General features: G+C 42.5%; 2 protein-coding genes across 9 annotated transcripts in view; one reads left to right on the forward strand and one right to left on the reverse strand.

Moving 5' to 3' along the window:
* LOC311136841 (EF-hand calcium-binding domain-containing protein 4B-like) overlaps window positions 1–15,325 on the forward strand; it is a gene marked incomplete at its 5' end in the record, with an annotated part of 21,602 nt that extends 6,277 nt beyond the window's left edge. Inside the window, 16 exons of the mRNA XM_084171131.1 lie at window positions 1–69; window positions 299–500; window positions 1,672–1,818; window positions 5,108–5,198; window positions 5,368–5,463; window positions 6,756–6,943; window positions 7,045–7,116; window positions 7,386–7,434; window positions 7,616–7,704; window positions 8,106–8,466; window positions 10,399–10,528; window positions 11,728–11,809; window positions 12,085–12,199; window positions 12,608–12,709; window positions 13,186–13,262; window positions 13,728–15,325. The exon at window positions 1–69 is cut by the window's left edge and continues 43 nt beyond it. Coding sequence (XP_084027257.1) covers window positions 1–69; window positions 299–500; window positions 1,672–1,818; window positions 5,108–5,198; window positions 5,368–5,463; window positions 6,756–6,943; window positions 7,045–7,116; window positions 7,386–7,434; window positions 7,616–7,704; window positions 8,106–8,466; window positions 10,399–10,528; window positions 11,728–11,809; window positions 12,085–12,199; window positions 12,608–12,709; window positions 13,186–13,262; window positions 13,728–13,815 — 1,958 coding nt within the window. The 3' untranslated portion in view covers window positions 13,816–15,325. The remainder of the gene's footprint in view (window positions 70–298; window positions 501–1,671; window positions 1,819–5,107; window positions 5,199–5,367; window positions 5,464–6,755; window positions 6,944–7,044; window positions 7,117–7,385; window positions 7,435–7,615; window positions 7,705–8,105; window positions 8,467–10,398; window positions 10,529–11,727; window positions 11,810–12,084; window positions 12,200–12,607; window positions 12,710–13,185; window positions 13,263–13,727) is intronic.
* Window positions 15,326–18,961: 3,636 nt separating this feature from the next.
* LOC311136731 (protein arginine N-methyltransferase 8-B) lies at window positions 18,962–51,618 on the reverse strand (the record flags this gene model as incomplete). 8 transcript variants are annotated; one of them, XM_084170998.1, is made up of 10 exons in its annotated part: window positions 18,962–19,045; window positions 21,064–21,185; window positions 25,250–25,400; window positions 29,311–29,426; window positions 30,907–30,994; window positions 32,389–32,531; window positions 42,165–42,228; window positions 48,468–48,623; window positions 49,497–49,712; window positions 51,550–51,618. In XM_084170998.1, the coding sequence occupies 10 exons, from the start codon at window positions 51,616–51,618 to the stop codon at window positions 18,962–18,964; spliced, it is 1,209 nt and encodes a 402-aa protein (XP_084027124.1). The 8 variants fall into 8 exon arrangements, with proteins under 8 accessions (XP_084027124.1, XP_084027123.1, XP_084027122.1 ...); XM_084170997.1 differs by having other exon boundaries at window positions 49,497–49,718; XM_084170996.1 differs by having other exon boundaries at window positions 49,497–49,721.
* Window positions 51,619–72,089: the final 20,471 nt, after the last annotated feature.

Raw genomic sequence — 72,089 nt, forward strand, 5'->3', positions numbered from 1 at the left:
ATGTCTTCGACACCCTGGACTCTGACGGCAACGGATACCTCACCTTGCAGGAGTTCTCCTCGGGGTTCAGTGCGTTGACTATGTTCTCTTCTCACTTTCTACTGTCCAATGTATGTTGATGTGCTGTGATTGTTTTGAAAAAGTGATGTAGTTTGATTTGATGTATCTTCCATTTCCACATAACATTAACCATGCTAGTGCACTGTGCAAGCAGAGTATGCAGCGCTGAGTAGGTGCAGGTACATAGAGAGGGAGTAAAGGATATTATAAATCATCTCCTGGACTCTTATTTCTCCAGGTGAGTTCCTGTTTGGCCGGAGGATCCCTTTAACAGAGGGGATGGGGGAGGCCAACCCCATTGCCAAGGAAGCCACCCAGGGCCCCCCAGACTCCCTGTACCAGACCCAGTGGGAGGAGAGGCTGACGGGCAGCGAGGATGAGGAGGAGAGGCACTTCTGCATGCTCATGGAGAGCTTGGGTGCCAGCAACGTCTTTGAGGAGTCAGTGTTTGTTTTTGTCTATGACGTCCATACTGGGAAATCCTTTGTCCATCCCTCAACAATAACCAGTCTATTCCTTTAGAATGGTTAGATTGATTGAAGTCAGCTGTGCAAAACAACAGTAGTGCTAACCATTCTGTTTCAATCGGCTTGCTTTGATATTTCTCCGAAAATTCTATAAGCTTAACAAACAAGCATAAAGTCTACAGACATGTATAAGTAGAAAACAGATTAAATACCTGAAGTCACTGTCATCTACCCCAAAAACCTCAGACAAAGGAAAAGTTAATCTAAATTGAGTTGGGTTATTTAACCTTGCACAAATCATTATAGTCACTGACATTCATGTTTTTGGCCTTCTGAACTCTAGGCGTTCAGAGGAGAGAAACGAGAAAGCCGGGCCTCGCATAATGCATGACTAAACTCACCTTTAGCAAACAAGTGTGGCTCAATAAAAGTAAACGGTAGTAGGTGAGGATGTCAAATTGATAAGTACATCCTATTGACTGTCTGTAAACCTGGGTTAGAACCAGAAAGGAATGCTGACAATTTAGATCAGATCAGTTTGCTTCAACCTCTGGTGTGTTTTCCTGAAGTTGACATGGCATAGAACTCTACTGTGAGGATTGGAAAGTTTCCATATTTGTTTAGGAGTATCCAGAGGCCTGCTAGTCTGATCAATCAGTCCTAATTTCAATGAACAGAGATCCATCAAACATGCATTGTATGAGATAATTTTCTCAATTGGTCTTTCCACATATTGCCCTGCCAAAAATGTTTTATAAATACATTATTCCAGTCATTATCTGAACACTGACGTGAAGACCATGGCACAGACAAAGATTGCATTTAAACTGTTGTATCAAAATAGCTCTATTTTCTACTAACAGGAAATGGGATTTTCTAGGCTAAGATCATCTTGACCAAATGTCAATTTTGCGCAAATATGTAAGCACGGCTGCAAGCAGCCCACAGCTACCCACTGCCTGCCTACATTGCCCTAATTGTTCACATTGACCTTCAAGTGTAATTCAACTTCAAGTACACACATTTTTTCACCAAGAAGTACCTCAGTACAGTTGTTCTACACAGAAACCTGACTACAGAATACAGACCGTATTCCAGGTCTTGTCATTCAGACTAATCTTTGTTCTGACCCCCTTTCCATCAGCCCTGGTGAGGTGCGTAGTCTGTGGGCCCAGCTGAGGAGAGATGAGCCGCATCTCCTGTCCAACTTTGAGGAGTTCCTGGCCAGGGTCACCTTCCAGATCAAAGAGGTCAACCAGGAGAAGAGGGAGATGGAGAGCGCCCTTAAAAGGTAGAAATATCGCATATCATCAGGTATTGGTACCCATGTAGAATTTGTGCAATTAGTAGCTCACTGTAGCCTGGTACCAGATCTGTTTGTGATGTCTTGCCAACTCCTATGGTCACTGGCAAGACGGTACAAACAGATCTGGGACCAGGCTAGCTCAATGTTCCTTTACAGATAACCTCTGCCTGAGTAACGAAGGGCAAAGTAGCCTACTGCTTGCTACGATATGAATGTCATTTCAACCTTCTTTGCATTAGGGCATCTGTAGAATGATCGTCCCCAGTTATATATCTGTCTTTTTCTGTGTTTATTTCCCTTTTTATTATTTTTTTGTACTAAAAGTATAACTTTTTCTGACTGACAGATTTGTAGTCCTTAGTTAAGCCTGCTAAATTCCACACATTAAGCGCTAGTGCTGCCTTGGGAGGGGAGAAGTGTTAAAGTTTTACAGTGTGGGTGGAACAAACTTTTATTTCAAGAGACACATTTACTCAACTGTTGGGATGTGGCTAACCTTCCAGCTCCAAAGCAATATTAAGTGCTTGTGAATGTGCTCCCTAAACTCCCACTTTCTCCAAATTGTGTCAGACAATGTTCATGGCAATTGTACGCAAAGGAATACTACTTGACAATCTCTACCTACTTGTTTACATTTTACATTTTTAGTCATTTAGCAGACGCTCTTATCCAGAGCGACTTACAGTTAGTGAGTGCATACATTTATTTATTTATTTTCATACTGGCCCCCCGTGAGAATCGAACTCACAACCCTGGCATTGCAAGTGCCATGCTCTACCAACTGAGCTACACGGGGTTTATTATGTCATGTTTCAACTGAGCACCGCTTAGCTTTTGTACCATAGTGGTGCATTATCACACAGTTTCACATAGTTGAAGAGCAACCAGTTTTTGAGTCCGTTTCTGAGTGAAAGGAATGCAAATGTTGGATGAAGCTGCTATGGTTGGGTTTTATGACAAGTGGCTCACACTTTGCAGCTGTTTCAAAACGTGTGAATGTCTTTCTTGCTGTATTCAGAGCTGTAGAGACACAGGGGTTTGATTAAAGCTGACCGGAGTGGTTAGGCCTTGAATGGTTAAGTAATTATAGTTATCCCTTTTGATTTTTCAGATGTGAATGACACTATACAGGGGGGAAAAAAGTATTTAGTCAGCCACCAATTGTGCAAGTTCTCCCACTTAAAAAGATGAGGCCTGTAATTTTCATCATAGGTACACGTCAACTATGACAGACAAATTGAGATTTTTTTCTCTCCAGAAAATCACATTGTAGGATTTTTAATGAATTTATTTGCAAAATAAGTATTTGGTCACCTGCAAACAAGCAAGATTTCTGGCTCTCACAGACCTGTAACTTCTTCTTTAAGAGGCTCCTCTGTCCTCCACTCGTTACCTGTATTAATGGCACCTGTTTGAACTTGTTATCAGTATAAAAGACACCTGTCCACAACCTCACAGTCACACTCCAAACTCCACTATGGCCAAGACCAAAGAGCTGTCAAAGGACACCAGAAACAAAATTGTAGACCTGCACCAGGCTGGGAAGATTGAATCTGCAATAGGTAAGCAGCTTGGTTTGAAGAAATCAACTGTGGGAGCAATTATTAGGAAATGGAAGACATACAAGACCACTGATAATCTCCCTCGAACTGGGGCTCCACGCAAGATCTCACCCCGTGGGGTCTTGCGTGTCTCCTGAGTGGCGCAGTGGTCTAAGGCACTGCATCGCAGTGCTAACTGTGCCACTAGAGATCCTGGTTCGAATCCAGGCTCTGTCGCAGCCGGCCGCGAACGGGAGACTCATGGGCGGCGCACAATTGGCCCAGCGTCGTCCAGGGTAGGGGAGGGAATGGCCGGCAGGGATGTAGCTCAGTTGATAGAGCATGGCGTTTGCAACGCCAGGGTTGTGGGTTCGATTCCCACGGGGGGCCAGTATAAAAAATATATATATATATATATATGTATTCACTAACTGTAAGTCGCTCTGGATAAGAGCGTCTGCTAAATGACTTAAATGTAATGTAAATGTCAAAATGATCACAAGAACGGTGAATGACCTAGTGAATGACCTGCAGAGAGCTGGGACCAAAGTAACAAAGCCTACCATCAGTAACACACTACGCCGCCAGGGACTCAAATCCTGCAGTGCCAGACGTGTCCCCCTGCTTAAGCCAGTACATGTCCAGGCCCGTCTGAAGTTTTCTGGAGTGCATTTGGATGATCCAGAAGAGGATTGGGAGAATGTCATATGGTCAGATGAAACCAAAATATAACTTTTTGGTAAAAACACATCTCGTCGTGTTTGGAGGACAAAGAAGGGTGAGTTGCATCCAAAGAACACCATACCTACTGTGAAGCATGGGGGTGGAAACATCATGCTTTGGGGCTGTTTTTCTGCAAAGGGACCAGGACGACTGATCCGTGTAAAGGAAAGAATGAATGGGGCCATGTATCGTGAGATTTTGAGTGAAAACCTCCTTCCATCAGCAAGGGCATTGAAGATGAAACGTGGCTGGGTCTTTCAGCATGACAATGATCCCAAACACACCGGCCGGGCAACGAAGGAGTGGCTTCGTAAGAAGCATTTCAAGGTCCTGGAGTGGCCTAGCCAGTCTCCAGATCTCAACCCCATAGAAAATCTTTGGAGGGAGTTGAAAGTCTGTGTTGCCCAGCGACAGCCCCAAAACATCACTGCTCTAGAGGAGATCTGCATGGAGGAATGGGCCAAAATACCAGCAACCGTGTGTGAAAACCTTGTGAAGACTTACAGAAAACATTTGACCTGTGTCATTGCCAACAAAGGGTATATAACAAAGTAAGAAACTTTTGAGAAACTTTTGTTATTGACCAAATACTTATTTTCCACCATAATTTGCAAATAAATTCATTAAAAATCCTACAATGTGATTTTCTGCAATTTTTTTTCTCATTTTGTCTGTCATAGTTGACGTGTACCTATGATGAAAATTACAGGCCTCTCTCATCTTTTTAAGTGGGAGAACTTGCACAATTGGTGGCTGACTAAATATTTTTTCCCCCCACTGTACACTGATAATAAGTGCACATTTTTTCTGGTACTCATCTGAAAATCTATTTGTTGCTGTGCCTGTTTGGAATGCGTCATAATAGCTTACAATTACCTACTGTATGATTGAAATGCTAGACTGAAAGCTTATTTAAACATTTGATAACAACACTTGAGTGGCCCATTTTATTATGTGGAAAATGCTTTATTAGCATTAACAAAACAAAAACATTTTCTAAATCCGAACAGAAAAGCAGCAACACATGACGATGAGATCCAGCGCTTATATGAAGAAATGGAGCAGCAAATCAAAAATGAGAAGGACAGGATCCTCCTGCAGGTAAAGGAGAGATCTCCCACTGCATACACCAGACTTGTTAGTAACTTCAGTTTTCTGAAAGATGCTCTTGCTCTCTCGTTCTCCTTTCCTCGTTCTCCTTTCCTCGTTCTCCCTCACTCTCTTTCTCCCTCACTCTCTTTCTCCCTCACTCTCTTTCTCCCTCCTGCAGGACTCTGAGCGCTTCCTGTCTAGGAGTCAGGATCTAGAGCATCAGCTGTCCAGTAAGGAGAGGGAGCTAGATCAGATCTTCCAGAAACAGAGGAGGGTGAGTAGGGACAAGAATGATGAGTCATTGATTATCACAGGCATCACACTGATGGGTAGATTTGCACTGTACAGAACTTAATATTATTTTTGATTAAATCTAATTTTGGTGAAAGTGTTTTTGAACAATGTGAGATATCAACTGATTGATATCAACAGAATTGTCACCAGCTATTATGAATTAGTACTCTAAGAGCTGTTGCTGAGTGTCTGCAGCTTATTCTGTAATGGAAATTAAGAGATGATCATGTGCAACCGTCACACTCTCACAAACAGAACTCCACTGAAGCTTTTAAGACTAATTTGTCCATTGGAAATTAGTCCTATATTATTTTTTATTTTTTTTGGGGGGGTGGATCAGCTTTAATATTGCAGATTGTGGCTTCCATCATTGTAATTGTCTGCATCATTTCCAATCCCAATATACTGTTTTGTGTGTGTGTGTATATATATATATATATATATATATATATATATATATATATATTTATTTATTTATTTATTTATTTATTTATTACATATATTTCCTTTATTCTTTTCCCCTACCACCCCACCCCTAATTGGAGTAAACTAATCGATAACAATTAGTCTTACCAGCACTTCTTACTTTGCTTTACAAAGGGGAACAAGGCCTTAGTTCCTACTGTACCCAAGTCACCAAGGCCTTCTCTCAGAGCTCCCTGGCACCTCTAATTATTATGTCTGTAATTCACATTCCATGTTCCTCTCTGCCAACCATGGAAATAGAATGGCAGAACATTGACTTGAATGGGAATGTCCGTTCTAGAGATTCTATTTCTATGCTGTAAAGCAGGCATCCAGACGCTATGCTGGCTAGCCTCATTGCAGTGTCGCTAGATAAAGTATCTTGTTGTTTTGGATCCGCTGTTGTAGCACTTGGGCTTATATATTTAGAACAGTGATAGTAGCGTTTGAGGCTACAGTCAAACAACATCCTTATCTGTGTGTCCTCACACAACCCCTGGCTTTAATGGATGTGTGTGGGTCAGACCAGGCCAGTATGTGTTATGCAAGTTTAGAAGATTTCTGTTCATCAATGCTTGGTGTATCATAGCAAACACACATTGATCATCCTTAGCAATCATAGTGTCTAGACTCCAGACTATGATTGTTACTGCATAGAAGTGTCTGGGAAATTGTGTTTTTCAAGCTGCATATGATCAGATAAATGAAATGAAAGTGTATATTGTAGGGTGTCTGCTTTTGGCTGTAGTGTTGTTTTGTGTGTCTCCTCTGTGACTGTGGCCCCTCTCCCCTGTGTCCCCTCCCCAGTTGGAATGTCAGTGCCGGGAGCTGCACAGCGAGCAGCACGTGACCAAGGTGGAGAACGTGAAGCTGAAGCAGACGAATGAGGATCTGGCCCAGGAGCTGGAGCACACCAGTCAGGAGCTGACCCTGGCACAGGAGCAGCTGGGCCTTCTGCAGGAACAGTCCTCACGCCTGCACAAGGAGAGGGAGATGTAAGTCTGCCTATTTGTATCCGACTGGTTGGCTAGCTGACTGTTTGGGTCTCCTTGTGAGTCCACAGTACATGATTATGTGGATTTGTTTTCTAACACAGGGAAATGTACCAGGTCACAGAGGGATTGCAGAGAGAGCGAGCAAGCCTGCTGAAACAACTTGACCTCCTGAGGTAGGAGAGGAGAGGAGACAGACACACACTAGGAGAGAGGCAGTGGGTTATATCAGTTCAGGGCCACTGTTCTCCAAATCAAGGAGCAATTAACATACTGTACAATAGTGTACAATGTTATTTTCACTACAAACCAAGGCCACGCATCCATCGAGCAGATAGCATAGTATTGACCTCAGGCAAACTCCTCGAAGCTGTTTCACACTAGTTCTTAGAAAATGTGTTTTTATTTTTTGCAATGAACCCATTCCTTGTTATATTGTCTCCAGGGAAATGAACAAACACTTACGAGATGAACACGATATGTCCTCTTATCAAGTAAGTATTCACATGAATTTTTTTTCATTGTCCATTTATGAAATCCTGTCTGTCTGTATGATATGTTTGATAGATCCTATCCTAAAAACATGATTCCTTGAAAAGCATGGAACCTAGAAAACATGTTCTATCAAATCCAATTGCAATCAAACTGTAGATTACATTTGTTGTTGTTTTGCAGAAACCAAGGAATACTGTTGAAAATCCTACTTGGAACCCGAGGCCTGGATCACATACTCTGAATCCCTTTGACAAAAAGGCCTTTAAATGGTACACCGTTTGCTCTGAAATGAATGAATACTGTCTCATGCAGTTGTGGAGGCCTTAATTTATACAAATGTTCAATTCACCTACAATACACACTTCTTCAGTATGACTGTAGCTTGAGTAGTTATTAATGGTGAATGATTCATATTTTCTAAGTAGATGGCATTACACAAAGTAGAACAAAGCACATGACACAGAATTCAAATGTAGGACAGAAAGCTGTTCAATAGGGCTACAGTTGTAGCTCTGTGCAGAACATGTCTGTACTGTATTTACATTGTTCTGAAAATGCAAATGCTTAGTCAATTCACATTCTACAGCCATACCGTTATGTTCCAAAAAAAGCAATTGTGAGCCAATTCACATGTGTCCCTCTAATTACCAGCTCATCCCTGTCTCTCCAGTGAGGAAGAGGAGGGAGGGCTCCCCCACTCTAAGAGGAAGAGCCCAGGGGGAGTAAATGGCTACAGCCTGGATTATGTGGTAGACTCCAACCCCCCCCACAGACCCCTCCAGAGGATCATCTCCATAGAGGAGGACCACCTACCCCAGCTCCTACAGGACGACTACCATGCCCAGCTCTGCGAGTGGAGCGAGGAGGCGGAGGAAGAAGGGGAGGAGGCAGAGCACATAGAGCTGCAGATGAACTCAATATATCCTCCTAGTTCTCTTCCGACTAGGGAGCAGCAGCCAGCTGACACCAGAGAGACAGAGACGCCTACGTCCCCCAGGGGCCAGCCTGTCGGCAAGGAGACCGTGGTGAATGTAAGACTTGTATGCTCAGAGATACAAGGTTGATTGGTCCTAATGTGGACATACTTTGTTTTGTCTCTAATCAATAGAACATGAGAAGGTGTCAGTTGGCCAAGTAACCTCCCCTTTAAAATAACCTTGCCTTCCTCTTTAGTCCTTCAGGGTTGTGTATAGGTCAGTGTGTTTTTGTTGGTTCTTACCCCGTATAAAGAGGGGTGCAAGAGGGGTGGATGTACAGCACAATGTGTTCACAAAGCCCTGTTTTTCTGTCTGAGCAGACCTGCGATAGGACAACAGCAGTCACAGGGGTTGGGTTTCTCTCTTTGAGTGACTTGACCCCACAGTTACCCTGGCAACAGGTTTAGCTACTTGTGTGTGTTGAATGAGTGATTCAGGAAGTTTCCATGGTTTACTGTCATCTAGGAACTTACTCTACAGTGCATACGGAAAGTATTCAGACCCCTTGACTTTTAACACATTTTGTTACATTACAGCCTTATTCTAAAATTTATTAAATCGTTTTTTTCCCCTCATCAATCTATACACAATAGCCCATAATGACAAAGCAAAAACAGATTTTTGCAAATGTAATAAAATGGAACAAACTGAAATATTACATTTACATACGTTTTTAGATCCTTTACTCAGTACTTTGTTGAAGCACCTTTGGCAGCGATTACAGCCTCGAGTCTTCTTGGGTACCATTCTTCTCTGCAGATCCTCTCAAGCTCTGTCAGGTTGGCTGGGGAGCATCGCTGCACACCTATTTCCAGGTCTCTCCAGAGATGTTAGATCGGGTTCAAGTCCGGGCTCTGGTTAGGCCAATCAGACTTGTCCCGAAGCCACTCCTGCGTTGTCTTGGCTGTGTGCTTAGGGACGTTGTCCTGCTGGAAGGTGAACCTTCGCCCCAGTCTGAGGACCTGAGTGCTCTGGAGCAGGTTTTCATCAAGGATCTCTCTGTACTTTGCGCTGTTCATCTTTCCCTCGATCATGACAAGTCTCCCAGTCCCTGCTGCTGAAAAACATCCCCACAGCATGATGCTGCCACCACCATGCTTCACCGTAGGGATGGTGGCAGGTTTCCTCCAGGCGTGACGCTTGGCATTCAGGCCAAAGAGTTCAATCTTGGTTTCATCAGACCTGAGAATCTTGCTACTCATGGTCAGAGTCCTTTAGGTGCCTTTTGGCAAACTCCAAGCTGGCTATCGTGCCTTTTACTGAGGAGTGGCTTCTGTCTGGCCACTCTACCATAAAGGCCTGATTTGGTGGAGTGCTGCAGAGATGGTTGTTCTTCTGGAAGGTTCTCCCATCTCCACAGAGGAACTCTGGAGCTCTGTCAGAGTGACTACCGGGTTCTTGGTCACCTCCCTGACCAAGGCCCTTCTCCCCCGATTGCTCAGTTTGGCCGGGCGGCCAGCTCTAGGAAGAGTCTTGGTGGTTCCAAACTTCTTCCATTAAGAATGATGGGAGGCCACAGTGTTCTTGGGGACCTTCAATGCTGCAGACATTTTTTTGGAATCCTTCCCCAGATCTGTGCCTCGACACAATCCTGTCGCGGAGCTCTACGGACAATTCCTTCGACCTCATGGCTTGGTTTTTGCTCTGACATGCACAGTCACCTGTGGGACCTTATATAGACAGGTGTGTGCCTTTCCAAATCATGTCCAATCAATTGAATTTACCACTCCAATTAAGTTGTAGAAACATCTCAAGGATGATCAATGGAACAGGATGCGCCAGAGCTCAATTTTGAGTCTCATAGCAAACGGTCTGAAAACGTATGTTAATAAAGTATTTCTTTTTTTTATTTTGAATACATTTGCATATATCTTGATAATTACTTGAGGAAAAGTTGACTGAAGCACAAAATGGAGTTTGGAAAAATGTAATGAAACCTATAGAATGACCTCTTCCCTCTGCTTCATCTCTCTGTGTTGTTTTCAGGAGGGTGCAGCATCACCCCCGGACCGCCTGTTTAAGATCGTGCTGGTAGGGAACTCTAGCGTGGGGAAGACCTCCCTCCTCAGGAGGTTCTGTGACGACTGCTTCTACCCAGGCACCTCTGCCACCGTGGGTGAGTAGTGAGTGGCCTCTCCAGGGTTCCTTTTCTAGAGCAGATTAGGGTTTTCATTAGGCACCAACGGAACACAACGGACTGAAACTGGGTGGAACTACCTGGACTTGAATAGGAATCTAGTTTTTGTTTTATGTTGCAAACTGTTTTGATATGGTGTGTCCTAATCAACATGACCCAGGGCAGAGCTGAGCCCCCAGACCTGTGGCTGGCTGACCTCACCCTCCCTCTCACAACGGCTTTACTCATTAAGCTCTTTTAAATGCTGATTGCTTACACTGTGGAAAGCCGACTATGTTGTGTTGATCTTGCACTACATAGGCAACAGCCTAAGCAGATAAACCATATTGTGGTGCTGTTGTATTGACTGACTTGTATTCACACAGACCATGACTGGATACTGGCCTTTCTGTTGTACAGTAGGTGACTGGATACTGGCCATGACTGGATACTGGCCTTTCTGTTGTACAGTAAGTGACTGGATACTGGCCTTTCTGTTGTACAGTAGGTGACTGGATACTGACCATGACTGGATACTGGCCTTTCTGTTCTTCAGTAGGTTAATGTTACACACCCAAACCTAGTTTGTTCTTTGACTGACTGCGAGCATACTGAATTACGTCATGTCCCAACCCACACAGCATCACATGAGACGGCTTGTGAAGTCAGTGTTCCTTTCCTGTCATTCTGCAGCCTGGTACGAACAGCTCCAGATCTCTAATCTCCTCTCTATTTAGGCCCTGTTTGGAAGAACACAAAAATTATTTGATTCTGAAAATAGTAATTTTTAGGAGAAACTCAGATGGATTTTGAATTGTATGGTCCCTCTAGAACAATAGGCAATATACTCTCAACTCTTGTTGATGCAATTGTGATGCAGTCATTGACAAAAAACATGTTGTTTCTCCTTTTCTATTTGAGCACTGGGAACAACTATAGTTGATTGCAACCATCAATGGATGAGTAACATTTCAGAAACTCAGAAGGACAAATATCCTTTGAAGTTCCTTGTTCTATCCAGATTTAGCCCGGAAATCAATTGTTGTTTCCTTTCATCATTGTTTAACCTTTTCCTATCTTGCTACGAACCCAGCACTTCTAAAAAGAATACGGACAGAAAATTACAGGGAAAAAATATTATTGGAATGCAAAATATAGTAAATGACTTAAGTGATATCTTGTCCATCCTGCATCAACAGGCATAGACTACAGTGTGAAAACGATAACAGTGGACAACAGCCAGGTGGCACTGCAGATGTGGGATACAGCAGGACAGGAGAGGTGGGAAACATGACTCTACTAAGGGAATTTACACACGTTCAAATTTTTACCTCAGCAGCTTTTGTTTTGCTACATGCAGTTGTGCTCTATGGCACATAGATAATGTCAGTGAAGGGACATATTACTACAATGCTTAAATGTCAGTATTCTTGACAGTATTTTCTAATGAGACCATGTTGCACATGATACTTGAAAATAGTATCTTAATGAAACTATATACATGAGGATAAAGTACAAATGGAGGAATGATCAGTTTTCCTTCTCCACTCCTTCAGGTATCGCAGCATCACCAAGCAGTTCTTCCGCAAGGCTGACGGTGTGGTAGTCATGTATGACATCACTGCTGAGCAGAGCTTCACTGCGGTGAGACAGTGGCTGACCAGTGTACAGGTAAGACAAGCCCTAACACTTCACTGCTCACCTCTGAAATAGCAGGCCTACACATGTAGGTAATACTGAGGGTCTCCTCCTGCTCAATAGCACATTCAATGTAGGCCGACATAACATTTATATACACTATCAGATCAAATGCGCAAATTATTGTTATTCTTACTGGATATTTGTAAAGATGCACGATACATGTTACCATCCATTATCGTTATGGATTGTGTGCCACGTACTATCTGTACACAACATGTAGTGAATATAGATTTGTCTGTGATCTTGCTCAGTGTAACACTGATGTTAAACACCTGCGATGCTGAATGCTGCTCACCCACTGGGGATATGAAAGGGACCGCTGAGGTTCTAGCCCTAATGGAGTGCATCAGTGCCCATCATCTCAGTCTCTCTTCACAGGAGGGGGCCGGCGACGATATTCCCATCATGCTGCTGGGAAACAAAACGGACAAGGAGAGCGAGCGGGAGGTTCAGACGAGAGTAGGCGAGAAATTAGCCAAGGTCTGTCTATCAGCTATTCCCTGGGTGTTGTGTTAATGGCCCAGTCTTCAACCCACAGGCTTCAGTGCCCACAGCCACAAAGTGGTGGGCCATCTTCTCACTGAATAAGTAAAAGCAACAAAATGTGGGGGTTTTAACGATGTGTGAGTGGGCCTCAAAATGGTCCAGGAGTTGTTTTTCCGATTTCCGACATCCCTCTTTTTTTTCTTTGGGTTTGTAGTTTCTATGGTGATAGATAATTGCTAAGTGCCTTAGATCAGTCAAGAGCTGCTCTTCTTTTTCATTTTGCTCCTATGGCCATTAGTCCAGACAACTTTACCTTAATGTTACTAAAGAGGCCTGAGTGGGAGGCTGTGTGGGAGAGGAGAGCATGATCGACCTACTACAGCCGGTTCCAATCGCAGCACTGTACTGTACATCCCATTGACTTTCCTGTTTTTCATCTGAGAATGACAGTTATCAAATCTCCTTTGCAGGACTGCCAGTTGATTTTCTATGAGTGCAGTGCTTGTTCCGGACAAAAGGTTGTAGACTCTATGGTACATTTGGCAAGGTGAGTTAAGTAAAGTGCTGTGTGGGATTCTGCCCAGCGTTTTAACAGGACATAAGTCTTACTTCTTCCACATTACTATTGTCTTAACACGACTATTTGTCATTTCGATTTTGGCCATTAATTAACAAGGCTATACGAATGGAAAACAAGCTTAATACTGTCAGGCCAAAAATGTAATAACTGTCTGCTTGGACTTTGTCCAAGCTAGGCTTTATGCGGTCTGCAGTGAAATCTGACAACTCACTTTAAGCCAAATGTGTCAGACAACTTTATCCTAACACTTGAAATGCTCCCAACTTCAATAATAGTATCAGAATCCAATATTGTGTGAGATTTCTCTAGTCAAGTCTATTGCACTGTAACTGAGGTTGGGTTCTCACTCTCAATAATAAACAGTTAACCTACACTACAGTATGTGACTTTGGATTAATTTCTGAGTAAGATCTCTTCTCCTGTGTCTCCTAGAGTTCTGAAAGAGCAGGAGGACAGAGAGAAAGAGAAGACGATCCAACTGGTAAACAGCTCTTCACAGAAGAAGAGGTCCTGCTGCTAGCAACAAGAAGGCTACTAGCTAGCTTCTATCTTCTCAACACACAAGGTGATGGTGAACTCACCTAATTAGATGTACAGTATATTCTGACTAGGGTTCCTTAAGAACTCAAAGATCTACAGCACAATACCTCTCACTGTCACTCAGTCCACCTGCGGTGTGTACACCTGTTTCTTGAATCTGTGGTTTTTTAAAAACACCTCTTTAAAAAAATGAAAGGGCATTTTTAAAAATACAGTCTTGCACTACTATAATAAAATATAGATTTCCCTAATGACAACTTATTTTTAATGAAAATGTATTTTCAACTAGCTAAGGCAAAACCAATAACTAGACTACTTTTATATTTAATTCAGTACAGTTTACATTATCTGACAAATGTACTGAAAAAAGAAAAGTCAACCTTGTTTATAGTTGGGTTAGGCTTCGTGAAATCTGAATTTCGTTCGCACCAATTTAACATTTTCCAGTAGTAAAGGGTAAAAACATTTGTCAGATTTGGACTTTATCTCAGTTACTACTTTATCTCAGATCATTTTGATTAATAGATGAGCCTATCCCTCAACTGTAATAAGGTTTACTGTGTTGTATATGTAATGTTGGGACGATTTACCAGAAGTCAACTACAGATGTAGGATCTTAATTTGACCAGGATTGTCCCAGCAAAATATTCCTGCAGCAACAGGATTTGAACATTTACACCATTCACACTTTTCTGCCGATGTAATGTTGCTAATTCATGGTTAGGCTATTGGGCTACATGAAAAGTACAATACTGTTAATATAATATTTTAGTGTGAGTTTTCAGTGAATCTATGTAAATCCTGGAGCGCAGGAAAATTCTCAGCAACAACGGTGATCAAGTGAAGATCCTACATCTGTATGTGTCTAGAAAGTCTAACTGGCAGCTTCTCCTTTTACACATAAATGTTAGTTTTACACTTTGCAATGACAATGGAAGGTAGTAAAGCTCTGACCATACTGTACCTTTATCAAAGCGTTTGCATATAAACAGTCACCACTATTTGGCTTTTTTATGTTATTTGCGCAGTGTTATTTCTATGAAGGAGTTCTGTTGTTGTACTGTAGTTGTTTGCTCAGTTTTTCCAAGTTATTTGCCTTCTCTTAGAGGTATTTGTTTGTGGGCGCACTAAAACATTTATCCTAATAATTCCATAAAAGTTGATATAGCACCAAGTATCCTTGAACAAATGTTCTAGTTTTACAAATCCTGTTTGAAATAAAACATATTGCAATGGATACCATCACTTCACCTGTAAAGTACCTCAGATACCGATAGATACGTATGAGACACTGGAGGTATCATTAGATACCTACTGTATGTGTATTTTCTGTGATGTTGAAGGTTACTGAGAAGTCATCATTTGGAGCCCTCCGGTATAGAGAGAATTCCTTGTGTATTTGACAGTGTGCCATAGCACCATGACTACTCTAAATGAACCCACGCTACTGTGCCTGTGTTCTTGCACAATAATGTATGTGAAAATGTAAATATTAAAAATGTTGTATGGTTTCTCTGAATAATAAATATATATTGTATATTTATTTCAGTGATCTTGTGAATGAAATAATCGAACAAAAATAAAAACACAATTTCCTTGAAGTAGCACAGTGGTTGCAGTTATGAAACTCGAATTTCAGATGCCACCTAGTGGACAATGTTGGTCTTGAGCGTTACATTTTATTGAACTGTTACATGACAGGAGGTACAATTAACAATACAATACAAAGCTATTTTTCAATTCAGAATTGTCATACCAAATTAACATAAATAGCACAATTTCAGTAGCTGACATGAAATAGTGGCAACCATGTTTTAGTACTTGGTGTAAATAACCAACTGAATGCCATGAGTGGTAAACCGGAATAACACTACATTTACATTTTAGTCATTTAGCAGACTCATTATCCAGAGCGACTGCATACATTTTCATACTGGCCCCCCGTGGGAAACGAACCCACAACCCTGGCGTTGCAAGTGCCATGCTCTACCAACTGAGCTACAGGGGACTAAGTAAAGTGCTGTGTGGGATTCTGCCCAGCGTTTTAACAGGACATAACACTAGTCATGTGTTAGATCTGCTGAAGGCTAAACCTTAAAGTAAGTCAGCTTAAATCACTGACTTAATTCCAAAGACAAGTGTTGTATGCATGCTATTGTAAATAGTCTATTTATTGGATTCTATTTAAGTTAGTCTTATTTTGATCCAGTATCAACTTGTTTATCTGCAGGTATGTATAGGTTGTATCTGTATGTATAGCACAGCGTGTAAAATAGAATAAAACAAGCAATAGAATATTATAAACTATGAAAAGAATCTATGAGCTCACAAGTAAGCGCTCAACATGAAACTACCTGTCCCTGCCCTTACTGAACATAGTCAGACCCTTTACTGAATGGATTGTACATCTGTCAAATGTCACCCACTCATTACTAGCCACTGGTCTATTCATACATGGCATGTCTTACATCTTCTGAACAGTCATAAGTGTTGTGCTGATGATCTTCACAGAAAGGCATGGAAGAGCAAGGGGACTGTGAGTGAGTCTGTATCTTGGCTGCAGATAGAATGTATTTGGAAAGGAAGGATGGTGTAACGCACGTGTCAAACTCATTCCACGGAGGGCCGAGTGTCTGCAGGTTTTCGATCCAACCTTGTACTTGATTGATGAAATAAGGTCACTAATTAGTAAGGAACTCCCCTCACCTGGTTGTCTGGGTCCTTAATTGAAAGAAACCAAAAACCTGCAGACACACGGCCCTCCGTGGAATGAGTTTGACACCTCTGGTAACAGTACTACACAACTGTGAGGGGAGGTCAAAGTTGGACAATGCAACAACTCCAGTTGTTGCATTGGTGATGAATTTAGTAAGAGCACAGGTTAAGGGAAGGAGCTGCTGTCTGAGAGTCCATCAACTCAAGCACTGATCTAAGGACAGGACTAACTGCTGTGAGCTGCTAGGCTCTGAGGACAGGCCCGACATCAGCGGAGCCAGTGCAAATATGGTAACAATGTGAGGCCTTGCCCACTGAATGCTGCAGCACACTCGCCACTTCCTGGGGAGGATCTCAATTGCATAATCCCGCGTCCTCTCCTCGTCTGCGTCTCAAAACCCAGTGGAGGAGATGGTCAGAGGGGAGGGACCTCTGGCTGTCTCATCCAATGTGTTTTGAGAAGGAGACAAGGCAAGAGGACACAATAATTATGCAATTGAGATCTTCCCCAGGAATTGGTGCGTGTGCTGCAGCATTCAGTGGGCGGGGCCTCACATTGTGTCTCCACATCAACCATCTTACAGAACTTAAGAGATCATGGTTATTATAAAATCGTTATTACCTAATTAACTATCTATAGTATGAAAAAATACAGCCCTATAGAATATAGTTAGGGATGATTGGAGAAATGTAGGCTTTGTAGCCATGAGCTTTTGCAGGCATCTAGACAAGGGCCCCAGATTACACTGATTACAACGTCGACATCACAGCTCTAACAGAAACCACAGACCACACTTTGGAGTGCAAGCTGCACAAATGTGTGAGCTCTCATACTGTTATTTTGCATGCACCTAAAAAGCTACAGTACGTCGCCTGATTGCAAATACACACTATCTTTCACATCATTACACATTCAGTATGCAGCACTGAATTTTCCTTGCCGTATGCAGCACTGAATTTCCTATATATATTTAATTAAAAACATGCAAATTTGGGTAATTTAAAAGCCTATTTGAAGACAAATCATAACTACTGGCTGTAGACTGTAGGATGTAGAATAATATCCCCCCCCCAAAAAAAAAAAAAAAAAAATACTATTTTTTAAAACGGTGCAAAAATAATCTCTATATCCTATGGCCTGATTATTTTGTAAGAACAAAATCAAGATAACATTGGTTGCCATACTGTATAGATCAATCAATAACATTCATAATGAATAGAACATTCTTGAATTCATAAGGTGTTACATTCAAAGTTGTCCTCTGAACAGTTGGCCTAACAGTAAAGTGCCGGTTAGAGGTGTCGATGTGGGCATGTTGATATTGCTTGGAGTGCTACCCCTGCACTGATGATCTTCTCTTATCCTAACCTGCCTCCTCTGATCTAGCCTATCCTTCCATTTCTCTCCATCCATCCTCTCTCATCCCTTCTTCATCTATTCTCTCTATCTGCTCTCTGATTCCTGCATCCCACCCTCTCTAATCCCTCCATCTCCGCCCTCCATCCCAACTTCTCTCCTCCCCCCATCCCACCTCTCTAATCCCTCCATCTCCGCCCTCCATCCCAACTTCTCTCCTCCCTCCATCCCACCTCTCTAATCCCTCCATCTCCTCCCTCCATCCCAACTTCTCTCCTCCCTCCATCCCACCCTCTCTAATCCCTCCATCTCCTCCCTCCATCCCACCCTCTCTCATCCTTTCATCTCCTCCCTCCCTCCATCCCAACTTCTCTCCTCCCTCCATCCCACCCTGTCTAATCCTTCCCTCTCCTCCCTCCATCCCACCCTCTCTGATCCCTCCATCTCCTCCCTCCATCCCAACTTCTCTCCTCCCTCCATCCCAACTTCTCTCCTCCCTCCATCCCACCCTCTCTAATCCCTCCATCTCCTCCCTCCATCCCAACTTCTCTCCTCCCTCCATCCCACCCTCTCTCATCCTTCCATCTCCTCCCTCCCTCCATCCCAATTTCTCTCCACCCTCCATCCCACCTCTCTAATCTCTCCATCTCCTCCCTCCATCCCAACTTCTCTCCTCCCTCCATCCCACCTCTCTAATCCCTCCATCTCCTCCCTCCATCCCAACTTCTCTCCTCCCTCCATCCCACCTCTCTAATCCCTCCATCTCCTCCCTCCATCCCAACTTCTCTCCTCCCTCCATCCCACCATCTCTCATCCCTCCATCTCCTCCCTCCATCCCACTCTCTCTCATCCTTCCATCTCCTCTCCTCCCTCCATTCCAACTTCTCTCCTCCCTCCATCCCACCCTCTCTAATCCCTCCATTGCACTCTCTCTCCTCCCTCCATCCCATCCTCTCTCCTTATTATCTCAATGGGAGTGCCTCTTCCTTCCCTCTGTGTATTTGTGGGGCTGCAGGCAGCACTGCACACCGGCTTCTCCCTATTGGACACCTATCTAGCGCATCTTGTAGTCGTGGGAGATGGCTGCCTCACATATCTGTCCTTTGAAATCCAGCTCAAAGGTGAAGTCCAAGTCACGCTGCAAGGCAGAGAGAGAGAGAGAGAGAGAGAGAGAGAGAGAGAGAGAGAGAGAGAGAGAGAGAGAGAGAGAGAGAGAGAGAGAGAGAGAGAGAGAGAGAGAGAGAGAGAGAGAGAGAGAGAGAGAGAGAGAGAGAGAGAGAGAGAGAGAGAGAGAGAGAGAGAGAGAGAGAGAGAGAGAGGGAGAGAGGGGAGAGAGAGAGAGAGAGAGAGAGAGAAAATTCACCAGGGGAAAAAAGAGAGAGGAAAATCTAAGTGAGTGTTCAGACTTTTCTCATTTCAGGCCAATCACCTGAACATGGGCTTGACTGAGAGCTCTCATACAGGCAATTTCTACAGATGAGGAAAGGAGGAGAACTCCAGGACTCCATCTCTTCAATCCTCTGGCAGGAGAGGGCACTGACACTGTTGGTATCCTCATCTGCTGTTTAGTCTGGGAGTGATTAGTGCTCTCTCTCCTTTGACCTCTATCACAAAGATTATGATTGAAGGACAAACAAGCAGTCTATTGTGGAGAGGTAGTAGTGGAATTGAGTTTCTTTCTAGCCATATAATGTTGGTTTAAATGCCTTACATGCCTGAAATGACTTTATTTGACCTTATGACTTAATTTTTTTAGACAAGTATAGATGTTGTATGTATAACCTGTACCTATCCCTGTTGGGCCATTGTCTGTAGTTATCATACAGAAGGTAGGGGACAGGGTCCTCATTTATAAAAGTTGTGTGTGCACAAAAAAGACTAAAGCTTGCAGCTCCAGTCTTCCCACAAAGGTTGGTATTTATACATTTTGAACATGGAAAGTGTGCATCTCCACGCACAGCTCAGACCATGCGTACGCACAACTTCTAGTGGTTGGAAAATTGTATTGCAATCAAATATTGTTCTTTTGGGGGAATTTGTGTTTTACACACAATGGTAGGCTAATAAAAACATTAAAACGTAATGACAAAACAGATGCATTTGCCGTTGGTAAGGAGATCACATAGCAGCATGTAGGTAGGCTTATGTTTCTTTAAATGTTATTAAATAGGCCTAAATCATAATCATATTGCAGGACATGTCTCTCCTTTTCTGACATGACTTGTTTATTCTCGCTACACAACACATATTAGGCTACCATTCATCCATCGCTCATTCAATAGCCAAGCATGCTTGAAAATAAATAGACTGGTACCCTATTTAAACTATTTGACAGTATGGGTAGGCTACAGTATTGCTGTGCGATAGGAGCGGGACATCATAGCCTATTTAATCTCAAAGCCTATACCACGACAGGAGATAAAAATACAATCATCTATTGATAAACAAATTATTGAAGAACAATTTTTCTTTTGCATAGAAGTGTGGGCTGTAGCATTTACTTTAAAATTGTTTGAATAGACAATCAATCTTGCAGAATGTGCGGCCAGTGCTTGGCACTTGCTATAGGTGGCATGCATTTTTTTGTTTGAAAAAGTCACTGCAAAATATTCAAACATTCTGCCCACACCTCTACAGAAATGTCATCAAATTTGCCATTGTGTTTCTTTTAGAAACAGTGATGGCCCAGTTCCAACATTTCCAAATCATACAGCAAATTATGACGTTTTTGCTACCACAAAAGGTAAATTGAGGGCGTTTTCCAGACAGGGTTGTTATGCTCATATATAGTATGGGACGGATTTATCAATGCGACAGTTTGATAAATCCCAATTTTTTTGTTGCACATGAAAATTCTAGAATCTCCACGTCCGCCAGAATTTAGTATGAAATGTATGCACAGTTGATAAATGAGGCCCCAGGACCTTTTTTCTAATAATTTGACCAGACTAAGAAAAACTCTGGTCCCTAGATGGGGCAGTTTACCGAACACTATTAACACTATTCCTGGACTACAAAGCACTGGAGATTCTCCACTGAACCTTGCTTTTTAGTCCAAGACTAGACTTAATCTGTGTCCAGGAAACCACCCCTAAAAGTGTAACTTCTATCTCAAAGTGAATGACTTTTTACTGGTCTTAGATTTCAGACACTCACTATGTTCTTCTCGTTGGGCTTCATGTTGATGCTGCCAATGATCTCCTCGCCCCTCCTTACGGTCAGGTAGTCCTCCAGGTAGAAGACTGTCTGTTTCCAGTGTGTGAACGGAGCATCAGGGGCTGTAGGAAGACAGGCATGCAGTTAGGGCCAAATCTTAACTTCAGATCTGTGCGCTTAACTCATATTTTCACGTAAATAATGCGTTATTGTCAATGGGAGATTTGTTCAGAAACTCAAGTGAAGTGCGAAGTTAATTTGGCTTTTAGAGTGGAAATGACACCTGACCCTTAAAACCAAAACAATCATGAGCCAAAGTTTTGACCACCAACAAAAACTAACATAAATGTAACCTTTTACCTTTGACATTGGACCTCTCATGCACTTATTAGCCACCAAGACACAACTTTTGTAACATTCGTATTTTTCTTCTCGTTTTGTATCTCTTGGTTCTGAAAAGTGCTGCCCATGGTTCTGACCGTGAATGTATGTGATTCACTATATCATAATGCTATTTACAAACGTAGATACAGCACTGAGGATCTGTCATGCTAAAATGCTGGTTCAAATCAGGATATCAAATGTTGATATAATAGATAAGAGGAACTGATTGGGTTGACCCTCCCTACTGATGTTTGTCCTTGTCAATCTCCATTTCTCCCATTACCCCGCCCACATGCATTCTGCTACTTGAAGTGTGTGTGTGTGTGTGTGTGTGTGGACATGTTTAACTATTCTTGTGGGGACCAGAAGTCCCCACAAGAATAGTAAACAAACACAAATTTGACCAACTGGGAACATTTTGTTAGTCCCCACGATGCTAAATGCTATTTCTAGGGGGTTAAGGTTTGAATTAGTTAGGGTTAGAAGCTAGAGTTAGTTTTAGTGTTAGGGTTAGGAGGGTAAGAGTACAGGTTAGGGTTAGGGTTAGGTTTAGGGCTAGGGGTTTGGGAAAACAGGATTTTGAATGGGACTGAATTGTGTGTCCCCACAAGGTTAGCTGTACAAGACTGTGTGTGTGTGTTTGTGCATGCGTATGTGTGCTCGTGTGTATATGCTCATGTGGATCTTCCACCAAGAAAATGACCCCAAGCACACATCAAAATCCAAAAAGAAATGATTATTTGACCCCAAAATCATCATTTTGCAATGACCATCTCAGTCTCTGGACTGGAACCCCATTGAAAACCTGTGGTTTTAATTGAAGAGGGCAGTCCATAAGAGCAGACGAAGGATATCAAGGATCTGGAAAGATTCTGTATGGAGGAATGGTCTAAGATCCCTTCTAATGTGTTCTCTTCATAAAACATTTTAGAAAAAGGCTCAGTGCTGTTATCCTCGCAAGGTGAGGTATTGAAATGTATTGAAAACAAACAAACAATATCTTTTAGAGAAAATAAAATATAACTTGTTAAACAAAATCTCTTTCTCTGATCAATTGTATTATAAAATAATATCATTTTAAAATGATGTGGGGAGCCTACAATATAGCTAAGTATTTGTCATATTTATTTTATACAGTATTTTTTGCTCATCTTTATCAAGGGTGCCAATAATTTTGGACCTGACTGTACATGTGTGTTTATGTGTGTGTGTATTTACATTTTACATTTTAGTCATTTAGCAGACACTCTTATCTAGAGCGACGTAGTTATTTTTTTCATATAAACAATATGCGCGCATGCATGTGTGTGTTTGTATTTGTGTGTCTCAGCTTATCTCCAGCTGCACACTGCTGATAACCGATACCCCCGCCCAAAACAACAATGTGCGCCCACCTGTGCCTGCACTGTTAAACTATCGCTTGGCCAAGGCTCAAAGGTCAACACAACTTTAATCGAATTTCAGCCGGCTGTCTTGGGGTAACTTTGTACCTCAGACTTTAAAGGCACGCCGTTTGAGGGCTCATGGATAAAAGGAGTTGCTGATCAGCATGGCTGCTGCATGAACACACACACACACACACAGATTACAGTATGAAAGCTGTACGCAGTGGGAACCTAAACAGAATAGATAAGCCTATATTTGTTATGGTAGTTTAATTGGTGATATTTTCCAGCAGCATACAGTATATGTCCGAGTGCCTCTGTATGCTCTTTTTCCATGTACTGTATATATTACCATTAGTACATTACCATAAGTATTTATACAGTATATTTCTGCTACCAGTCACTTTTCAGCCCTGTTTACATGTACAGTATATCCTACTACCAGTCACTTTTTATGTATAAACCCATCTCAACCACTCCAGTACCCCTGTACATTGAATAAGGTACTGGCACTGACCTGTATATAATTGAATTCTCGTGCTTCTTCATACATCATACTTCTTGTGTTGTTGTTTAAAAAATATATATTTTCTATTATTATCTACATTATTATTATAATCACTGCATTGTTGGGAAAGAGCTCTCAGGGTAAGAATGTTACTGTACTGTTTTACATCTGTTATCTCCTGTGCACGTGGCGAATAAACGTTGAAACTTGAAACTAGAAATACCTGTCCTATGATATAGGATATAGGAAATCAATGGCAATAGAGGACATAGGCCTCCATGTGCGCATTTAGATGTGTATCAGGGGTTCAGTGAGCCTAGCAGGGTTTAGCGTTGGCTAAGGTGATTTGGTTTGATGGACAGGCTCAAATCAATACTAAAGGAGCTGGAAGAGCTGCATATGATTGGAGGTCAAAAGTAAGACATTGTCCACTTTTCAAAGTGACAACACATGGTAATCTTGCCACTGCCTCTGCATAATGCATGCATAATGCAAGCCACAGAAAGTCACAGTTTAAAGTCTCCTATTTGCATCACAAACTCTGATGAAGGCGAACTACTGTAGACATGATGTATAATCACAGAGGATCGATAACATCACACCACCACTAGAGGTCGCTTACTGACAAACACGATTCTTGCCATCACACAAGTTCTCTGGATCATGCAAATCAACTGGGGACTCAAAGCTCTTCTAATTTCCAGTCATATCAGTGTTTGCTGTTGTAGTCTAGGCCTTTCTATCAAAGAGCTCATTAAAGGCGGGTCTTTGTCTGTGAATACGGATTGGGATTGAACCCACAGGGAGGATGGGAGGATGGTGGGCAGGGAGCTGGAACTCTAGCTGACCTGTCAGGGAGCAGCAGGACTCTCCTAGCCTATAATCTGCTGCGGCTGCCGCCAATTAAAAGGATAAACCCCTAGGTCTGTCAGGAGTTGGTCTGATAACAACACAGTGAACTGTACAAGAGCACTTATGAGCCTCCCACATGAACAAATACTACAGTTTACTATAGAATTCTATTGTAAACTGTAGTATACTGTAGAATACTACACTACACACTGTAGTATCCCTTGAACATGTATAGTACTTACTATAGAATGTTGTAGAATACTATAGTAAATACTACCGCATGATCCACAAAACAACACTGTAGTAAATACTACAGTAATGTCCGCAAAAACATAAAAGTCCGCAAAAACACTACAGTTTGTTAACTATAGTAAATACTTCAGTATTTAATTTGCATATACAGTACCCTGCTCATTACCCTTCCCCATATCCCAATTTGTGCCACCCATAAGTGAGAAACCTACATGCCAAGTATAGATCATATTTTGTTCCATACAGGTTATACAAAAGAGTGGAATGCTGAACTATCCGTTCAGACACCAGAACTACCTACCTACCTACCTACCTACAGGTTGTGGACAATTTGCTATTTTAGTATTTGTCCAGTAGGTTTCCTCATGGAGAAAGCCTCCACTTCTATGTCAAAGATAATTTTTAAAAAACACTATAGTAAATAATACAGTAATATCCACAAGAACTCTACAGTAAATACTACAGTATACTACAGTTATGTTACTATAATATTTCTACTATAGTTAACTGTAAAAAAAATACAGTATACTACAATGAATACTACAGTAAAATCAGCAAAAACACTACAGTGAATACTATAGTATTTATACCGTAGTATACTATAGTATATAAGCCTGTGTGAAAAATCAATGAGAGAGTGAGTGAGTGAGTGAGTGAGTGAGTGAGGGAGGGAGTGAGAGAGAGAGAGAGAGAGAGAGAGAGAGAGAGAGAGAGAGAGAGAGAGAGAGAGAGAGAGAGAGAGGGGGGGGGGGGGAGAGAGAGAGAGAGACCGAGACTGAGAAGAGAAAGAGAGTTGAGGACGTACCGGTGGAGAAGCCAGTCTTCTTGTGACACTTGGTGAACTCAATGTTGAAGTAGGTGACCAGGGCGTGGATGTAGTCGTTCCTCTGGATCTGAAGGCAGAAGGCTGAAGTGAAGGATAAGTCCTCAGTCTTCACTGTGTAGATGTCCACCTCCTGTTGAAGAGCGAGAATAACCACACTGCTCTGTTACATCTACAGCTAGCATTGTTAATGCTAATCACATACAGAATCCATAGTGATTGGGGTTCTATTCACACCATTTTTCATGTACATGTACAGATGTAGGATCACTCTTTTGATGCTGAGAATTTTCCTGTGCCACAGGAAATGCAAATGAGCTTCGTGATTGACATAAATTCACTTAAAACCCGTACTAATCACACAGTTATATTAACAGTATTCCACTTTTCGTGTACCCTCATTTGGACCAGCTAATAGCCTAACCACTGATCAAGCAACATTAGGGACTAAACGTTAAAATCATGTTGCTGCAGGATTATTTTGCTGCGACAATACAGGTCAAATTAAGATTCTACATCTGTAGGCCTAACTCTTCCTCTGTGGGTGGCCATTAAGCAGCCTGCCATGGGAGGCTGGCCAAGTCTTAAGTCTTGTAAGGAGCTGAGAGGTGTGAGTGTGTCCAGGTGCAGGTCTTATATGCGTGTCATATGAGCTGTGTGGCGGTGCCTCTGAGCATTGTGTCCTGTATTATCCCTGAGCCCCTTATTCTCTCTGTCAGGGATGAGGCCTCTGCTTTCTGCTACTCTGCTCCAACTTCTCCTTTTGGGTTCAAGGTTCACGGATCTGAAACCAAACCCCACTACCCCCTCCCCCCAGAGGGACTAGCCAAGGAAACCCCACTATAGGGGGGAGAACGAGGAGAAGATGGGGTCATTTGGCTGGAGAACCAAGGCAGCAACTGTTGTCAGGGTAGCATTGTGGTGGTGTCCTGCTCCTTTATATGCCATATTTTAACAGGGTATCTGATGTCACTGATTCTGCAGTGGGAGAGAGGAGAGAGAGGAGAGAGAGGAGAGAGAGGAGAGAGGAGAGAGAGGAGAGAGAGGAGAGAGAGGAGAGAGGAGAGAGAGGAGAGAGAGGAGAGAGGAGAGAGAGGAGAGAGGAGAGAGAGGAGAGAGAGGAGAGAGGAGAGAGAGGAGAGAGAGGAGAGAGGAGAGAGAGGAGAGAGAGGAGAGAGAGGAGAGAGAGGAGAGCATATGGTGGTGGAACACAGCTCTCTGTTCTGGTGAGGCCCACATATTTGCAGTGGAAAAATATGACTTTTATGTATCGGGCAATCAGCAGTAAAAACAAAAAAGCGTAATTCAAAGTCAAGCTCCCCTGCTATCTTTCGCAAACAACTCCCAGCTTCCATAAGAGTAAAAACTGTTTATTTTAGTCATGCACCACAAACTCCTGAAAGTCATATTTTTATAGTGCAGGACAACAATTCAATTCGGCTCTCTCTCACTCACAGCAAAGGTAAAGTTTTGAACATGAGGCACTCATTTTATATTTTTAACAGCCTAAGCTCCTTTGCACACTGTCTGTGTATAAGATTAATGATATGATTCATCCTGTAATCCAATTAGAGACATGCAACAGCTTGTGAGTGGGTTGTCATTTTCAAAGGGGTTTCATCTTACAGGCGCATGGACAAAATCTTGAAGATTATTTCCCCTGCTTCCTATTATTACAGTCTAATGGCTTTAGACAGCAGCAATTGAAACACTTTAGTTATTTAACATCTGAACTGAGAAAAGCAGAATCAATAAACTAGAAGGGCTCCTCGACAAACTGCACAATCAGCAGTCTAGACATGGGAATAGATGCATGGCATCATGCATGGCACAATCCCTGTACCTAGTAGTGAAGGACTTTATCAGCATGGCCAGAAGGCTCAGATCGAAGGATCACATTAGGGTAACATATTGTCCATTTACAGCTGAGGACGCCTCTGAATTGTGATTGGTATGTGGATTGTTTACTGTCCCTTTACTGTAACCCAGTGGTCACCAACCGGTCGATCGCGATCTCTGTGGCTTTCCTAGTCAATTGCCAAGCATTTCTGTAAAAAGCCCATCGATAAAGCTTTGCGTTCCTAATTTTTTATTTGTACTTGATTCAGCTGCCCTGCGCGCCGGTTAATCAAAGTTTTCCCATTTCCAACCATTTCATGTCTGAAGGTACATGTCTGAAGGTACAAGAACAAATCAAGTGCAAACAGGCCTACAGCTGGCCAATCAGATCACTCAGATCACTTTGTCTGCAGCTTCCATGAGCCCACAGCGAAGTTGGTAGTCGACTCTAATGTGTGAGATTTGATTTCGAAACTTTAAAAACCATAACTAGAGAGAGACTGTCAATGAATACCGCAGAGATCTGCTGTTTTTATGATTGAGTTCATGTTTAAGATTTTATTAAGCACTGTCACTTTATTCAACACTTTTATAAGATATAAAACGCTCTCCCCTATCCACTCGCGTTACAAAGTGTATCGATAGACTTGCGTTGTTATTAGCGGCTTGTGTCTTTCTAATATCGAGGAGTAATTCACGTTCCCTGGTCATACGAGTAACAATATGAATTGGTGCATGAGTCAGAAATTAAGTCTGACTTGAATTTCGCCATCAAATGGAAGACGGTGTCCCCTTTTTGGTCAGTCAGAGGAGGGAGGAAGAATTGAGGGACGGTGAGAGGCAGCCTATCTGCTGCTCTCTCTCAATTTCAATTTAAGGGGCTTCTCTCTCTCACACACACAATATATCTCCCTCTCTCTCTCCATCCACTGAGACTGACCATCAGATACAGACACCATCAGTCCAGTAAAATAAAGAAATGCAAATGATTTCAATTTATGCCTCACAAGAAGTAATACAATAACTGATCTATTACCAGTACCTCATGTTTTGAAATATAATTTTTAAATGGTGTGAGATGAACAACATTGGCAGGGCAATTCAAGAATAGCCAATATGCAATAATAATGTATTCATCCTATAGTCTACTGCACAATCCTCATTGATACAGAATGGGTTTTAATAGGTTAATGTTGCATAGGCTTATGTTATTTTCTTTTCTTCTGTGGGGTAGATCTCAGCCTGCATTTTGACTCAGAAAGTGACCACGAATTAGGTTATAATCGGTGTGTTTCCAACATTGCCAAGTTACGTTGAGGCATGTGGATACGAAGTACACACCACAGCTGTCCAAAACCTGGAGTTTAGCAGCTATGTTCCCCATTCTAATTAACAGATCAAGATATCGTCTGGTGGTCCATTATAATAATAACAGTAACACTGGTTATGTAAATCCCACACTGCATGAGCCCAGAGACAACGCTGAGTCAATGCTTTGTGATTCAACTGTGGGCTTTCACACTGCTGGGCCTCCCCAAATCCTACCCACATTTACAAATCAAATCAAATTTTATTGGTCGCGTACACAACATTTGCAGATGTTATCGCAGGTGCAGCGAAATGCTTATGTTTCTAGCTCCAACAGTGCAGTAATACCTAACAATACAAAACAATACACACAAATCCAAAAATATCAGAATGAGACATAATCAGAGTCCAGAATATAAATATATATATATGTATATATATATATATATATATATATATATATATATATATATATATATATATATATATATATATATATATATATATATATATATATATATGATGGTGTGTATAGACAGTATGGACAATATATGAACAGAAAAGGTGTGTAGAGCAGTAGTTATATAGGATGAGCCTTGACTAGAATACAGTATATACAGTGCCTTCAGAAAGTATTCACACTCCTTGACTTTTCCCACATTTTGCTGTGTTACAGCCTGAATTTAAAATGTGTCACCAGATGCTGTAGATGTCCTGGAGGGCAGGCAGTGTCCCCCGGTGATGCGTTGGGCTGACCGCACCACCCTCTGGAGAGCCCTGCGGTTGCGGACGGTGCAACTCGAAGCATGTCACACACACAGACATGCAAAACAGTCCTACACCCACACATGTACACTTACGCACACACACACACGTGAAGTAAAGACATAGCTGACCTTGATCAGGCAAGAGTTGGTGACCACCTGTTTGGGGTCCACCATGTCCACCAGGGGCTCCTTTATGGCCACGTTACGGATGCAAGTCATGTCAAAGCCATACACGTTCTCCCACCCTGTGGAAACACAGCACATTATGGAACACCTTTGTGGAATAAAGGTGGAATATTAAATAAATCTTCCCTAGAGAGGGAGGAATACATTGTGTGTATCCGATATGGCACCCTAATCCCTATGTAGTTGACCAGGGCCCAAGGACTCTGGTCAAAAGTAGTGGACTAAATAGGGAATTGAGGGCCATTTCAGAAACAGACATTGTATTCCTCCCTCTCTAGGGCTGATTTACAGTATTTCATTGCCCTTCTATAGGGTTGGGTAGACAGCTTCCTTAGACTCTGTTGCACTTTGCCGGCTAACCATCACTGCAGTGCAGTGAATGGCAGTAAACAGAGAGATTCTCCTTCTCTTCCCTAATATATTTTCTCCTCAGGTTAACTGATCATGGATTATGCATGGCTACAGTACTTAAAGATGCACTGTCAAACGTTTGCATAATTTCAGATCCCGAAGTGCATCTTTAAGATAGTGTGCTTGTAAGCATCTCTATTGTGTCCCATTAAAGTGGAACCACTTAAGTGTAACGACAGGAGGAGGAGGGAATAATGAGCAGGTCGCACCTCAGCTGTTGATGTGCATTCTTAGGCCCTAAAACTGAAGTAGCCCAGTCCTAGGTCGTATTCCTTAAGCATCAAACGTAAGAAAATGGACTGATAAGAAATGCTAATTTCCATCTTCTGTTTGCTATGGTATGCCCTAATGAATACAGCCCTTCTCTCATGACGACAGAACATTATTTTAGAGCACTAAGAGATCCAGCATGCCATCCCTTCTCAAAAGGCATCCACAGTATAAGCATCTGTTTGTTGGAACCAGACTGGGCCCAATATGGACAAGGTGCCCCAATCGTTTTCTATCTCTTCTCAAAGCTTTCCCTAAAACCTCCCTCTGCACACGGCAGAGAGAGAAACAGCACTAGTGCTCAGTCATGTGGCCTGGGTTTCTGTAAGCCTAAGGAGCTCACTGTCTCACGGTGTGTAATTCCCTAGTTGTGGAGGTGTGTATGGGGAGTGGGTGCGTGTGTTGGTTCTGCTTCTTGTCCTCTGTTCTACTGCCATGGCTCTGGTCTCTGGTCTCTGGTCTCTGTGCTGAGATGAAGAATGAAGAATTCCACCAAATCCTCCAGGAGAGCATTAGTGTGGGCTAGCACAGAGATGGAGAGGCTTGTTGACTTGTAATATCAGATCGATCATCACTTATGCCTTTGAAAAGTTCAAATGCACCAACACTAATGTGTGTGTGTGTGTGTGTTTGTGTGTGTGTGTGTCTGTGCAATTGTGTGTGTGTGTGCTTAAGTGTGTGTGTGTGTGTGTATTTTGTGCATGTGCTGCAATTGGTTGTTCTACATTCACGGTCTATTAGCAAAGCAGAAACACAAGCCAGGTAAGATCCACCCTGGGAATAGAGAGCGAGTCAGGGGCAGCAGGATTTATGGGAGGGCACAGGGCCAACTAAACACACACACACAATCACACTCACAGTGGATTTTGAAGTCCTTGTACTGCCTGTCCTCGATGGCCACCACATACAGCGCAGCACGGTCTGGAAACATCAGTCCGCCGGGTTTCTGTGTAAAATACGGGGAGGAAAAAAGACCCTGCAATCAATCCTGCCCACAAGACATGTCATTTCTCAGCTGTGCTGCATGTGAGAAGAACCAAACACCGGGCCAGGTTATGGTTTTCATCCCTGGTTAAGTCCATGAGGTTAGAGCATTGTTCGTTCTGCTAGCATGTCCGGTTAGTGCATTTGCTACTCCTTCAGTAGCCTCCAACTGCTCTTAAACACTAGTAAAACTAAATGCATGCTCTTCAACCGAACGCTGCTTGCACCCGCCCACCCGACTAGAATCACTCCTCTCGACGGGTCTGACCTAGAGTATGTGGACAACTACAAATATCTAGGTGTCTGGTTAGACTGTAAACGCTCCTTCCAGACTCACATTAAGAATCTCCAATCCAAAGTTAAATCTAGAATCGGTTTCCTATTTCGCAACAAAGCCTCCTTCACTCATGCTGCCAAACATGCCCTCGTAAAACTGACTATCCTACCGATCCTTGACTTCGGCGATGTAATTTACAAAATAGCCTCCAACACTCTACTCAGCAAATTGGATGTAGTCTATCACAGTGCCATCCGTTTTGTCTCCAAAGCCCCATATAATACCCACCACTGTGACCTGTACGCTCTTGTTGGCTGGTCCTCACTACATATTCGTCGCCAAACCCACTGGCTCCAGGCCATCTATAAATCACTGCTAGGCAAATCCCCGCCTTATCTTAGCTCATTGGTCACCATAGCAACACCCACCCGTAGTCTGCGCTCCAGCAGGTATATCTCACTGGTCATCCCCAAAGCCAACACCTCCTTTGGCCGCAATTCCTTCCAGTTCTCTGCTGCCAATGACTGGAACAAATTGCAAAAATCTCTGAAGCTGGAGACACTTATCTCCCTCACTAACTTTAAGCATCAGTTGTCAGAGCACCTTACCGATCACTGCACCTGTACACAGCCCATCTGAAATTAGCCCGCCCAACTACCTCATCCCTATATTGTTATTTATTTTGCTCATTTGTACCCCAGTATCTCTATTTGCACATCATCTCTTGCACATCTATCATTCCAGTGTTAATACTAATTGTAATTATTTTGCACTATAGCCTATTTTATTGCCTTACCTCCATACCTTGCTACATTTGCACACACTGTATATATATGTATTTCTGTTGTATTTTTGACTTTGTTTTGTTTTACCCCATATGTAACTCTGTGTTGTTGTTTTTATCGCACTGCTTTGCTTTATCTTGGCCAGGTCGCAGTTGTAAATGAGAACTTGTTCTCAACTGGTTTACCTGGTTAAATAAAGGTGGAAAAAAAAAAAAAAAAAAAAAAAACATATGAACGCACATATGTACACACACACACACACACACACAGACACACACACACAAACATGCGTACCAGCCACTTGTCCCGTGCAAAGATGACGGTATTAAGCATGGACTCATAGAAGAGACAGTAGCCCATCCACTCTGAGATGATGATGTCAACCTTCTCCACTGGCAGCTCCACTTCCTCCACCTTGCCCCTGAAGATGGTGATAACTGCAAGACATACCATAACACACCATTATCATGGAGCAAATCATATTAGGTCTCTGTGAAGAGTACATAGGAGGTTAACATCACAGCACAGAACACTTAAGCTCTGCTTCTAACACTGGGTCTCAACTTACTTTCTTAACGTGTTCTGAACAATTTGAGAACATTCCCAATGTAAAACCATTTGGAGAACGTTCCTAGAACATTACCAATTTTATTTTACTTTAATCCATAAAGTTGTGGGAAGGTTGTATGCAAAATAACCAAAGAACAACATGCTCTCAACAAGATGTAAGAAACATATGGTTCTCAGAATCTTATGTGCTAGCTGGGAAGATACATTCATACAGAAAGATTCTAATCATTAACCACGTTTCCATCCACAGTTTTTATGTGAGTAAAGTGATACTGTATTAAAAAAAATCACGACAGCTGTGATGGAAGCAGGAAGTTTCAGTACAATTGTATAAATGCCGACAGATCATTTGTTTGTTCGACATGGTGGGATCTTTTTGTGTCTGTAAAATGTATTATGCGAGAAATGTTGGTGGAAACTCCTTTATGCGCTAATATTGATATTGTCAAAGTCGCGTCAATTCAAATCTGGTATTAGGAACAAAAGAGGTCAACACGACTTCTAAGATATACTAGTTATTTTAATTAATGCAAAAACCTTCAATGGTAAATATGATGTTTCGTATATACGGGCTCTCTGAAATACCTCGCAGGGCACCCCAGAGAACTAAATCCATTGTTTCAGATTGTTGCTCAAATACTCTGACAGAGAGAGTTTCCCACCTCTCTGTTGGCCAATCAGAGTAAAGGACTGAGTGTGGTTTAAACTTTACTCAGCCAATCCGTTGATGCATCTCTGTTACCAGGCATATGTCCATATCATAACAACCTGTCATAGTGAGAAGAGCCAGCTCCCTTAGACACCATTCCTACGTCCAAGGAAGGTTCACAGATCACAAAGAACCAGTATATTCCAGCATCTGAAGACACAAATCCCTATCTCACTTTACCCCCTAAAACAGCTCTTCACATCAATCACAGCTTGCCAGGTGTCACAGCCTACATTAGCCCAGTCAAGAATGCATTCTTTCTAAGTTAGTCATCCCATCAATTATAAAAATAATAAATCTCTCACAATATAATAACCATCATATCGAAGTAAACTTAGAGTCACGCGATGACATGTTGTGTGGCTCTCCCACTACGACTCGGGAAGCCATGCAGTTTATTAGGCTACAGATGAGTTATGATGAACTTCACAGGGTGATCTTGATGCTCCTTTCCAATATGCTTGATGCTTGACTGCAGTTTAACAAACACAAATATTCTTACTGTTATCCATAATAATATCATCATGTAGAGTAGCCTACCAGCACATACCCACTTTGTATCTGCGAGCTGTTGAGTGCACCTGCCAAGACCAGAGTAGGCACATTTGCTATTTAACACAACAGTTGTGACAAAACTATCGGTAGAGTTGAAAATGTGATGGAAACACATTGAACTTTAGATTTTTATTCGGTACATGAAAACATAACGCACTGATTTTTATCCGCAACAAGTCAGTTTGGAGGAAATACACTACTGGTGGGAAAATGCGCATCTTTTCTTTATGCAGATTTTTGAATATTCGCATTGGAAATCTGTCGACAATTGGATGGAAACCTAGCTATTACCCACTTTCTGTTGTACAGATGTAGGATCTTAATTTGATCACTCTGTTGTTGCTGAGAATTTGTAGTGTATTTGAGTTTTGAAATGGCCACTTTGAAATTTCAGACATGATTTTCCCTAACAAAAGTTTTTTCAAACCCTACAGAAATATCCATTAATTATAATCCACATAATAATTCACATCCTTTTCCTGCTGTAGCAAACTGGCTCAAATTAAGATCTTACATCTTACACCATGCACTTCTAAATACCCAGTAAATGCATAGGTTTTATTGAGTATGGTTAAATGCACACAATAATACGATTATTGTGAATAGTCAGATTAATATAATAGTTTGATTCAAGCGTTTACATGCTTTGCAAAAATAACAATTTCCCTAATAATCATGTTTACATGACACATCTGAAATCAGGCTACTTGTTGGGACTTTCATAAATGCAGAAAATCGGCAATTAACATCAACTTTCTACCACAGCGATCATGTTATTTTTGTGAAGCCTATTTGATTCTGAGACATATAAAGTTTGTACAGTATTTCTAAGATTCATACTTTCAGTTTTTCAGAACTCACTTCACTCGCGCAAAATTGTCACGCCCTGGCTCTGGGGACACTGTTATGTTGAGCCAGGGTGTGTAGATCTATGTATTCCATTTCTATGTTGGCCAGTGTGGTTCTCAATCAGAGGCAACGAGTGTCAGCTGTGGCTGGTTGTCTCTGATTGGGAACCACATTTAAACAGGCTGTTTGCCCACAGTGGTTGTGGGATCTTGTTCGTGTTGGTTTGTGTTTGACCATTGACTGTCACGTTATCGTTTTGTTGTTTTTTGATCGTGTATCATAAATAAAGAGTATGTTTGTCTGCAACGCTGCGCCTTGGTCCTCATCTCTTACCGACGATCGTGACAAAAATAAAGAAGTTTGCGCTGCTCATGCTAGCACATGCACAGATCAAAAACACCACTGTAACTCTGATTAAGGCATGTACATGTCCTAATAATTTGAAAGATTGCTCAGAAAACCAGAGCTGTGTTTGAATACAATACCAACCGCACTAACCATAATATTTGTGATGTAAATTGAGTATGTAGTATAGTGTGGATATAGTTAGTATGCCAAAAGTTCCCGGATGTCATACTAAATTCGCCAAATTTCGAAGTATACATTTACGTCATTTAGCAGACGCTCTTATCCAGAGCGACTTACAGTTAGTGAATACATATTTTTTATTAATTTTTTTATACTGGCCCCCCGTGGGAATCGAACCCACAACCCTGGCGTTGCAAACGCCATGCTCTATCAACTGAGCTACATCCCTGCCGGCCATTCCCTCCCCTACCCTGGACGACGCTGTGCCAATTGTGCGCCGTCCATGAGTCTCCCGGTCGCGGCCGGCTGCGACAGAGCCTGGATTCATTTATTGACTTGATTATTCACGTCATTCTTAGCTTAGCTAAATGGTATAGTCGTTGTGCGTTCTCAATTTACTTTGTTAATGAAGTCGTAAGATGTCTAGGTAGTAATTTGTTATGCTAACAAGCTAGCAAGAAGTTGCATAGCAACAGCATCAACTTCCGGTAGACATGCGAAGCACTAGTACACTCAACTGAAAGGATACCATTCATTTACAGTATACTAAAATGAACTAATAGTATATAGTATGTAGTATATATGTGGTCCTCTGTAGCTCAATTGGTAGAGCATGGCACTTGTAACGCCAGGGTAGTGGGTTCGATCCCCGGGACCACCCATACGTAAAAATGTATGCACACATGACTGTAAGTCGCTTTGGATAAAAGCGTCTGCTAAATGGCATATTATTATTATTTATTACTCATTAAGTATGTATTATATAGTATGTTAGTATGAGTATTCGAACACAGCTCAGGTGTTTTAATTGGCATATGCTTACTTCGATTATGACCTTATGCCGATTAAGATAAGCAAAATAAGGTGTTTACATGACTAATGCCATACTATGGCCTACTGCCATAATCAGTTTAATATCAAATGATTAGTGTGCATATAAACGTACTCGAGGTCAAAAGCCATTTTGATTTAATCAGTGTCCTGTAACCACATCATTAATTGTGTTTGTCTCTAAAGGCTCTCCTGAGAGAAGGGGAGGAGGCCGAAACTGCGCTCTTCAGCATTTGTAAGGGCAGGGAGATGGCCCAGGAGGAAGCCAGGAAGGAGGAGAAGGCCAAGGCCAGAAAAGCCCAGCTGGAGCTTGAGGTCAAGGTAAGGGAAACTGCACAACAAATCATCTATATGAATGACTGATTGACTGACACTTTTTTGGTGTCATGACACTTCTGTGCCATTTATCACATAGCACAAAAAAAGTAATACTAAGCCTACACATCTAGGTTCTTGGCGTAGAGCAGCACATACTTTATCAGCATATGGCAGCCAACATAGTCAACATACACACTTAGTTACAGAAACAGTTTCTGTTGTACCATGCACTTTCTAAATACCCTGCAAATGCACCATTTCATTGTCAAAAAGCCCTTTTGATTTAATCAGTGCTCTTTAACCACCCTGATCATCAATCATTGTTTTTGTCTCTAAAGACTCTCCTGAGAGAAGGGGAGAAGGCAGAAAAATCACTGCTTAAATTGTGGAAGGAGGTACATTTTATTATAATGGTGTAGCATTTATACACATGCCTGGCTACCCAAACTCCTTGCTCCGGGCCAAACACTACACCACGCCCACGGACGTTCGTTTCTTGTCCACAATGAGTCTGGATCTGAGTACCTCCCGACAACTTCTAGAATGCAAACACATTCTAACCGTTCTGATTGGTCCCAAAAACCGATGGTTTGGGCCAGATCCAGAACACACTTGGGTAAAGCGGTGTTTAGAAAATGTGTCATTGGCTTTGATACTCTGATTGGTTAGAAATGATCCAGTGCTGATGACTTTGTTTTGTACAACACCCCTCATTTTGAGGTCACCACAAACGACTTCAATGATGGTAGTCTCACAATTAAGTATGTAGCGAACATAGAGCAGCGAAATAATTCAGTTTGAGTCATCAGGCAATTTATACACCAAGTCTCTCAACTTATCCCAAACATCATTTTCCAAAAAGCAGGTTAAAATGTTCTAGATGTTAACTGTTAGCTGAAGATTCCATGATTTTTAGTACTTTTTGTACATCACTCCCTTCTATTCGTGCTTATACTGTGTATTGTATGATCTGATCAGTATGATCTGGGTAAGTCATAGGTCGATTATTCAATTAAACGCCCATGGTCTCCAGCCCTAACTCAAACCCTAATACTGACTAGTAACTCACATGCTTTACTTGTGACCCTATTATTAACCCCAATGTAATTTCTGTGTTTGTTTCAGATCATTGTGCCCATGGTCATGTGCCCATCTTCAACAAGGCCCTCTTCCCACCGGTCCCCCATGGTTTGGGCCTGCAGGAACACCCATGGGAACTGCTCCTGCAGGGGGAGCTATACCGGTCGCTTCTAAACCCTAACCCTTAACCCTAAACCTTAACAATAAACCTTAACCCTAAACCTCTAACCCTAACCCAGGGTAGGGGTCAATTCCATTTCAATGTAGGAAGTAAACTGAAATTCCAATTCTGATTTTTTTCTCATAGTTGGCAATGAGGAAAATTGGAATTGATATTGGAATTTCAGTTTACTTCCTGAATTGACTGAATTGAAAAGGAATTGACCCCAACCCTGCCCTAAACCCTAATCCCAACCATAACTCTAACCCAGGGTTTCCCAAACTCTGTCCTCAGGACCCCAAGGGGTGCACGTTTTGGTTTTTGCCCTAGCACTACACAGCTGATTAAAATAATAAACTAATCATCAAGCTTTGATAAAGCTGTGTAGTGTTAGGGCAAAAAACAAAACGTGCACCCCATGGGGTCCAGAGGACTGAGTTTAGGAAACGCTGCTCTAACCCTTTTCCCCAAACCTTCTAACCATACCCTCTGACCCTTACCCTCTACCCCTAAGTTATATACCCCAACTCACTTTTACACAGAGACAAACGACTCTTGCGCACTGTCCAAAACATATCGCAGCAGTTGACAAACAACAAAAGAACCATCTGGCTTTTTTCACACGTTTACCCGAGATCAGCAGCACAGTAAGTGTGCTTGACCTTACAAATGACACAAAGACAAATACAAGCTTGTTAGCGCTGTTCAAAGCAATTACTCTATCGTTCTCTCATGAAGGCCTCTTACTGAAATGCAAGTCTGTCTGTTTGTATCATGAATACACAAAGATCTATGCAGACACTGAGTGCTCCTTTTCTTTTCTCTGCCATAATTAATTGGACTTCTATAGCGCTTTTCTAGACACCTAAAGCGCTTTACATATTAAGGGAGAAGCTCACCTCATCCACCACCAATGTATAACACCCACTTGGGTGGCAACCAATTTGCAACAGAATGCTCTACACATCAGCTAGAGAAGTGAGGTGTGATATATGCCAATTAGGAATGAGGGGGATGATTAGGTGGCCATGGAAATGGGGCCAGGTTGGGAATTTAGTCAGGACACCGGGGATAACACCCCTACTCTTACGATAAATTCTATGGGATTTTTTGTGACCACAGAGTCAGTACACCCGTTTAACATCCCATCCGAAAGACGGGCGATGTCCCCATCAATGCCCTAGGATATTGGGATTGGAATTTCAACACCACTTCAACACCATTTACAACACCACTTCCAGCAGCATCGGGGCTCCCATCCAGGGACTGACCAGGACCGATCCTGCTTAGCTTCAGAGGCAAGCCAGCAGTGGAATGCAGAGTGGTATGCTGCTGGCATAGTCACCTGTTGATTAGGTGGTTAGGAAAGCTTTTTTTGGATTATCAAGTCCCTCAGTTGAGCTAATGATTCCCCTTTTTGATCAAGCTGGGCTGAAGTGCTTTTGGGTATGCTTTGATTCCATGAGTTTCTCAGTATGTTTGATGTCTGGTAAAGACCAAAACAGTGTAATGCAATAATGACAAGGAGTTTAGTGTATAATGGAAAACTAGGTTACCCTGGCTACAGCACAGAGATTCAACCACTCTATTCACTTTACACTACAAGCTATTTCTATCATTCAGATCAAATCAGACTTTTAGCTAAAATGATGACTGAAGACTGGGCTCTAAAGCAAAACCGCAAACACTTACCTCTTCTTGAAATTTTTTCACATTTTAAGTCACATTTTAAGTCCCCTTTCCAGCGCTCTGTCTACACATACAGTAAGCACCACATTATAATGAATGATACATTTACATTTACATTTATGTCATTTAGCAGATGCTCTTATCCAGAGCGACTTACAAATTGGTGCATTCACCTTATAGCCAGTGGGATAAACACTTTACAATATGTTTTTTTTTGTGTGTTTTTTTTTTTTTTGGGGGGGGGGGGGGGGGGGGGGGGTAAGGGGGGGGTAGAAGGATTACTTTATCCTATCCCAGGTATTCCTTAAAGAGGTGGGGTTTCAAGTGATACTGATACTGCCGCACTCAAAGGTGTTACAGTGAGGGAAAAAAGTATTTGATCCCCTGCTGATTTTGTACGTTTGCCCACTGACAAAGAAATGATCAGTCTATAATTTTAATGGTAGGTTTATTTGAACAGTGAGAGACAGAATAACAACAAAAAAATCCAGAAAAACGCATGTCAAAAATGTTATATATTGATTTGCATTTTAATGAGGGAAATAAGTATTTGACCCCCTCTCAATCAGAAAGATTTCTGGCTCCCAGGTGTCTTTTATACAGGTAATGAGCTGAGATTAGGAGCACACTCTTAAAGGGAGTGCTCCTAATCTCAGCTTGTTACCTGTATAAAAGACACCTGTCCACAGAAGCAATCAATCAATCAGATTCCAAACTCTCCACCATGGCCAAGACCAAAGACCTCTCCAAGGATGTCAGGGACAAGATTGTAGACCTACACAAGGCTGGAATGGGCTACAAGACCACCGCCAAGCAGCTTGGTGAGAAGGTGACAACAGTTGGTGTGATTATTCGCAAATGGAAGAAACACAAAAGACTTGTCAATCACCCTCGGCCTGGGGCTCCATGCAAGATCTCACCTCGTGGAGTTGCAATGATCATGAGAACGGTGAGGAATCAGCCCAGAACTACACAGGAGGATCTTGTCAATGATCTGAAGGCAGCTGGGACCATAGTCACCAAGAAAACAATTGGTAACACACTACGCCGTGAAGGACTGAAATCCTGCAGCGCCCGCAAGGTCCCCCTGCTCAAGAAAGCACATATACAAGGCCGTCTGAAGTTTGCCAATGAACATCTGAATGATTCAGAGGAGAACTGGGTGAAAGTGTTGTGGTCAGATGAGACCAAAATCGAGCTCTTTGGCATCAACTCAACTCACCGTGTTTGGAGGAGGAGGAATGCTGCCTATGACCCCAGGAACACCATCCCCACCGTCAAACATGGAGGTGGAAACATTATGCTTTGGGGGTGTTTTTCTGCTAAGGGGACAGGACAACTTCACCGCATCAAAGGGACGATGGATGGGGCCATGTACCGTCAAATCTTGGGTGAGAACCTCCTTCCCTCAGCCAGGTCATTGAAAATGGGTCATGGATGGGTATTCCAGCATGACAATGACCCAAAACACACGGCCAAGGCAACAAAGGAGTGGCTCAAGAAGAAGCACATTAAGGTCCTGGAGTGGCCTGCCAGTCTCCAGACCTTAATCCCGTAGAAAATCTGTGGAGGGAGCTGAAGGTTCTAGTTGCCAAACGTCAGCCTCGAAACCTTAATGACTTGGAGAAGATCTGCAAAGAGGAGTGGAACAAAATCCCTCCTGAGATGTGTGCAAACCTGGTGGCCAACTACAAGAAACGTCTGACCTCTGTGATTGCCAACAAGGGTTTTGCCACCAAGTATTAAGTCATGTTTTGCAGAGGGGTCAAATACTTATTTCCCTCATTAAAATGCAAATCAATTTATAACATTTTTGACATGCGTTTTTCTGGATTTTTTTGTTGTTATTCTGTCTCTCACTGTTCAACTAGTCCTACCATTAAAATTATAGACTGATCATGTCTTTGTCAGTGGGCAAACGTACAAAATCAGCAGGGGATCAAATACTTTTTTCCCTCACTGTATGACTGGTTTCATAAAGATGTTATGAATGTCTTATGTATACCCTCTTTAAGTAAAGTGTTACCTATGTATCACTCTATTATTGGGCCGTGACGCCATTTTGTCACATACAAACACTGACAAAAGATCTCGGACACACTTTCAGTGGTGAGCACTCAGTGGTGAGCATAATATACCACATTATGGTATCCCAGTGCCAGCTATCCCTATGCAGAGCCACACAGCCAGCCCTTAGTGTTCTCATGTAAATCAGCTCAGCTGGAGGTTAAAGAAAACGAGTGGAAACTCACTCTGGCTGAGATGAGTTGGCGACAATCGCTTGTTCTCCTTCTACTGGAAGTTATTGAATACAGTTTCTCCAAGAAAGGAAGTATTTGCACTCTGTCCTTGGCTTGCCAAAAGCTTTCGAAAACAAACTGGAGGTTCCAAATGAGCTGGTCCACTCAATTACCCCATCCATATTTTATAGGCAGAGATTTGGAAAGATCGATTTTGCTGGTGCCACATTGTTTATGCTGTTATTATTTTGTTAGGGCTTAAATCACAGCTTAGCTGTTAGCTGAGTGACCATTTTGCATTAATATGTTGTTGTTCCTCTATAAAATATTACTGTACTACAGATAAGTGAGAATAGAGGTTACTTTCATATTATGTTTTAAATTAACCTATTGCACACAGAAGGACAACTTTCCACATTCTTGGTGAATCCTCCCTTTTCAGACAATGACAGTCACACTCCACCACACATCCCTGTTGTACTGCATCTCTGAGGAAAATAGTGAATAGGCACAGTGAATAAGAAAGACCTTCAGCTCTTACCACTGTCCAGGTGGTTAGACTTGATGATTTTCTCAGAGTACTCCGATATACTGGAACATTCAATCTGTGAAAAAAGCAAAACAAAAATCACTTAAAACATTTTGACACTAATACCTCCTGTAGCTCAGTTGGTAGAGCATGGCACTTGCAACGCCAGGGTTGTGGGTTTGATTCCCACGGGGGGCCAGTATGAAAAATGTATGCTCTCACTACTGTAAGTTGCTTTGGATAAGAGCGTCTGCTAAATTACTAAAATGTAAAATCACCAAGGCAAAAAATGCTTCAACTCATTACGGGACTGTTAAAGGCTTAAGATACTACTGTGCATCAGATGTGGATAATGTTTAGATGATAATGGTGGACTATGCCACTCTCTAACTATGTCCAACCAGATGGGGTCTGAGATGGTAGTTAGTAGAGCTAAAGAAACAAAGAATAGAACAGTCTGTCCCTCCCTGTGCTCAGCTGTCAGAGCTGTGTACTTCAGGTAATGGGAAGCAGGACCTGAAGGCCCACTCACCTTCTCTATCTCTCTTTTCTCTCCCTTTAACACAGACACACTCACATGGCACACTGACACATGAACATACATACTCTCAAGTAAAAGGCCACATTTGCACAGCTTGATCTCTGCCTGTATAAAAAACAGCTCTCCCCGTGTTAGTGGTACTCTGCCTTCCTGTCTGGATTTCACAATGGCCACACTGTAGGGGGCCCGGGGCCCATAGACCGGAACCCCACCATGAGCGCCCAACTGCGCCATCTGCCCTTTCAATGTGCTTGATTTATTGAACTGACAAAAATAGAGAGGTTTTATACAATAAATATGTTTTTATACAATAAAGGCACTCAACCTTAGAGAATTCAATTGAAAGCCTTCACATGAATAAAGCAAGGATACAGTCATACCGATCAATATTGAACCTAGAAATGGTCAGGATTCTGCGGGTATAGATTTCTACTCCCATGTGCACTCCACAACTCCCACTATGGGCGTGAATCCAGGGTTAGGTAGGTTACTTTCTAAATGTAATCTGTTACAGTTACTAGTTACCTGTCCAAAATTGTAATCAGTAACGTAACTTTTGGATGGCCCAAACTCAGTAACGTAATCAGATTACTTTCAGTTACTTTTTGATTACTTCCCCCTTTAGAGGCATTAGAAGAAGACCTAAAGGATCCATCAAACGCATTTGGTGTGTCGTCATAGTGGTCTCTGATTGGTGGTCATCATTTGGTGTGTCATCATAGTGGTCTCTGACTTGTGGTCAGACTCGCTCAGGTGGAACAAACTTAAACTTGCGCCTTTTCTCAATGCTGAATTGAATGTCGTTGAGAAAACAGAAAGGTGTAATAATGCATATTTTGGAAATAATCATTTCTGAATTTAAAAGTGATCCAAGTAATCAGCTTGTTTTTCAAAAGTATCTTTAATCTGATTACAATATTTTTGCTGGTAGTGTAATTTATTAAAGTTTTTTTGTAACCAGATTACATGTGATCGATGACATGTAATCAGTTACTCCCCAACTCTGCAAGTATCTCTGAGGTGTACGAGGTGATTCATGCTCTACACCACCCGTTTGTTCTCTGGAAAACAGAGAGGACAGGGTGACATGGGGAAGCTGGCTAATGCTGGAGCCCTTGGTAAAGCCAGGGGACCTAGCTGTGGCCTGCCTTCTCCGTGCATTGCTGTTCTGGAGCTGTCACCTAGGGCACAGCTGGCCCTCTACAGCCCATTAGTAGCAGTGCCCATGGTAATCAGTCAGCTGCCAGCCTGCCACCACTGGCCACACACATCTGTTCCCCCAGGCCTGACCTGCTGTAATATGGCATGTGGGGGAGAGTAGGCCATCGATGATGTGCAGCCTACGTGTGCGTGCGTGTGTGTGTGCATGCGAATTTGTGTGTGTGGGGTATATCAGCCCACAATAATTGGCACTGATTTCTCCCTTGCCGAAGACAGGGACAGATCCAGCATATACCTTCATTGCCATGCCTGAGTGGGCGCTCTCACCCACAGAGATCTGTATGCCCCTCACATTGCCTCTCAGCTCCCAATGGTGCCAGAAGGCACTCTATCTGTCACCCACAGGCAGTCACACAACACCTCCTCCCTGGAGACAGTCTCCCATTGTCACATACCTACCTCTAAGGAATAAATTCCACCAGGTTTGCTTAAAGGCAGGTAAATATCTGCATACAGACGGTTAAGTTATTCAGTGTGAGAGACTTACTGTACAGTAGCATGGATGTCATCACTGCTGTAGATGGTTGTGATTTACCTGTTAAGACTCATAGGCTGTGGCTTATGACGACTGTACCTTAGTAACGTCAGCACTAGTGATTTAGAGAGGCCAAGGTTACATCTGCCGCTGCTTAAGAATGATCCTCCACTTTGATACTGGGATGTCTGCTTTGTATTTCAGCACAAAAGGTATTTTATCTGTATTTTCTAATATTACTGTCGGATTTTCCCTGTGTGTGATTACATCTCTCTGACAGGGTGATGTTCTGTATGGGAGAGTTCAGAGTTGGCCTTGAGCCCAGATCTGTCCTCTGAGGTTTGTCTCTCTGGTGGAGTCTAAGTGATGGATCTGAAAACGGCATGGTCTCAGAGCTCACAGAGAGAGCATAATAAAGCAAATGTGGGAAACTGCATTTAGATTAAAACATAATGACGATGGAAAGATATAGTTGCAACTTGCAGGCACAAAAAAGTGTTGCACAGTATTGGTATTGGCAGAGCAGTAATTTGACCAGATGATCCACATACATAAACACTATTATATACACAGAGTGTACAAAACATTAGGAACACCTTCCTGATATTGAGTTGCACCCCCTTTTGCCCTCAGAACAGCCTCAATTCGTCGGGGCATGGACTTTACAAGGTGTCGAAAGCGTTCCACAGGGATGCTGGCCCATGTTGACTCCAATGCTTCCCACAGTTGTGTCACATTGGCTGGATGTCCTTTGGGTGGTGGACCATTCTTGACACACAGCGTTGCAGTTCTTGACAGCAGCATTGCAGTTCTTGACACACTCAAACCGGTGCGCCTGGCACCTCCTACCATACCCCATTCAAAGGCACTCAAATATTTTGTCTTGCCCAATCACCCTCTGAATGGCACACATACACAATCCATGTCTCAATTGTTTCAAGAGTTAAACATCCTTTAACTTGTCTTCTCCCCTTCATCTACAATGATTGAAGTGGATTTAAGGTGAAGGTGACATCAATAAGGGATCATAGCGTTCACCTGGTCAGTCTATGTCTAGAGTTGCATTTACTTCTGTTCCTAATATTTGTACACTCAATGTAATTGCACATAGGCGATTCCACGCCAGCGTATGCAGAAAATATTTTTGGTATCTCAGATTGTTCTGGCAATTCTCACATAGAAACTTAATTGGGAGGAAGGATGTTTGACATGCTTTTTACATTTGAAGAGTTTATTTCCAAAACGTTATATCGACCAAATTTTCACATTTGTGTTTTCTCATCAGAAATGGTTGCTTATGGGTACCTTCATGTGTGTGTCCCTTCACTGTTCTCAGATTTTTTATTAATAGATTTTAGGTGTGAATTAAAATATGTTGTTTTTGCAAAACGCTATTTATTAATTCTTTAGCTGAAATTGAATGTTCGTATCCTGTATATTTGACGCTGATATGTGGTTGTCTCACCTAGCTACAGTGCCTTCAGAAAGTATTCATACCCCTTGATTTATTCCACATTTGTTGTGTTACAGCCTGAATTCAAACGGATTAAATATTGTTTTTTCTCACCCATCTACACACAATACCCATAATGACAAAGTGAAAACACGTTTTTAGAAATTTTTGCAAATTGAAAATGAAATACAGAAATATCTAATTTATAGAAGTATTCACACCGCTGAGTCAATACATGTTAAAATAACTATTGGCAGCGATTACAGCTGTGAGTCTTTCTGGGTAAGGCTCTAAGAGCTTTGCACACCTGGATTGTACAATATTTGCACATTATTCTTTAAAATATTCTTAAAACTCTGTCAAATTGGTTGTTGATCATTGCTGGACAGCTATTTTCAAGTCTTGCCATATATTTTCATGCCAATTTAAGTCAAAACTGTAACTAGGCCACTCAGGAACATTCAATGTCATCTTGGTAAGCAACTCCAGTACATATTTGGCTTTATGGTTTGTTATTGTACTGCGGAAAGGTGCATTTGTCTCCCAGTGTCTGTTGGAAAGCAGACTGAACCATGTTTTCCTCTAGGATTTTGCCTGTGCTTAGCTCTATTCCATTTATTTTTATCCTAAAAACTCCCTAGTCCTTGCCGATGACAAGCATACCCATAACAAGATGCAGCCACCACCATGCTTGAAAATATGAAGAGTGGTACTCAGTGATGTGTGTGTTGGATTTGCTTGTTTTCAGAACATAAAGTAAATGTTTTTGTTTTACTTTAGAGCCTTGTTGCAAACAGGATGCATATTTTTATTCTGTACAGGCTTCCTTCTTTTCACTCTGTCATTTAGGTTAGTCTTGTGGAGTAACTACAATGTTGTTGATCCATCCTCAGTTTTCTCCTATCACAGCCATTAAACTCTGTAACTGTTTTAAAGTCACCATTGGCCTCATGGTGAAATCCCTGAGCGGCTTCCTTCCTCTCCAGCAACTGAGTTAGGAAGGACGCCTGTATGTGTAGTGACTGGGTATATTGATACACCATCCAAAGTCTAATTAATAACTTCACCGTGCTCAAACGGATATTCAATGTCTGCTTCTTTTTTTTACCCATCTATCAATAGGTGTCCTTCTTTGCAAGGGATTGGAAAACCTCCTTGGTCTTTGTGGTGGAATCTGTGTTTAAATTCTCTGCTCGACTGAGGGACCTTACAGAAAATTGTATGTGTGGGGTACAGAGATGAGGTAGCCATTCAAAAATCATGTTAAACACTATTATTGCACACAGAGTGAGTCTATGCAACGTATTATGTGACTTGTTATGCACATTTCTACTCCTGAACTTATTTAGGCTTGCCATAACAAAGTGGTTGAATACTTATTGACTCAAGACATTTCAGCTTTTCAGTTTTAATTAATTTGTAAAAATGTAATTCCACTTTGATATTACGGGGTAGGTCAGTGACACAAAATCTCAATTAAATCCATTTTAAATTCAGGCTGTAACAAAATAAAATGTGGAAAAAGTCAAGGGGTGTTAATACTTTCTTAAGGCACTGTACTTTCTGTAGGCACTGTACTTTCTGAAGGCACTGTAAGCCCCTTTTTTATAAAGACAAAACCCTGCAAGGAATGACCATCCATGAGATCAAATCCATTGAATCCATTTACCATTCACTGTGTTGGTGGTGCTCATAAAATTGATCAGAACTTAAGAAATAACAGAGAGCCCACTCTGGAAATGTGATGTACTTGTAGAGCATATTGTTCCAAACAATATGTCTTATAATGAAAAGGGTACTTCTGAGATATTCATTTTCATATTTGTAATGTTTAATCAATTAATGTGAAAATGTGTATTTCAGAATCTAGACATACTCCATATGTTAGACCACATTATAAGGAATATAATTGACACAAGATTTTGTCTGTATAATGTACGGTTCACAGATCATAACATCTTAAAGGAGGCATATATACTGTAGGTCTAAAAAGGGCCTAAAATTGTCATGATTAAAAATATATATAATTTGTGATACAAATGTAAAAAGCATGTCAAACAGCCTTCCTCCCAATGAAGTTTCTTTGTGAGAATTGCCAGAACAATTTAAAATACAAAAAATATACAAATGCACGTGCGCACGCACACAGTTACACAAACTGACAAAAGCCCTGTCCAAGACCAATGTACAAAATGAGAACCACCGGGTTATCAACAAGCTACTGGCCCAAATCCAGCATGCATTTTCAGATATGCCTAGAGTGGCAATTACTTCTGCTCCACAATGCACAACTCAGCATCTGAGAGCTCTAAAATAGAGAGAGCTTATCCAGACAACCTGCCTGACAAGCATCCAGCCAATAACCACCTGAGGTAAACCAGGTCTGCATCGTGACAAACTCATTCATTCATAAACAAATATATGTACATATGCATAGTATACACATGTAAAGATACAAGTACACAGACACACACTCGCACGCACGCACACTGTCTGGGGCGTGCAAGCAGCTTGTCAGGCTAGGCTTCACAGCATTTCCATATGCTGTCGGTTGTGATGGTTCTGCCTGATAACATTCTAGTCCGAGGCCAGACAGGGAGCAGGGAGTGAGGCAGCTTCTCATACCCCGTACACGTGTTTGGCTCCCGCCTTGGCTGCAAACATGGACAGGATGCCAGTCCCGCTGCCCACGTCAAGGACAATCTTGTCCTTAAAGGCGTGCTTGTTGTGGTACATGGAGTTCCTGTAGGTGAGCGTCCTCACTTCGTCCTTCAGCATCTCCTGTTCAGTGACAAATTATTGGTGTCAGGGTGGGAGATGTCAAAACCACTTACAACAGTGTATCAAGGTGTTTTTCAATCAAAGCTGTATTATTATTATTTTAGTGATTTAGCAGACACTCTTATCCAGAGCGACTTACAAGAGCAATTAGGGTTAGGTGCCTTGCTCAAGGGCACATCGGCAGATTTTTCACCTAGTCGGCTCAAGGATTAGAACCAGCAACCTTTCGGTTACTGGCACAACGCTCTTAACCACTAAGCTACGTTCATATTTCCATGACAATATGAACGTAGACAGCCTATGTATATTAAATATTAATCCGCCAGTCACTGTAATCCGCCACACACTGGTCCACATTGAAAAACAGTGGGGGGTTCCTGCATATCCCTCTTAAGTCATTTCAACCATTCTCTCTCTCTATCTGTCAGGAACATTTACAGAGCAGAAATGATAAAAACCCATCTGACCTAGTACCTTCAGAAAATGTCACAGAACAAACCCCATCTCACAGATCTTACTTGAAATATGCTCTCTACCCTTCGGACACCCTCCTCCCATATACCCTAGAACAGTTGTACATCTCTGGGGAGGAGATGCAGTACTGTGCAGTGTTGGGCTGGTGGGCTGGTCTTTAGTGGAACTAGGTGGAACACAGTATATCTCTCGGGAAGAGATGCAGTATTGTGAAGTGGTCTAAAATGGGCTGGTCTTTAGTGGAACTAACTTTACATAGATTCATTGTAAGAACACAGTAGGTAAGAACTGAGTCTGTATTTACAAAGCATCCCCTGTCTAATCTTATGCTGATCCTAGATCAGCACTACTACTTTGAGTTTGAGAGGCTTGATACATACAGCCCTTGGGCAGCCCTACCTCATGGATTCCAAAGTGAGCGTAGGAGTCAAAGTAGTAGTCCCTTGAGGTCATCTCCTCAGGGTTGAGGAACTTGGCCATCTTCCCCCGGCCAGGGCAGCTAGGCAGGGAGGCAGCGTGGGGCGTATGGGGCGGCCTCGGGACATGGTGGACGGAGGGCACAGGCTTTGGCAGCGAGGTGGGCTGCACGCGCTGAGATTGGATGATGCGGATTGGCTGCGGCTGCTGCTGTTGCTAAGGGTTGGAGAGAATGGTAACACACAATAAAGACGTCATGGGGTGGGGGCAGATATCTAAAAGTCAGGTCTTCTACAGAGAAACAGTGGGTGAAGGACATACTGTATGATGATAAAACTCAAAAACCCAATGAACTGATTCTGTGAAAGCACAACACTCTTTGCATTCACCTCACAATCTGCGGGAAGAACAGATCTTGCAGCAGTTTATATTCTTTTCTATTTTCCTCTCTCATTTGTTCTTTCAACTGTCATTGTCTTTCCCATGGAGCCCCAGAGGTGAGTTGACCGAGCATATTTGTCTAGAGACAACACTAACAGTATTGACAGGATGTCTGTCTGTCTGAGAAAAGCAGAAGATACAGAATTCTACACAGAAGTTGTGCCTGTAAAACTCGAATTGTCACCTGCAATGCCCGCTGGGAGAGCACAGACAGAAGCCTGTCTGATCAGCCCATAGCTCAGCGGAAGAAAAAGGATCCAGGATTTCCTTCCCTTCCGGACATATTATCAAGACAGAGGAAAAAGGGGAAAAATTAATGTGAGCATTCAACTCAATCAATGTCTTGTTCTATTCCCCAGTGCACATATATCTTAAGATTTAGATTTCACTCTCATGGCTGTCAGTGATATTGATCTGGCCTTGTTAACGAGAGTCAGTCCTTCTCCTCTGTCTTGTGCTCGGCAGCCACTCTGACTGTGCAGCTTTGTCATTGTCCTTGTTTTACCTCGTAATGGGGATGGTCTGGTAACAGGGGGCTGAGCAACAGGCAGCTCCAAACCTTGGCTCCATTCACACAGAATAACCTGTTCTATTCACATACTGGGTAAGCAGAAAGATACATGGCAACAAACATTACTTTCACAGATGGACAGACAGGATGGGCAAAAACAAACACTGAGACATGCAACAACGAAAAATCTACGCAATTCTTAATTATCACAAGGAAGTATTTTGTATTAAAACTATATGGGTACCCATAGTAATATTTCTTTCTCCACCTATTTTCTGTTCCTCAAACTTGTACTCTCAAGCAGAAAATGCTACAATTCTCATGTTAACTGCATCTAAAGTAAACTCCCTGTTCTGCTGATGAGTATTTTTCATTCAGGAGTAATAAAGGCCTAGTGTAGTAATTTGGTGGAATGTTTTATATGTATATAAATTATTTTTTAATTGTGATTTATCAAGGGGGTGCTGCAGCACCCTCAGCACCCCTACTAACCACGGCTATGCGTTTCACGGGGTGGCCCACTCAAGGGAGCAAGCCAAGATTGCCGTTCCAGTTTGAGGTTGCTACAGGACCAAGGACAGCGCACGAGCTATAACCGCGGGCTTCGCGCCCTAAATCACGTTTCTCTGAATCTTTACCTGTTACTGACCGAGTGCGACCTTTCTCTGGATTATGAACAAGCCTCAGACAGAAAAAATATTGGTGGCAGACACGAGTAGGCTATCATTAGGGTAGCTACTATTAAACAGAGTGTCACACGAATCAATTAAGTTTACGGAACTCAACTAATGGTCAACGAACAGTTTGAAGTATGCTTAGATGAATAATATTGTATGAGTAGAGTGTGCCATTTGGCATATACATTTTACAGGGCATAGGCTATGTTGCACAAAAGCGGACCCAAAGAGTACCAGAAAATATATTGCATAGGTACCAGCCTACACTTGTGCGCGTTGTGCTTTCCATGCTCGAAATTAGAATCTAACCTTACAGCGACGGCGCATTGCACTCGCGACTAGCCTATGCATCACTCACATTGTTGTGTAGCTTTGCCTATGATTTAATCGAAGCTTACACACCTACCTCAGTTCTCTCAGACTCCGCCATTTTCCCACTGAGCAGCATACAGCGGGAGGAGTGTTTAATTCCCATAAGAGCCCAGGAAATTTGGTCTCGATAGGATGAAATTATTATTGTTGAAAGGATTTAGTCGGAGTTCTGTTTGTCCACACTTTTCCTCAACTTGCAATTTACAGACACAATTGCTGTGAAATTATATTTCAAAGACAAAAATACTACGTAAAGTCCCACAGGAGTAGCGACCTCTATTAGCAGATAATAGTGTTCTGGATTCCATTGTGCAAAAGTTATATATCTCCCATGTTGCTTTCTAGGAGAGCATAAGGCAAACCACTCATCACTTTGCAACCCTTGAAGAAAAGGAATAAGGTAAACCGCTTTCCATGTTCTCCAGCGATGTACGCTACTCCAGATCAGGTGCAATGCACACTATCAGATCACATTGAGGAACAAGTTGTTAATTTATTGTTGGAACATTGGTGTCTAAAAATAGAATCCCATGTCCCTATTGCTGTGATGTCTTGGAGAAAAGCAGGCAACGTTATTTCCTTAAAGCTTTGGTTTGTCACACTCTTGATCACCCCTTACAGATGTTCATGCCAGCTCATTTTCCACGAGACTATATTGCAAGCATTGCCTATTTAAGCCTATGAATAATGCAATAACTACTGGAGAAGAGTCAATTTCAGCGCATGCAGCTCCAAAACATAGAAGGGCTCACGCTTTGCTTGATCTAATTGCCACTTTGTCGAATTGCAAGGCAGCTTCATATGGAAAGTTCAACTTTACTCTCCGTTTTAATGTGAAGATATGGCAGGATGCTCAAAGCCTTGATACTTGAAAGAGAAGGCACCACCACCTCACAGTGCGCGTGTGAAATCAGTGCATGATGCTTGCCGGTTTGGCTTTTCACCTTCTCAGCTGATCCTGTCATTTGAGATGTGTGAGTTCGAACCCCTCAGTGAGAGGATAGGTGTCTAGTCATTGAGGTTCTCCTGCTCCCTCTCCGTCTCTTTCCCCACAACTGATATTACAAGAGACAGCAACCCTAAACCCTTCCCCGCAATTTATTTTATTTAGATACTTCTTTCATTCTTTCATTTTTATTTTACTATTCCATTTCTTTGCAAGTACAGTGCATTCGGAAAGTATTCAGACCCCTTGACTTTTCCCACATTTTGTTACGTTACAGACTTATTCTAAAAATGTTTTTTTTTTTTTTTTGCTCATCAATCTACACAAAATACCCCATAATGACAAAGTGATTTTTTTTTACATAAGCATTCAGACCCTTTGCTATTTGACTCGAAATTGAGCTCAGGTGCATCCTGTTTCCATTGATCAACCTTGAGATGTTTACTTGTGGTAAATTCAATTGATTGGACATGATTTGGAAAGGCACACACCTGTCTATATAAGGTCCCACAGTTGACAGTGCATGTCAGAGCAAAATCCAAGCCATGAGGTCAAAGGAATTGTCCGTAAAGCTCAGAGACAGAATTGTGTCGAGGCACAGATCTGGGGAAGGGTACCAAAAATGTCTGCAGCATTGAAGGTCCCCAAGAACACAGTGGCCTCCATCATTCTTAAATGGAAGAAGTTTGGAACCACCAAGACTCTCCCTAGAGCTGGCCGCCCGACCAAACTGAGCAATCGGGGGAGAAGGGTCTTGGTCAGGGAGGTGGCCAAGAACCCGATGGTCACTCTGACAGAGCTCTAGAGTTCCTCTGTGGAGATGGGAGAACCTTCCAGAAGGACAACCATCTCTGCAGCACTCCACCAATCAGGCCTTTATTGTAGAGTGGCCAGACGGAAGCCACTCCTCAGTAAAAGGCACATGACATCATTTTACATATTTAGCAGACGCTCTTATCCAGAGCGACTTACAGTTAGTGAATACATATTTTTTTTATATATCTTTTTTTATACTGGCCCCCCGTGGGAATCGAACCCACAACCCTGGTGTTGCTAATGCCATGCTCTATCAACTGAGCTACATCCCTGCCGGCCATTCCCTCCCCTACCCTGGACGACGCTGGGCCAATTGTGCGCCGCCCCATGAGTCTCCAGGTCGCGGCCGGCTGCGACAGAGCCTGGATTCAAACCAGGATCTCTAGTGGCACAGTTAGCACTGCGATGCAGTGCCTTAGACCACTGCACCACTCAGGAGACCATCCCGCTTGGAGTTTACCAAAAGGCACTTAAAGACTCTCAGACCATGAAAAACAAGATTCTCTGGTCTGATGAAACCAAGATTGAACTCTTTGGCCTGAATGCCAAGCGTCACGTCTGGAGGAAACTTGGCACCATCCCTATGGTGAAGCACGGTGGTGGCAGCATCATGCTGTGGGGATGTTTTTCAGGGGCAGCGACTGGGAGGCTAGTCAGGATCGAGACAAAGATGAATGAAGCAAAGTACAGAGAGATCCTTGATGAAAACCTGATCCAGAGCACTCAGGACCTCAGACTGGGGTGAAGGTTCACCTTCCAACAGGACAACGACCCTAAGCACACAGCCAAGACAACGCAGGAGTGGCTTCGGGACAAGTCTCTGAATGTCCTTGAGCGGCCCAGCCAGAGCCCGGACTTGAACCCGATCTAACATCTCTGGAGAGACCTGAAAATAGCTGTGCTGCGACGCTCCCCATCCAACCTGACAGAGCTTGAGAGGATCTGCAGAAAAGAATGGGAGAAACTCCCCAAATACAGGTGTACCAAGCTTGTAGCGTCATACCCAAGAAGACTCGAGGCTGTAATCGCTGCTAAAGGTGCTTCAACAAAGTACTGAGTAAAGGGTCTGAATACTTATGTAAGCGTGATATTTCAGTTTTTTTGTATAAAAAAATGTGCTACAATTTCTAAAAACCTGTTTTTGCTTTGTCATTATGGGGTATCGTGTGTAGATTGATGAGGGAAAAAAACAATTTAACCAATTTTTGAATAAAGCTGTAAAGTAACAAAATGTGAAAAAAGTCCTTGACAAATGTTTGACTATCGAACAGATTGGTAGGGACAGATTGTGTTCAAATGGTGGCCAGCCCTTTGGCTTAAGTCGTATTGCTCCTCAGATCTGATGTTATATCAATGTCTTGTCTCCATCTGTCTCTCTATTTCTCTGAACACAGTTCTCAGCAGAGGACATACAGTCTCATTGTGTCAGCTGTCCTCTGTTTTCCCCATAGGAGCCTATGTTAAAAGTGTTGCACTGAAATTGCGTCAATTACCTCTTCAGCTTTCCCCAATTACCTCTACCAGCCTTTTCGTCAGCAAACAACTGCTACTGAAAATGTTCTATCATCGCTTGTCTGATAAAAGAGCAAAGTAACAAGGAATGACAACAATGAAATACAATGAGTTGGAACGATTAGCCTCTTTTTTTTACTGATGCTGCTCAGAGCTGTCTATTGACTCCTGCTGTTATCTCACAGTTACCTCTGCAGGATGTTCTGATTGGAGAAGTGATCCCTCCCATTTAACAGGTGAACTTCTAGTCCGGTCTGGTAGAATTTAGAGCACCTCCTCCTAGGCCCTAGAGATATTTCCAAAATATTCCACATTTGCATGGTAGTCCCAGAACATTGCACTCTCACAGGAGGGAGTGGGAGTATAGCAGGGTGATATTACTGTAATGCTCACTGACACTTTGTGCAAAGCTACATGCTGCACGTCATCAACGATTGTGGAACCCCCCCAAAACAATTGGTATACAGTCATTGATTGCCCCTTGCAGATCTACAGATAGATGTGTCCATTTTTGCTTTCTTTTTTGTATATTTTGTTAATATATGTAATTTTATTTTATGTTATGCACTTTGAGATTATTCTGTAGAATGAAAAGTGCTTTACAAATGTAATAAATTGTTATTGTTATCTTGTAAGTATGCAAAACAGGTGTAGGCTTACCGGAAAGTATAAATACTGTTGAACAAATATTAAAAAGAGGATGAAAATATTCTCTCTCTCCTCTCCTTCTCTCTCTCTCTCTCTCTCTCCCCCCCCCCCCCCCCTCTCTCTCTCTCTCTCTCTCTCTCTCTCTCTCTCTCTCTCTCTCTCTCTCTCTCTCTCTCTCTCTCTCTCTCTCTCTCTCTCTCTCTCTCTCTCTCTCTCTCTCTCTCTCTCTCTCTCTCTCTCTCTCTCTCTCTCTCTCTCTCTCTCTCTCTCTCTCTCTCTCTCTCTCTCTCTCTCTCTCTCTCTCTCTCTCTCTCTCTCTCTCTCTCTCTCTCTCTCTCTCTCTCTCTCTCTCTCTCTCTCTCTCTCTCTCTCTCTCTCTCTCTCTCTCTCTCTCTCTCTCAGAGAGAATTGTGAGCGAGTTCATTCCAGCAGCTGCTGAGAGAACTCAGCTCAGTGAACTGACCTACACAGCACTTCTTTGGTATGGCTCTACATTTTTTTTTTTAGGCCTGATAATGATATGTAACCTAATTTGGAGTTTGGTGATACGTTTTTTTTATTTTTATAAGATGCTATGATTTGAGGAATTGGGTTGGGGTGAGAAAGAAAAAAATACATACATGGCCATATAGAAAAGTCAGATTTGAAAATTCCTAATAAGACACTTTAGTCATCATCTTATGCACAAAATATCCATTGAATTATTCCAATTATTGTCGCTGAGGCCAATATATTTTCATCACTCACAGCCGAAGATATTACAGTTTTTCTCAATCGCTAAAACACAATTTCTGAAACCTTGCTCCATTTCCTGAAAACATTAAACACCAAAACCTCATCTTCAAGCACTATTTACAAAAGCTCTGACTCCTCTCGTAAAATGAAACATTCGCCTCAAAACAGTTTTACCTGTGTTCAAAATCAAACACTGCTCTCAAATCATAAACAAAGTGATCAAAATGATATACACTCTCAAGCAGTCAGTAAACAATACACTGAAAAATAGAAAACACATTGTTCAAAACATACAGTTCTCAGGGAGAAGTACATTTTTAATCTAAAAATCTTTTTCATATTTTTTCTGTCATTGTCTTTGATGAACGAAAACATGTTCTATCATAGTAGCTCAAAATTGATCAGAAATTACTACTCTGCTTTGCTCTTTGCAATTTTGTTTTTTGTTCTTCCTCCTCCTTGTACCCCTATTTTTACAGTACTGTACCCTGCATCTCACAAACGTGTCCTTTGTCTCTGTGATACTGTAATTCTTGTTCTTTGTTGATATGACCCTGCAACCAGTCAAAATCTATTGAGCAGTCAGTACTGTTAACAAATGGAAAGCACAATGTTCAGGGCCATAAAATTTGTCCATTGTACAGTATACAGCCTACAATGCACTGTATTACAGTATACAATACTAAAAGGGACAAAAATCAAAGGAGTAAACATGTGATCAATGTGCTTCTTCTTGTCTTTGGGCTGGGTCAGGCCAGAGCACTTCGTCGACATCACAAGCAATATTGTCCCTCCTGAGGCAACGGGGGAAGAAGCCTCTAGTGTGCTATATCCAGCCCTGACATGATTCCTCACCTATATCACCACAGGCTAAATCCATGGCTTGCAGCAGATTTACTCTGGTGTATGGTTGTCTATCATACACTTTCCATCTCCAAGAGGAGAAAAACTCCTCAATCGGATTGAGGAAAGGCGAGTATGGAGGGAGGTACAAGTTCATAAACTGCCCATTGATGTTAAACCATTCCCTTACCTGAGCAGCTCGGTGGAAACTGACATTGTCCCACACTATCACATAGGTGGGAATGGGATTCTCATTTAGCTCTTGACCCTGCTGCTCTTGAACCTGCTGCTCAAATAAAATATATCTTAGATTGGCAATAAATCTTAGAAGGTGCTGGGTGTTATATGGCCCGAGTGTAACATGGTGATGTAGAACACCATGGTTGCTGATAGCAGCACAGATTGTGACATTGCCACCTCGTTGAACAGGGACTTCAACATGTTTCGGCCTCTCCTCCTCTTTGTTAGATTGAAGCCTGCTTCATCGACAAAGATTAACTCATGGGGTCTGTCCAAGGATTCCAGGAGTCAAATATTGTCTGTGTAGAAATACAATATACTGTATGTAGGATTTTGTAAGTCGTACAGAGACAGTGCTATACTGTAGAGTACAATTAGGCCTACTGTATGCACTTCTGATTCACATACATTGTATGTACTGAAGAGTAATGTCATTCACATAGTATGTGTTAGTACTGTAGACAATCTGGATTACAGTAAATGTTTCTGAATGTACACTTACTTGCACATACTGAGCTTGCAGTTATTTCACCCTTGGTGAGTTGCGCTCAAAAGGTACTCTGTATACTTGTTTCATTCGCATCGTGTTACGATGGAGGACACGGTCAATTGTGGAAATGCTCACACTGTCGATTCCCTGGAAGTGTGTGTTGTCTTGTATCACTTGTTCCTGGATTTCTCTGAGTCGTATTGCATTATCTTGAAGGACCATGCCAACTATAACGGCCTCTTGCTCCCGAGTGAATATAGCTGTCCTTCCACCTGCATGTGGCAGCCTTGCAATTCTACAAAAGGTAGTTGTGCAGTTACAAAACATATTCATGCAGTACAATACATACAGTGATTAACTTTACAAATGTCTATTGAAACAGCTGCATATTGTGTAGTACAGTACATTTGCAATTACAAAAATACAGTAGTATACTGTGCCTGTTCTCTTCTCTGAATGTCCTTACTATGGTGGACACAGAAAATCGGCTCAAATTGGGTTGCACTCTAAGTCCTGCTTCACTCATTGTCAGTCCATGGACAAGAACATGGTCTATGACTGTTGCTCGAATTTCATCAGATATTTCCACTCTTTGTCTTCTTCTTCCTCTTCGTCCTCCTCTTCCTCTTTCTTGCCCTCCTCCTCCTCTTCCTCCTTGTCGCCCACCTCGCATACGCACTCGTCCTCGTTCTCTCACATTGTTTCTTAAATCCATTCTCAGACTTTCTCCATCCCACCTTCAACAACCTGTTTGCTCTCTGAACTGGCTTATATTGGTTGTGTCGCATCATTTGAAACAGGTTAAATCAATTTTGAGTGGTTGTGTTCAATCAATGACGTGTTCTCTATCTGTATTTGATTGTTGCCACTTGTGTTTACCAGTATGGATGACATGTGCATTAGAGTGCAGAATGTGTTTTGAGAATGAGAATGTGTTTAGAGTTTTGCTGAAAAGTCTAAGTGAGATCTGCAAATTGTGTTTTACCATGTGAAATGGTTTAAGGTATTGACAACAGACTGCATAATTACCTAAATGAGTCCAGGCAACTGAGAACTTTGTTCAGCCAATGGGTTTTAGTGTTTTAGCAATTGAGAAAAACTGTAACATTTTATATTCATCCAATGTCTGCCATGTTTTTGGATGACGTCGTCGCTGCTTGCGCTGCTCCCTGTGCGCACTGAGTGATAGTGCACATGTGATGTTGGTCCTAATAAACTGGATGCAACCCGGATATAGACAGACCATTAATTACCGTTTGCGAACGTGAGTAGATTACCTTGAAAACAACAAATCAAATGTTATTTGTCACATGTGCCGAATACAACAGGTGTAGACCTTACCATGAAATGCTTACTTACAAGCCCTTAACCAACAATGCAGTTCAAGAAAGAGTTAAGAAAATATTTACTAAATAAATTAAAGTAAAAAAATAAATTAAAAAGTGACAATAAAATAACAATAACGAGCCTATATACAGGGGGTACCAGTACTGAGTCAATGTGCGGGGGTACAGGTTAGTCAAGGTAATTTGTATATGTGGGTAGGGGTAAAGTGACTATGCATAGATAATAAACAGCGAGTAGCAGCAGTGTATTATTGCTGCTACTTATTGGCAGACTAAATAGCCTTGGTTTCTCAAATGACTGCCTCTCCTGGTTCACCAACTACTTCTCAGATAGAGTTCAATGTGTCAAATCGGAGGGCCTGTTGTCTGGACCTATGGCAGTCTCTATGGGGGTGCCACAGGGTTCAATTCTTGGGCCGACTCTTTTCTCTGTGTATATCAATGACGTCGCTCTTGCTGCTGGTGACTCTCAGATCCACCTCTACGCAGACGACACCATTTTGTATACATCTGGCCCTTCATTGGACACTGTGTTAACAAACCTCCAAACGAGCTTCAATTCCATACAACACTCCTTCAGTAGCCTCCAACTGCTCTTAAACACTAGTAAAACTAAATGCATGCTCTTCAACCGAACGCTGCTTGCACCCGCCCACCCGACTAGAATCACTACACTCGACGGGTCTGACCTAGAGTATGTGGACAACTACAAATATCTATGTGTCTGGTTAGACTGTAAACTCTCCTTCCAGACTCACATTAAGAATCTCCAATCCAAAGTTAAATCTAGAATCGGTTTCCTATTTCGCAACAAAGCCTCCTTCACTCATGCTGCCAAACATGCCCTCGTAAAACTGACTATCCTACCGATCCTTGACTTCGGCGATGTCATTTACAAAATAGCCTCCAACACTCTACTCAGCAAATTGGATGTAGTCTATCACAGTGCCATCCGTTTTGTCTCCAAAGCCCCATATAATACCCACCACTGTGACCTGTACGCTCTTGTTGGCTGGTCCTCACTACATATTCGTCGCCAAACCCACTGGCTCCAGGCCATCTATAAATCACTGCTAGGCAAATCCCCGCCTTATCTTAGCTCATTGGTCACCATAGCAACACCCACCCGTAGTCTGCGCTCCAGCGGGTATATCTCACTGGTCATCCCCAAAGCCAACACCTCCTTTGGCCGCAATTCCTTCCAGTTCTCTGCTGCCAATGACTGGAACAAATTGCAAAAATCTCTGAAGCTGGAGACACTTATCTCCCTCACTAACTTTAAGCATCAGTTGTCAGAGCACCTTACCGATCACTGCACCTGTACACAGCCCATCTGAAATTAGCCCGCCCAACTACCTCATCCCTATATTGTTATTTATTTTGCTCATTTGTACCCCAGTATCTCTATTTGCACATCATCTCTTGCACATCTATCATTCCAGTGTTAATACTAATTGTAATTATTTTGCACTATAGCCTTTTGGTGGTCCTCTGTAGCTCAATTGGTAGAGCATGGCGCTTGTAACGCCAGGGTAGTGGGTTCGATCCCTGGGACCACCCATACATAAAAATGTATGCGCACATGACTGTAAGTCGCTTTGGATAAAAGCGTCTGCTAAATGGCATATATTATTATTATTTTATTGCCTTACCTCCATAACTTGCTAAATTTGCACACACTGTATATATATGTATTTCTGTTGTATTTTTTTTTACTTTGTTTTGTTTTACCCCATATGTAACTCTGTGTTGTTGTTTTTATCGCACTGCTTTGCTTTATCTTGGCCAGGTCGCAGTTGTAAATGAGAACTTGTTCTCAACTGGTTTACCTGGTTAAATAAAGGTGAAATAAAAGAATAAAAAACAAAGTGTAAAAACAAAGGGAGGGGGTGGTGTCAATGTAAATAGTCTGGGTGGCCATTTGATTAATTGTTCAGCAGTCTTATGGCTTGGGGGTAGAAGCTGTTAAGGAGCCTTTTGGTCCTAGACTTGGCGCTCTGGTACCGCTTGCCGTGCGGTAGCAGAGAGAACAGTCTATGACTTGGGTGACTGGAGTCTTTGACGATTTTCTGGGCCTTCCTCTGACACCGCCTAGTATATAGGTCCTGGATGGCAGGAAGCTTGGCCCCAGTGATGTACTGGGCTGTATGCACTACCCTCTGTAGTGCCTTATGGTCAGATGCCAAGCAGTTGCCATACCAGGCGGTGATGCAACCGGTCAGGATGCTCTTGATGGTACCGGCAGACATCTTGGACGCACGCAGTCTAAAGTTGTTATTATACCTCAGTGGAAAACAGTCCAGGTGAGAGGCCAGGTGCCATTTAGTATACAGTAAAAGTTCCACACTAAAAATGTGCATATGGTCTATATAGTTGTCCTGGCTATTGTAGCCATGTACAGTTGAAGTTGGAAGTTTACATACTATTATTTTACTATTTTACATACTATACATACTGTCTTAGGTCAGTTAGGATCACCACTTTATTTTAAGAATGTGAAATGTCAGAATAATAGTAGAGAGAATGATTTATTTCAGCTTTTATTTCTTTCATCACATTCCCAGTGGGTGAGAAGTTTACATACACTCAATTAGTATTTAGTAGCATTGCCTTTAAATTGTTTAACTTGGGTAAAACGTTTCGGGTAGCCTTCCACAAGCTTCCCACAATAAGTTGGGTGAATTTTGGCCCATTCCTCCTGACAGAGCTGGTTTAACTGAGTCAGGTTTGTAGGCCTCCTTGCTCGCACACGCTTTTTCAGTTATGCCCACAAATGTTCTATAGGATTGAGGTCAGGGCTTTGTGATGGCCACTCCAATACCTTGACTTTGTTGTCCTTAAGCCATTTTGCCACAACTTTGGAAGTATGCTTGGGGTCATTGTCCATTTGGAAGACCCATTTGCGACCAAGCTTTAACTTCCTGACTGATGTCTTGAGATGTTGCTTCAATATATCCATATAATTTTCCTTCCTCATGATGCCTTCTATTTTGTGAAGTGCACCAGTCCCTCCTGCAGCAAAGCACCCCCACAGCATGATGCTGCCACCCCCGTGCTTCACGGTTGGGATGGTGTTCTTCGGTTTGCAAGCAACCCCCTTTTTCCTCCAAACATAACTGTCACGCCCTGACCTATAGAACTCTAGTTAGTTTGGTCAGGGTGTGAATATCATGTGTGTGTTGATTCTATGTTTGTATTTCTATGTTTGGCCGGGCGTGGTTCCCAATCAGAGGCAGCTGTCGCTCGTTATCTCTGATTGGGGATCATACTTAGGCAGCCAGTTTTCCTGCCTGTGTTGTGGGATCTTGTTTTGTGCTCGGTGAGTTTGGCTTGTGTGTGTATAGCCTTCCGACGTCACGTTTCGTTGCTGTTTTGTATGTTTATTCGGTTTAATAAACATGGATGCATTTCACGCTGCGCCTTGGTCTGACCCGTCCTTCAACGTCCGTGACAGAAGATCCCACCACCAATGGACCAAGCAGCGTGCACAGGAGGAGCAGAGAGTATGGACTTGGAGGGAGATAAGAGAGGATCTGGCCAAGCAGATGGAGGCCCTGAAAGGGATCAGGGTGGAGAAGGAGAGACAGCCCCAATAATTTTTTTTGGGGGGGCTAAAAGGGTGGTCGGGGAGCGACAGAGAGGAGCCCCGACCACTGTACTCATGGGGGCTCAAAGAGGAGTCCTCACTGGAGGAGGACGGGGCGCGGAGTGTAAAGGACGGAGACAGTCGAAGACCTCCAGCGCCGGTTCCCAGTCCGGTACGCCACGTACCTGCGTCCCGCACCAAGCCAGTGGTGCGTGTTCCCAGTCCGGTCCGGCCCGTGCCTGCTCCTTGCACCAAACCAGTGGTGCGTGTCGCCAGCCCGGTACGCCCCGTACCTACTCCCCGCACCATGCCAGTGGTGCGTGTTCCCAGTCCGGCCCGGCCCGGCCCGTTCCTGCTCCTCGCACCAGACCAGTGGTGCGTGTTCCCAGTCCGGCCCGGCCCGTTCTTGCTCCTCGCACCAGACCTGTGGTGCGTGTTTCCAGTCCGGCATGGCCCGTGCCCGTTCCACCGGTGCCTGGCCCAGCACCGGTCAACGGTTCCACTCCGGAGCCAGAGCAGTCCGCTCCACCGGTGCCCAAGCCAGCTCCGGTCAGCGGCTCCACTCCGGAGCCAGAGCAGTCCACTCCACCGGGATCCGGTGCAGCTCCGGTCAGCGGCTCCACTCCGGGTCCAGACGTCAGCCCCTCTCTAGGTTCGGAGTCTCCCACACCAGGGTCCAGACAGGGATCGGTGCATCGTGGAGTCAGTAAGGGAGGAGACGTCACGCCCGGAGCCGGAGCCGCCACCGAGGCTGGAAGCCCACCCGGACCCTCCCCTGTTAAGTCAGGTTTGTGCAGCCGGAGTCCGCACCTTTGGGGGGGGGGGGGGGGGGTACTGTCACGCTCTGACCTATAGAACTCTAGCTAGTTTGTTCAGGGTGTGAATATCATGTGTGTGTTGATTCTATGTTTGTATTTCTATGTTTGGCCGGGCGTGGTTCCCAATCAGAGGCAGCTGTCGCTCGTTGTCTCTGATTGGGGATCATACTTAGGCAGCCAGTTTTCCTGCCTGTGTTGTGGGATCTTGTTTTGTGCTCGGTGAGTTTGGCTTGTGTGTGTATAGCCTGCCGACGTCACGTTTCGTTGCCTGTTGTTGTTTTGTATTTTTATTCGGTTTAATAAACATGGATGCATTTCACGCTGCGCCTTGGTCTGACCCGTCCTTCAACGTCCGTGACAATAACGATGGTGATTATGGCCAAACAGTTCTATTTTTGTTTCATCAGACCAGAGGATATTTCTCTAAAAAGTACGACCTTTGTCCCCATGTGCAGTTGCAAACTGTAGTCTGGCTTTTTTATGGCGGTTTTGGAGCAGTGGCTTCTTCCTTGCTGAGCGGCCTTTCAGGTTATGCCGATATAGGACTCGTTTTACTGTGGATATAGATACTTTTGTACCTGTTTCCTCCAGCATCTTCACAAGGTCCTTTGCTGTTGGGATTGATTTGCACTTTTCGCACCAAAGTACGTTCATCTCTAGGAGATAGAACGCGTCTCCTTCCTGAGTGGTATGACGGCTGCGTGCTCCCATGGTGTTTTACTTGCATACTATTGTTTGTACAGATGAACGTGGTACCTTCAGGCATTTGGAAATTGCTTCCAAGGATGAACCAGATTTGTGGAGGTCTACAATTTTTTTTCTGAGGTCTTGGCTGATTTCTTTTGATTTATCCCATGATGTCAAGCACAGAGGCACTGAGTTTGAAGGTAGGCCTTGAAATACGTCCACAGGTACACCTCTAATTGACTCAAATGATGTCAATTAGCCCATCAGAAGCTTCTAAAGCCATGACATCATTTTCTGGAATTTTCCAAGCTGTTTAAAGGCACAGTCAACTTAGTGTATGTAAACTTCTGACCCACTGGAATTGTGATACAGTGAAATAATCTGTCTGTAAACAATTGTTGGAAAAATTACTTGTGTCATGCACAAAGTAGATGTCCTAACCGACTTGCCAAAACTATAGTTTGTTAACAAGACATTTGTGGAGTGGTTGAAAAACAAGATTTAATTACTCCAACCTAAGTGTATGTAAACTTCCGACTTCAACTGTACTGTATGCTTACCTGCCCAGAGCATCCAGTGTCATTTGGTAGCTAGCTAAGTTTTCATACTAGCTTTGTTTTGACCGCGTTAACGATCATGTACCAGTTGGCTAGCTTTACTGAGAGCAAACACTTAGCTAGTTCCGGTGTCAAGCATTGCCTAGCCATTTATAGCATCAAGTGTAAGGCCGGGATTCAATCCGGTCAGGGGTTGTTAGAAATGCAGCTTTTAAAGGCAATGTTACCGTGTTCAAGGAGATTGCATTCACGGTAAAACGCAGCAGCTGTTGCCTCAATCGGAAAATTACATTTAAATGAATTGAATCCTGGCCTTAACAATACAGATAGCATTCTTGGTGACCGGTAAAGCCTTGAGTAGGCTACCTCTGGCAAAGAAAGAGAAATACGATTCCTGTGTAAAGACTATTACTGTTTACTTGCTAGCTATTTTCCCAAAAGCATCTTAAGGCTACGTTCATCATTATAACCTTCGTAGGAGCATTGTTAAACGTCAGAGCTGCTTCCAAAAAAACATTGTTACCAAAGTTTCACTTGTTATTCACCGACTGCCTCAGACCACTCGTAGAACAGCTATGTGTGTGTTAGATGTTGTTTTGCACTTCCCAGAAGATATACACAGAAGATAGCCGCTAAACATAGATTCAAGATATTTATTGATAACTTCAGAAAAAGTCGAGTACAAATACAAAGTTGCCAATGTCTTTGCAATTGTTACAAACAAGCAAATGATAACTGAGAGGACTGCATTAAAATATACATACTACAGTAGGCCTATAGGATTTATTCTACATAGGCATATATGTTTAATTAATTCTGAAATAAATGTCATGTTCAATCAATTGAGCTTTATTTAGCTAATTGTAGGCTACTGTCTTTAATTTTTGCCTCAATATATTTCATGGTGTAACAACACGTGCACAATGATGTGCCCAATCTGTGATCAGTATTACCTACATATGCCTAATCTCTACATTCCTGATACAAAGACATGACTGCTAAACCCTAGGTTGAGGAGCATAGCTTGTTTGTTCAGATTACTCAAGATCAATAGCACAGAGTGGTGTGTGACTGCCGCATACAAAGACAGATAATATGAGCAAATTAGGGACATCAGACTAGTTTGGTTAGAACCGTTTTGTTACTTGGCATCCCAGGGTGCATGGGAGCTGTCTGGAAGCACAGACTGCAGGTTATTGTTCTTTTTATTTATTTGTGAATGACTGATCATATATACATTTGTTGTTTCCTGCCTATATCAAAGCATTATCAAAGCAGTCTCACACATAAATTCTTCTTTCCAATTTATTCCAATGTATTTTTCAAGGCTAATAAATACACTTGCTGATCTGCCTTAACAATAAGAGAGCTTACATTGTGATTATGGTTGACATCTCCCGTCCTGCATCAAGCACACATACACGCACTCGCGCAGACACACACGTACGCACTGCTGACAAACAGATACAGTAGGCGTTGCCATCTGGTACCAAGCAACTTTTGGCATAGAACCTACAATGACGTCACTCATGTCTTTCTCACTCACTCTTGCCATAGGTTTGGGCTCCACTTGTTATTTTACACATCAATCAGGAACCATTCATTTACAATGGACAGAAAATAGTGGTCAGTATCAATCCCAATGAAAGATTGAACCTTCATACAGTAATAAGAAGCCCTTTGTGTGTTTGTCAGCCATCTCAGGTTTGAAATTGCACCTCTTCACCTATGATATTTTTTTATTTTTTTATTTAACCTTTATTTAACCAGGTAAGCCAGTTGAGAACAAGTTCTCATTTACAACTGCGACCTGGCCAAGATAAAGCAAAGCAGTGCGATAAAAACAACATCACAGAGTTACATATGGGGTAAACCAAAACATAAAGTCAAAAATACAACAGAAAATATATGTACAGTGTGTGCAAATGTAGCAAGTTATGGAGGTAAGGCAATAAATAGGCCATAGTGCAAAATAATTACAATTAGTATTAACACTGGAATGATAGATGTGCAAGAGATGATGTGCAAATAGAGATACTGGGGTGCAAATGAGCAAAATAAAAAACAATATGGGGATGAGGTAGTTGGGTGGGCTAATTTCAGATGGGCTGTGTACAGATACAGTGATCGGTAAGGTGCTCTGACAACTGATGCTTAAAGTTAGTGAGGGACATAAGAGTCTCCAGCTTCAGAGATTTTTGCAATTCGTTCCAGTCATTGGCAGTAGAGAACTGGAAGGAATGGCGGCCAAAGGAGGTGTTGGCTTTGGGGATGACCAGTGAGATGTACCTGCTGGAACGCATTTTACGGATGGGTGTTGCTATGGTGACCAATGAGCTAAGATAAGGCAGGGATTTGCCTAGCAGTGATTTATAGATGGCCTGGCGCCAGTGGGTTTGGCGACGAATATGTAGTGAGGACCAGCCAACAAGAGCGTACAGGTCACAGTGGTGGGTAGTATATGGGGCTTTGGTGACAAAACGGATGGCACTGTGATAGACTACATCCAATTTGCTGAGTAGAGTGTTGGAGGCTATTTTTTAAATGACATCGCCGAAGTCAAGGATCGGTAGGATATTCAGTTTTACGAGGGCATGTTTGGCAGCATGAGTGAAGGAGGCTTTGTTGCGAAATAGGAAGCCGATTCTAGATTTAACTTTGGATTGCAGATGCTTAATGTGATTCTGGAAGGAGAGTTTACAGTCTAACCAGACACCTAGGTATTTGTAGTTGTCCACATACTCTAGGTCAGACCCGTCGAGAGTAGTGATTCTAGTCGGGTGGGCGTGTGCCAGCAGCGTTCGATTGAAGAGCATGCATTTAGTTTTACTAGTGTTTAAGAGCAGTTGGAGGCTACTGAAGGAGTGTTGTATGGCATTGAAGCTCGTTTGGAGGTTTGTTAACACAGTGTCCAATGAAGGGCCAGATGTATACAAAATGGTGTCGTCTGCGTAGAGGTGGATCTGAGAGTCACCAGCAGCAAGAGCAACATCATTGTTATACATGGAGAAAAGAGTTGGCCCAAGAATTGAACCCTGTGGTACCCCCATAGAGACTGCCAGAGGCCAGACAACAGGCCCTCCGATTTGACACATTGAACTCTATCTGAGAAGTAGTTGGTGAACCAGGCGAGGCAGTCATTTGAGAAACCAAGGCTATTTAGTCTGCCAATAAGAATGCGGTGGTTGACAGAGTCGAAAGCCTTGGCCAGGTCGATGAAGACGCTGCACAGTACTGTCTATTATCGATCGCGGTTGCTACACTAGCTACACTATGCTGTCACGTCATTGTGGTTAGGCTTCACTTTGTTGCTCAGTGGGGAAAAAATACATATTTTCATATTTTGTCATAGAACATTCTTGTAATAAAGTAATATGGTTATGTCTTTTGTTGTGACATATTATCTCCAGTTATAATCTTTGACTTTCTAATACTATAACCATAACTCCAGATGAGGAGACCTACATACTGTACAAACAGCCTGGAAACGCCGCCCCTCCTTGAAACTCCTGCTAGCACCAGCCTTCAAGCCCTCTGTGGTACTTCCTGATACACCCCTTACTGGTCTAACTTGTGTATTACACAGAGGGGCAAGTTTGCTAACTAGGACATTATGTGGTGGGTCATAGGGTGAAACTTAAAGGGCCTCTACAGCGTTGTTATTCATGAGCACTCTCGGTGAGAGTTAGTTCTCCATGTGTCCTCACTCAGCCATGTCAATCACTGGGGAGCGAGCCCTGCACTGTTTGACAGCTGCAGAGGTGTTCCATATTAAACAGGAGAGAGATCATGAGAGTTTGGTTCTTCAGATGGAGCTCATTACTGGTCATTGTTGTTGTTTGTCAGTAGAATATAGTTGAACAGACAGTTACTGTTTTTGATAGCTTTTCTTACACGGCTCATTCATCTTGCATGGACAAGTCTACAATGAGAACTCCCCTTCTAAAAAGATGAAAGGATTCCCAAAAGGATGAAGCTAGCTTTAGTTTAAAATGCTCACACACCAGTGGCGGTTCGTGCCGTTCAAGATTAGGGAGGATTATTTTTTTTATGAGCATGGCCTTATTTCTATTACAGCATATTGGATGACTGTCATTCATATTCCATTCACCCAACTCAATGTAACAAATTGATAGGTTTAGGCTACTACATGATACTTGAATTTGCCCTATATAATACCAATCATGAGGTTGCTACAACATAGCCTACAAATTAAAGTTTATAACATACACTACCAGTCAAAAGTTTGGACACACCTACTCATTCAAGGGTTTTTCTTTATTTTTACTATTTTCTACATTGTATAATAATAATGAAGACTATGAAATAACACATATGGAATATGGAAAAAAAAATGTTTTATATTTGAGATCCTTCAAATAGCCACCCTTTGCCTTGATGACAGCTTTGAACACTCTTGGCATTCTCTCAACCAGCTTCACCTGGAATGCTTTTCCAACAGTCTTGAAGGAGTTCCCACATATGCTGAGCACTTGTTGGCTGCTTTTCCTTGTTGGCTGCTTTTCCACTCTGCCGTCCGACTCATCCCAAACCATCTCAATTTGGTTGAGGTCGGGGGATTGTGGAGGCCAGGTCATCTGATGCAGCACTCCATCACTCTCCTTCTTGGTCAAATAGCCTTTACATAGCCTGGAGGTGTGTTGGGTCATTGTCCTGTTGAAAAACAAATGATAGTCCCACTAAGCCCAAACCAGATGGGATGGCGTATCGCTGCAGAATGTTGTGGTAGCCATGCTGGTTAAGTGTGCCTTGAATTCTAAATAAATCACAGACAGTGTCACCAGCAAAGCACCCCCACACCATAACACCTCCTCCTCCATGCTTTATGGTGGGAACTACACATGCAGAGATTATCCATTCACCCACACCGCGTCTCACAAAGACGGTTGGAACCAAAAGTCTCAAATTTGGACTCCAGACCAAAGGACAAATTTCCAATGGTCTAATGTCCATTGCTCGTGTTTCTTGGCCCAAGCAGGTTTCTTCTTCTTATTGGTGTCCTTTAGTAGTGGTTTCTTTGCAGCAATTCAACCATGAAGGCCTGATTCACACAGTCCCCTCTGAACAGTTGATGCTGAGATGTGTATGTGACTTGAACTCTGTGAAGGATTTATTTGGGTTGGTAACTCTAATGAACTTATCCTCTGCAGCAGAGGTAACTCTGGGTCTTCCATTCCTGTGGCGGTCCTCATGAGAGCCAGTTTCATCATAGCACTTGATGGTTTTTGTGACTAGACTTGAAGAAACTTTCAAAGTTCTTGAAATGTTCCGTATTGACTGACCTTCATGTCTTAAAGTAATGATGGACTGTCATTTCTCTTTACTTATTTGAGCTGTTCTTACTATAATATGGACTTGGTCTTTTACCAAATAGGGATATCTTCTGTATACCCCCCCTACCTTGTCACAACACAACTGATTGGCTCAAAAACATTAAGAAGAAAAGAAATTCCAAATGAACTTTTAAGAAGGCACACCTGTTAATTGAAATGCATTCCAGGTGACTACCTCATGAAGCTGGTTGAGAGAATGCCAAAAGTGTGCAAAGCTGTCATCAAGGCAAAGGGTGGCTATTTGAAGAATCTCAAATCTCAAATATATTTTGATATGTTTAACACTTTTTTGGTTACTACATGATTCGATATGAGTTATTTCATAGTTTTGATGTCTTCACTATTATTCTACAATGTAAAAAAAAACTTGAATGAGTAGGTTTGTCCAAACTTTTGACTGGTAGTATATATATATATATATATATATATATATATATATATATATATATATAGCTAGCTCTCTCACTCTCTCTGCTGCTCCTTAATTTTGGAATTTGTTCAAAACTGTCCACACTTTATGCACTGCAGTGCAAGCTAGCTGTAGCTTATGCTTTCAGTACTAGATTCATTCTCTGATCCTTTGATTGGATGGACAAGATGTTAGTTCATACTGCAAGAGCTCTGATAGGTTGAAGGAAGTCCTCCGGAAGTCATCACAATTACTGAGTAAGTCTATGGAAGGGGGTGAGAACCATGAACCTCCTAGGTTTTGTATTGAAGTCAATGTACGCAAAGGAGGACGGAACATAGCGGTCCTCCGGCTACACCATGGTGATACCCTAGAGGGTGCTGTGGAGGCTACTGCAGGCCATTTTAAAACAGTGTGTTTTAATCCGTTTTTTGGTGACGTGAATATATTCAGTATAGTGTTATCTAAAAAGGATGACTTTAATGTTACACTATTTTTATGAAATTCACTGAGTAGGATGGTCCTCCCCTTCCTCCTCTGAGGAGTCTCCACTGTCACACACAGTTTTGAGACTCTGGTATTATCCCTGTTGTCATTTGTTGATGGCAAATGGAGCCCAGTGTTCTCCAGTGTAGACTGTAGCTAGCTAAGACTGGATAGCTGTCATTCAGTCCCGCTGGAGGAGAGCTGAGATTGACAGATCAAAGAAGTTGTCTGGAGTTCTCATTAGGCTCATTGTGTGTTGTGGATACATGGACGTTTTTAATTACATGTCTGTTTTTACCTACAGTTGTTGCCTGCAGGCATGGACTGGCATTGGCGTTCGTCCAGTATTTACATTTACGTCATTTAGCAGACGCTCTTATCCAGAGCGACTTACAAATTGGTGCATTCAGTGGGATGGGATAACCACTTTACAATATTTCATAAAAATTTTTTGGGGTGGGGTAAGGGGGGGTAGAAGGATTACTTTATCCTATCCCAGGTAATCCTTAAAGAGGTGGGGTTTCAAGTGTCTCCGGAAGGTGGTGAGTGACTCCGCTGTCCTGGCGTCGTGAGGGAGCTTGTTCCACCATTGGGGTGCCAGAGCAGCGAACAGTTTTGACTGGGCTGAGCGGGAACTGTGCTTCCGCAGAGGTAGGGGGGCCAGCAGGCCAGAGGTGGATGAACGCAATGCCCTCATTTGGGTGTAGGGACTGATCAGAGCCTGAAGGTACGGAGGTGCCGTTCCCCTCACAGCTCCGTAGGCAAGCACCATGGTCTTGTAGCAGATGCGAGCTTCAACTGGAAGCCAGTGGAGTGTGCGGAGGAGCGGGGTGACGTGAGAGAACTTGGGAAGGTTGAACACCAGACGGGCTGCGGCATTCTGGATGAGTTGTAGGGGTTTAATGGCACAGGCAGGGAGCCCAGCCAACAGCAAGTTGCAGTAATCCAGACGGGAGATGACAAGTGCCTGGATTAGGATCTGTGCCGCTTCCTGTGTAAGGCAGGGTCGTACTCTCCGAATGTTGTAGAGCATGAACCTACAGGATCGGGTCACCGCCTTGATGTTAGCGGAGAACGACAGGGTGTTGTCCAGGGTCACGC

This window comes from Coregonus lavaretus (assembly GCF_964263955.1).
Source record: "Coregonus lavaretus genome assembly, chromosome: 11".
Classification (NCBI taxonomy): Eukaryota; Metazoa; Chordata; class Actinopteri; order Salmoniformes; family Salmonidae; genus Coregonus; species Coregonus lavaretus.